This window comes from Megalobrama amblycephala, linkage group LG15, assembly GCF_018812025.1.
Source record: "Megalobrama amblycephala isolate DHTTF-2021 linkage group LG15, ASM1881202v1, whole genome shotgun sequence".
Lineage (NCBI taxonomy): Eukaryota > Metazoa > Chordata > Actinopteri > Cypriniformes > Xenocyprididae > Megalobrama > Megalobrama amblycephala.
The window spans coordinates 33,129,347-33,200,557 of record NC_063058.1 but is presented as its reverse complement, the minus strand read 5'-3'; the positions used below and the strand labels follow the sequence as shown (position 1 = coordinate 33,200,557).

At 39.6% G+C, this 71,211-nt stretch overlaps 7 protein-coding genes across 9 annotated transcripts; all 7 read left to right on the top strand.

The window, feature by feature from the left end:
- The first annotated feature begins 28,518 nt into the window (after positions 1-28,518).
- Positions 28,519-31,422, top strand: LOC125246859. The gene is made up of 3 exons (XM_048157936.1): positions 28,519-29,481; positions 29,599-29,685; positions 29,810-31,422. The coding sequence occupies exons 2-3, from the start codon at positions 29,607-29,609 to the stop codon at positions 31,243-31,245; spliced, it is 1,515 nt and encodes a 504-aa protein (XP_048013893.1). The 5' UTR covers positions 28,519-29,481; positions 29,599-29,606; the 3' UTR covers positions 31,246-31,422.
- A 384-nt stretch (positions 31,423-31,806) lies between these two features.
- On the top strand, positions 31,807-34,737 carry LOC125246856. Of its 3 annotated transcripts, XM_048157931.1 has the most exons (3): positions 31,807-32,769; positions 32,858-32,944; positions 33,168-34,737. In XM_048157931.1, the coding sequence occupies exons 2-3, from the start codon at positions 32,866-32,868 to the stop codon at positions 34,637-34,639; spliced, it is 1,551 nt and encodes a 516-aa protein (XP_048013888.1). In that variant the 5' UTR covers positions 31,807-32,769; positions 32,858-32,865; the 3' UTR covers positions 34,640-34,737. The 3 variants fall into 3 exon arrangements, with proteins under 3 accessions (XP_048013888.1, XP_048013887.1, XP_048013889.1); XM_048157930.1 differs by having other exon boundaries at positions 31,807-32,944; XM_048157932.1 differs by having other exon boundaries at positions 31,807-32,944; positions 33,081-34,737.
- Positions 34,738-35,067: 330 nt separating this feature from the next.
- Positions 35,068-38,225, top strand: LOC125246862 (GTPase IMAP family member 9-like). The gene is made up of 3 exons (XM_048157939.1): positions 35,068-36,112; positions 36,195-36,281; positions 36,681-38,225. The coding sequence occupies exons 2-3, from the start codon at positions 36,203-36,205 to the stop codon at positions 37,139-37,141; spliced, it is 540 nt and encodes a 179-aa protein (XP_048013896.1). The 5' UTR covers positions 35,068-36,112; positions 36,195-36,202; the 3' UTR covers positions 37,142-38,225.
- Positions 38,226-38,535: 310 nt separating this feature from the next.
- Positions 38,536-45,939, top strand: LOC125246860. The gene is made up of 2 exons (XM_048157937.1): positions 38,536-39,532; positions 43,501-45,939. Exons 1-2 carry the CDS (start codon positions 39,454-39,456, stop codon positions 44,820-44,822), a joined length of 1,401 nt encoding a protein of 466 aa, XP_048013894.1. The 5' UTR covers positions 38,536-39,453; the 3' UTR covers positions 44,823-45,939.
- LOC125246858 lies at positions 41,555-60,618 on the top strand. Its single transcript, XM_048157935.1, has 7 exons — positions 41,555-43,109; positions 43,188-43,274; positions 47,599-50,063; positions 51,782-54,310; positions 54,437-56,040; positions 57,909-57,998; positions 58,349-60,618. The coding sequence occupies exons 3-4, from the start codon at positions 49,991-49,993 to the stop codon at positions 53,224-53,226; spliced, it is 1,518 nt and encodes a 505-aa protein (XP_048013892.1). The 5' UTR covers positions 41,555-43,109; positions 43,188-43,274; positions 47,599-49,990; the 3' UTR covers positions 53,227-54,310; positions 54,437-56,040; positions 57,909-57,998; positions 58,349-60,618.
- A 16-nt stretch (positions 60,619-60,634) lies between these two features.
- Positions 60,635-63,281, top strand: LOC125246857. The gene is made up of 3 exons (XM_048157933.1): positions 60,635-60,929; positions 61,013-61,099; positions 61,433-63,281. Exons 2-3 carry the CDS (start codon positions 61,021-61,023, stop codon positions 62,917-62,919), a joined length of 1,566 nt encoding a protein of 521 aa, XP_048013890.1. The 5' UTR covers positions 60,635-60,929; positions 61,013-61,020; the 3' UTR covers positions 62,920-63,281.
- A 1,281-nt stretch (positions 63,282-64,562) lies between these two features.
- On the top strand, positions 64,563-66,886 carry LOC125247926. The gene is made up of 3 exons (XM_048159477.1): positions 64,563-64,791; positions 64,874-64,960; positions 65,323-66,886. The coding sequence occupies exons 2-3, from the start codon at positions 64,882-64,884 to the stop codon at positions 66,711-66,713; spliced, it is 1,470 nt and encodes a 489-aa protein (XP_048015434.1). The 5' UTR covers positions 64,563-64,791; positions 64,874-64,881; the 3' UTR covers positions 66,714-66,886.
- The last annotated feature ends 4,325 nt before the right edge of the window (positions 66,887-71,211 follow it).

Below are 71,211 nucleotides of genomic sequence, written 5' to 3'. Positions count from 1 at the left end.
TCAGCCACCGTGTCTGTTTCTAGTGATTTCAAGAGCTGGCAGTTGAAAACTTGTTTTTCTACTGTCAAGATCCAGACAGTCTAATAAAATATTAATCACAAAAATCCAGATCCAGATGGTCTAATGTTTACCTCCAAATAAACGGGACTCAATTATCACGTTACGGTGAAAATGTACACTATTTTAATGAAAGTCAGGTGCTGAAAAATCAGTCTAGAGCAACATCGACACTCCATTCTGCAATGTTATGTCAGAATTAACGACATATTTTTATGAAGCAATTTAGTGATGTATTTTTCATACTATTCTAAAAATGTCTAAATTCTAAAGTATTCTAAATAAAATTTTAAACAATTAAAATTCTATATGGATCAAGGAAAAATGGAAATAAAAATAGTCAAGTAATGCTAATCTCAGACATTAAAACTTTTTTGATGTAAAAACTTTTTTAAGATCTAAAAAAAAAATTATAACAAGAAAATAGTTTTTCAGTACTTAAAATTTTTGCTATTAATTCTGGTTGTTAATTGCCATTTCTTTGCAATCATTCATGAAATTTACTAGCAATTTCTGAGTGAAAATTGTTTCTACTTATTAACTACTTCCATGAATCACTGCAAATAGCATAATAAACTAAGTGATTGATTATAAGTATAACATGCTTGAAATTCAATTTCTCTCTATGGTGTTGGAAAACTAATGGGATCTTTGCATCTGTTGCCCTCTATGGACACTCGTTTGATAACCTGCAAGTGTGTTTCAAATTAAAATCAGAAATCAAATCTGGACTTTTATGAGACTCACACAGACTGACCCATAAAATGCTATTGTGTCAGAAATAGGTCAGTTATATAAGTTATATATATATATTTATTCCTTTTGTGATATATGCACAGCTTTGCAAACAAAGATACAGATTTTATTGACTTCTGACGGATATGGACCTTATATAACACGTACGTCTATGCATGCATATGAACAGTTATGTAACCCAGTGACTGACACCTGATATTTGAAAGCCACATGTGGAAATGATCCAGACATGCATAAAAGATTATGGGAAATAATTTCAAAGCATTTTTAGTGATGGATAAATTCGCCCAAACTTGATGACAGTTTGGATGGTATAGCGATTACTGAAGGTTCAGGCCTTACTATCATGTACATATAGATACTATACATCTAAGCGAGAATGTTTGTGCATGACATTTAAATAGCTTTAATTTCTTGAATTAAACCATATCTGAATCTAGTGAGACATTTATTCTTAAAATATGACCATGGTCGTATATGGCATATTAAACAGAGGCTTGCTTGAAATTTCCAACAACATTAACTTAGCAATAATTATATTAAATGTGACTTGAAATACAAACATTAGATTTTCATCAGCACTACTAAAGGGTTGCGTTAGTGCACGTTCAAAACATCTACAGTGGCCTCAGAAAGTGTTTGGACGCACAAATCACATTTAAATCTGGCATTGCATTCGATATAAAGCAGGTGGTTTTTGCAATGGCTTTCATTTAACTGATGTCAGGGTGATTTTAGTGTCATAAAATCACAAAGTTGGAATTTCCAATGTCCTACTTGGAAAAATGCAGTAGAATTGCACATTGACATTGGACGTCCAACATGGAAACTTGCGTGAAAATCTAAGGCTCTCATTTCAGCGGGATGATGTCATGTGAACATGACAAAACCCAGAGAGATGAACACTGTATATATATATATGCAGTAGTATTTACATTTATGTAAATGTTTTGGATTACATAAACCAAAAGCCCACATATTTTTCCAGTTAGACCTTCCCAAACCTTCGAAATCAACAATGATGCTTCTGTGATACTGATACTTTTTTTTTTTTTACATCATCAAATGTACTGTATCCCGAGACATTGTTTTCCCACTGAAGTTCAGACCAAAGGAAATTCTAATGGACTTCTGTGATTTTATGACTGATCACAAGGGATCACAACAATCCGGTGAGACTATAAGCCAAGAGCTCAATTCATATTCAGATTTCAAAGATTAGTTAAAACCAAGAAGCTTTTTTTCTGTTTTTTTTTTTTCCACTTAGTATTACATTCAAGTCTTGACAACCACATAAATCATTATAGGGTTTTGAGAGCAATCTTCCACAAAGTACATAATGGGAGGCTTTTCCGTCAACAAGTTCCAAGTAAAACAGTCTTTAAACCCCCCACTATCTCTTGGATGGCGGTTCGAGGGAAGATGATTCACCCCGATGTAGAACTGACTCCTGCATGTAAAGTGTCATGTGAAAGTCATCTCTGATTGGGACTCAGGGGGATCATGGGATACTGTAGGGTCTCTCCCTGGCATTCTGCTTCAAACTGACCTTTTGTACTGATCACGGACCCAACATTCACGAGACCTCCACCAGTGTTGGGGAAGCTACTTTAAGAGTAGCTGGCCAATCTACAAGCTACTTGTCATTTAACAGTTAAAATTCAGTGAAATTTAAGTAAAAAGTAGCGACACTATAAGAAAAAGGTGAATAAATCTAATTTCTGGGATAAAAACAATGAGGATATCCGTTACGTTGACAGCAGTATATTGAACACATTTACACATTTAAACATAAAAAATATATAAAAATGCAAATGTGTTTAGCTCAGTTTTACCGACCTTTAATTTATTTTGAACATTATTTTATTTTTACAATATACAAATTTTTTTAATGCTTTTATGTCTGGAAATATGTCCAGAAACAAAATTATAAATGCATCAAATCAATTAATCGTTGATTAATCGCATCTGACAAAAAGTTTGTAAATATGTATTTACACACTTTTGTTGCATGCAATTAATCGTGATTAACTGATTTGATAGCACTAATTATATATACAGTACAGTCCAAAAGTTTGGAACCACTAAGATTTTTAATGTTTTTTTAAAGAAGTTTCGTCTGCTCACCAAGGCTACATTTATTTAATTAAAAATACAGTAAAAAACAGTAATATTGTGAAATATTATTACAATTTAAAATAACTGTTTTCTATTTGAATATATTTCACAAAGTAATTTATTCCTGTGATGCAAAGCTGAATTTTCAGCATCATTACTCCAGTCTTCAGTGTCACATGATCCTTCAGAAATCATTCTAATATGCTGATCTGCTGCTCAAGAAACATTTAATGTGTACAATTGTACAAAAAATTTGTGTACAATATTTTTTTCAGGATTATTTGATGAATAGAAAGTTCAAAAGAACAGTGTTTATCTGAAATCTAATCTTTTGTAACATTATAAATGTCTTCACTGCCACTTTTGATTGATTTAATGCATCCTTGCTGAATAAAAGTATTCATTTCTTTAATTTCTTTTCAAAAAAATAAAAATAAAAATTCTTACTGACCCCAAACTTTTGAACGGTAGTGTATAATGCTACAGAAGCTTTGTATTTCAGATAAATGCTGTTCTTTTGAACTTTCTGTTCATCAAGGAATCCTGAAAAAAAAAGTACACAACTGTTTTCAACATTGAAAATAATCATAAATGTTTATTGAGCAACAGAATCAGCATATTAGAATGATTTCTGAAGGATCATGTGACACTGAAGACTGGAGTAACGATGCTGAAAATTCAGCTTTGCATCACAGGAATAAATTACTTTGTCAAATATATTTAAATAGTACACAGTTATTTTAAATTGTAATAATATTTCACAATATTACTGTTTTTTACTGTATTTTTAATTAAATAAATGTAGCCTTGGTGAGCAGACGAAACTTCTTTTAAAAACATTAAAAATCTTAATGGTTCCAAACTTTTGGACTGTACTGTATATATATATATATATATATATATATATATATATATATATATATATATATATATATAAACAATAATGACCACCTGAACTTGTTCAACCAACGAACAAACAACCAAATTTATGGAACATTGGTTTGTTGTTACTGGAAAGGCTAATTTTAGTTAGTAACTCCCCATCACAGACTTCAGGTCACTGTGAAATGATGATTGTTACCAGTGTCCATTTGGAAGAACTGAAGGGAAGTGGCAATAACTTGTTTTTCAACCCCAGGCCACCCTGATCTTTGGGTTTCCCTCTGAACTCTTGCAGTGAACTAGGACGGATGTCTGCTATTTTAGCACTGAACTCGCCCATAATAAAAACCAGTTCTGTTTACATTTCAGCCCACATTAGAACATGCAGAAACATGCATGCTCACACACACACACACACACAGCAGCCATGCAGTACAAACATCTGGTCACGACCCTGCAGACAAATTAGCGGATGGGAGCCTATGTTTAGAATCAGAGCGTGACGAATCACATGGTTACCTCCGGCATAGGCCTTGTGAGACCGCCTGCTGTTCCTCCATTCAGAAGCTGTTATTTGATGTAGAATTAGAGTTTTAAGACATTTACACACTAATGTTCAGCTCTGCAGGGCTGCCTTTAATTGCTCATACTTAAAGTTTGGGGGCTCTTTAAAGTATTCAACTTGCAAAACCTGGGAAGCACCAAGAGCACCCTAACAACCACTCAGAACAACTTAAACTTGGGCCAGTAATCAAACACTCAGTATGTCCCAGCACCTGAAGAGCAACCACCCAGAACACCACAGGATCTACCTAGCAACAGTATAGTAACCACTAAGAACACTCAATGAACTACCTAGCAATGGCATAACAAACACCCAGAATGCACTAGAAACTATCTAGAAACAATATAACAACCACCCAAACACCCTAGCAACTACCTAGAAACAGGATAGCAACCACCCAGAACACACTAACTACCCAGCAACAATATAACAACCACACAAACACATATCAATTAGAAACAGGATAGTAACCACCCAGAACACCCTAACAACTACCTAGCAACAGTATAGTAACCACTAAGAACACTCAATGAACTACCTAGCAATGGCATAACAAACACCCAGAATGCACTAGCAACTACCTAGCAACAATATAACAACCACCCAAACACCCTAGCACCTACCTAGAAACAGGATAGCAATCACCCAGAACACACTAACTACACTCTTAGCCCGGATTTTATATTTACTTAAAAAATATAATTACAATATACTTAAAATATTTAAGTTTGGTTGCATTACTTATAAAATATAAGTATATTCTACTAATTTGTGGGTGTATTTGAATGTGTTAATAAATGTAAGTTAAATGAAGTTTTTCTCCTGGCCACGCCTCCTTCACACTGGTTTGCGGCAGGTAATGACGCCATTTTGTCGTGGTGTGTATGAATTCAAGGAGCTGTTGATGAGCAGTTGGAACATTTGTTTTGGCTGTTCTACAGACATTTTTTCCTAACATTTACCTTAAAGTTTTTCACCAAAGGAGAAAATCTAAATTTTTAAGTTACCATCATCGAGGGTCAGTGTTTGTTTTAGTTGAGCTCTTGACCCTTGACTTTTTAATATTAGATTTTGTTTGGGCAGTTTTAACTGTATTAAAACCAACCAGACAAGCAAAGTTAAAAGATGATCAGGTGATGTTGGTTATGTTTTCACATAATCATTATTTCATCTGAATCACTAAACTCATTTAGAGCCCAATCTCTGAGTTAGATTTACATTATTGATTACAGCAGCACTGTGATTCTACAGCGGAGGATCAACTTCTACAATACAATTTTTTTTTTTTAAAGTTGTCCTTATCACAAAAAAAAATATATATATATATTTTAGGCACACACAGACATCAAGAATCAGCCTGTGAATCTCAACGACGGTGACAAGCAGCATGTTCTGATAAACAGATCAACTCTGAACATTAGAAAACAAGCTACTAAAAAGTCACAGAAAAACAGCAAAATTTTAATAGTGAGAATAAAGAAAATTACTAAGACAATTCAGCTCATAATTTATTCATGCAGCAATGCATGATGGGAGGCATGGATGAATTTTGATTGGTGGCAAGTTAACTTGCTTAGTACATTGAACTTAAATATACTAGTTGTAATAACTACAAAGTAATTAATATTACAAAACATTTTAAGTTAAATGAACTCGAATTATTAAGTTAACATTACTTAATCATTACTTAATTTTTTTAGGGCAACCAGTTTCCTCAAATTTTTGAAGTAAATTCAACTTATCCGGGCTAACAGTGTACCCAGCAACAATATAACAACCACACAAACACATATCAATTAGAAACAGGATAGTAACCACCCAGAACACCCTAACAACTACCTAGAAACAGGATAGCAACCACCCAGAACACACTAGTAACTACCCAGCAACAATATAACAACCACACAAACACATATCAATTAGAAACAGGATAGTAACCACCCAGAAAACCCTAACAACTACCTAGAAACAGTATAGCAACCACCCAGAACACTCTAACAACTACCTAGAAACAGTATAGCAACCACCCAGAACACTCTAACAACTACCTAGAAACAGTATAGCAACCACCCAGAACACACTAACAACTACCTAGAAACAGTATAGCAACCACCCAGAACACTCTAACAACTACACAGAAACAGGATAGCAACCACCCAGAACACCCTAACAACAACCTAGAAACAGGAACCACCCAGAACACCCTAACAACTGCCTAGAAACAGTATAGCAACCACCCAGAACACCCTAACAACAACCTAGCAATGACATAACCACCCAGAACACCCTAACAACTACCTAGCAACAAAATAACAACCAGAAACCCTAACAACTACCTAGCAAAGCAACCACCCAGAACACTAACAACTACCTAGAAACAGCATAGTAACCACCCAGAACACCTTAGGAACTGCCTAGAAACAGTACATAGCAACCACTCAAAACACACTAGCAATTAACTGGCAACACTATAGCAACCACCCTAACAACTACCTAGAAACAGTATAGCAACCACCCAGAACACACTAACAACTACCTAGAAACAGGAACCACCAAGAACACCATAACAACTACCTAGAAACAGTATAGCAACCACCCAGAACACCCTAACAACTACCTAGAAACAGGAACCACCAAGAACACCATAACAACTACCTAGAAACAGTATAGCAACCACCCAGAACACCCTAACAACTACCTAGCAACAAAATAACAACCACCCTAGCAAATAGAAACAGCATAGTAACCACCCAGAACACCCTAGGAACTGCCTAGAAACAGTACATAGCAACCACTCAAAACACACTAGCAATTAACTGGCAACATTATAGCAACCACCCAGAACACCCTAACAACTACATAGAAACAGGATAGCAACCACCCAGAACTCCCAAGCAACAGGATAGCAACCACTCAGAACACCCTAGCAACCAACCAAAACACCCTAGCAAATAACTAGCAACAGTATAGCAATCCACCCAGAACACCCTAGCAACTGCCTAGAAACAGGATAGCAACCACCCAGAACACCCTAGCAACTGCCTAGAAACAGGATAGCAACCACCCAGAACACCCTAGCAACTGAACAGCAACCACCCTGGACATCCAAGTAACTGTATAGCATCACCATAGCACCCCTCAGAACACCTTAAAAACTGCATAGCAACACCCTGGAAACCCTGGAAACCACCCAACAATAGTTCCTCTATCAGACATGTATGGAAATGTGTAAATAAACACCCCTCACTGACTGTCAGCAGATATCAGAGGGAGAAAGAGTGGCCTGATATCATGAGGACCGGCAGGCATCTTATCGCCGTTCATTATGGGATGAGAAGTGTCTGTGATAGCGGCAGACCTGATATAGACCCTCGTCGAGGGCAAGAGAGACTGCAAACGATTACAAACCTCTTCAGCCAATTAAAATACACTGGAAGTGAGTGGCACATTTATTTAGTGCATTCGACCCACTGTCTTAGCCTTTATAAGCTTTCTGTTCATCCACTTCCACAGAGGTCTTCATCTCTCTCGTTCTGGCCAGACTTTGACTATCCAATCAAGCATTTTGAGTTTTATTATTAAATGACAAAAACAGAGTGGAGCTCTGGAATGATTTGAGCTAAATCGCTGCATGTCTAACTGCACAACTCCTGCTGTTTATTCTTTTCTAGCTGCTGAAATGGATTTGATCTCTGTGACCAGACCAGAGGATTTGACCCCTTTGTTCCATCACAGGTCACAAAGAATTTCAACCAGGACTGTGGAATTCAGGCCTGCGGTCAATGAGGGTGAACCAGACCCCACTTAAGGGTTCGATCGGGGACTTCACAGTGACGTGATAGTTGAAAACCAGACTTAATGATCTTGTTTCTGGAGAAAACCAAATGCAAGGGGCAACTGGAGGTTGTGGTTCTGAGGAACAAACTAGACCAAGTGAATGTCAAGCTTTTCAGAAGAACACTTAGATGGATTTAGGTCAGGAAACAGGCTCTCATGTGGCATGTCATCCATGCACAATTTATCTGCGCTGTCTCAGAGCGTCAATCTGGTGGCGTTACGTTCAGACCTTCTGTCCGGATTTCTTTTATGGCTGTGGCTTTCCAACATTTTGTTTTACTGTTCATTAGAAATTCTAAGTAATAAATTATCGCGTTTTTATATCACTCTTGTGGACCGATGAAACCACTGTTCAAGTGCATGTTGCTTAACACGTTGTTGTTTTGCATGTCGTACAGCACGTAAACCATACTGCACTAGTAATGCACAGACAAATACTCCTCAGGGCAGGACGAGGACCTGCAGGGGACAAAGTCACATTTATTTATGAAGCATTTTAAACAATACAGATTGTTTCAAAGCAGCTTAGTGTTTAATGTTAAATCAATTATGAAATGAAGCTGTTAAGCAGCTCTACAGAAGATAATACAGTCATTATTCTGCTCAATTTAGTTCAATGGCAAATAAATTTAGAGACTTTCACACACAGAAAGAATAATGTGTGTAATCTTACAAAACACATTATTGCAAACCGTTTAGAAACTCTTTTCAATATTACTGTTACAGGAAGAATTCACCCAGAAAATGAAAATGATCTCATGGTTTACTCATCCTCAAGCCATCCTAGGTGTATAAGATTATCTTCTTTCAGTCAAACACAATTGGAGATATATTAAAAAATATCCAAGCTTTATGATGGGAGTGAATGGTAACTGAGATTTTGAAGCCCAAAAAAGTGCATCCATCCATCATAAAAATAATCCATACGACTCCAGGGGGTTAATAAGGACCTTCGATGGGTTTTTGTAAAAAAAAAAAAAAATCCATATTTAGAACTTTATAAACTATAATTACTTTTATGATGGATGGATGTGCTTTTTGGAGCTTCAAAAACTATTCACTCCCATTATAAAGCTGGGAAGAGCCAGGAAAATATAACTCAGATTGTGTTTGGCTGAAAGAAGAAAGTCATATAAACTTAGGATGGCTTGAGGGCGAGTAAATTATGAGATAATATTAATTTTTGGGTGAACTATTCCTTTAATAATAAAAGAAAAGTGGGTGCTGATGCCATTGCTGCAAAACACTGTGTGTCGTGACCGTAAAGTTATACGAGTTAAAATGCACAGGTCAAATGCACTACTGTTATGGTGCTTTTTGTATGTAAATCACTAACCACCATCTCAGCATCAAAAACTGCATCTTATGTTTGTCATTTCGAGAAGACAGAATTGTTATCTTGGAGTAAATTGAATGCAAATTCTTCACCTACACTCGAGCGTTTGATTTGTCCCATTAATTTTTCCACGAGTGGCCCGTGTCCTCCTTTTACACTCCGGTTGAGTTCACTCCTCATGCCCTACGGCCCCTTTCTGCAGTTCACAAAGCAGTTTAGAGTCAACACATGGGAAATCTCTGGGTGTCAGGATGTTTAAGCATCTCTGATCATCAGTGTGTGAGTAAATGCCGTTTTAGCTCTCCTGGAACCTATCCCGGGTTTTCCTTCTGTGCGGATTCCTGCACTGTTAATCAGCTTGCTGGTTTTGCCAAAACAGTGTCCTTTTCACCTATAACACATGTGCAACCGCTACAGGCCGGATTCAAGCTGATTTATTGATGTTCCTTGTACTTCTCATCTGTTTTGTGTCAATGCTGACAAACTTAGAGGCTTAGGCTTGAATCCTTTTGAAACAGATGGTGACGTATAATTGAGCAAACTTACCGTCGTCCACGTGTCTTCGTTCTGATTGGGTGCAGATGGCAGAAAAGGTTCAGGATTGGCCGTGTCTTGAAAAGAATGCAGATTTACTTTAGCTCAGGGTGAATATCATACAGCAAAACGAAAGCTATGGCAGAGTATTGAAGTAAAAACACTAAAATAATCACTGAAAAGCAAATGGAATAAAATATTCAACAAAAAACAATGTTTGGAAGATGAGCCAAAATATACTGTAAGTTATCAGACCTTAAGAAAAAAAAAGTGTAATTATGGCATCAATCATCAGGGACTAATCTAACCATCTAACAAGCCAAATTGTTAACACATATCTATTGTGCAATGATTTGGTCTATCTCAGTAAAATTGTATCCATTTCATAATTAAGTCTTAGTTTCTTCTTAATAAACTCTTTATTCTTGCGTTTGAGTATTTCAATTTTCAGTATTTCAAATGAACACCTTAAACATTGCTGCTCTTATCAGATCTGGAAAAATCAATCTATCAATCTATGATTACTAACAATGCATGCCATGCAAAACAGTTAAAAAACAATGCAGGAATATGCCCATAAAATAAAAACTATCGTTCAAAATCATTGCTGACACTAAAACTAAACTGGACTTTAAAATACATATATGCATTTTTAATTCAAAATGATAAATGAATCATATACCAAGTTCTGTCACGAAACTCTAGATGTTACCGACTGATGGATCCTCAACGCAACCTGCTGACAATTACATCGTTAACTACACGTCACAATGCATCTGCAGCCAATGAGCTTGCTGTGTGCTTTCAAACCCTCCACCTTCCCCAGCTCCACCTGTATAGATCCGCTACAAGTAATTTCAAATATGCTATCTGTGCAGCAGCAGTATTAAAATAATTTGATAATGGAAAACCACTAATAACCTTGTTGTAGCTCTGTGTTATTTCTAATGGCTTTTTTATAGTGACAGATCAGTATCAGTATAAGCAGCTACTTCCCATGTCCATTATATTGTCATCAGCAAACTTCTTGTTATCTGATAATTCCCCTTCTTCGGGTTTGGCCCAGATCCCAGATAAAGTTCAATTTCCCAGCTCGCCTTGGAATTCACAATGTGAAATCTCTGTAAGAACAAACGTACAAGGTTAATGAAGAAAATATGCTATAGGACAGCAACAAGTTATTTTTACTGTAAGTCTGATCATTTTAGGCATGAAACATTCTCTGCATAAGCATGCGAGCGCAAGACTGATTGCATTTAATTCTCAAATGGCATTCTTAACACAAGGGTTGATCTAGGGTTAATGGACATGATCTCATGATCTTATGTTGTGCAATACTAAAACAACACTTTAAATGTACATTCTTTGTGGTATTGTGTACCTGTATGATGGATCTGAGTGAAAGAGTCCAAGTCAAGACACATAATAATGAGTTTTTCAGAGTTCTTCCATGACTGGAATCAAAACGACAAAATATTATTTCAGACAAACAAACACACCAATGCACTATGGTTCGAATTAGAGCTCATGAAGTTCACAAAATTCCCATGACTTGAATGTTATATACTGCTTTCAAGAACATTGTCTTCATATTTTGTGTTTAATCCTGACCACTTTTGCATAGCTTTGCACTTGCCATGTTTCTGACTCCAAACCAGATTCCTGAGCACAGGCAAAATTGTAATCATGACTATTCAGCGCAGTTGATAGAAAGGGGAGTGATCACTGGCTTCTGGAAAACTGGCTTTTAATTCATCCAGACACATCTTTGGACTGGTTCCGTTGCATGATGCATATTCATCATGAAAGTCGAATGTTATGTAAATGATCGTCTGGTCAAAAGGTCATGAGAGAGTTTGTGGGATGTGGTTTGTTGCACAGGTGTTTACAGCGTATCTTCCAGTGAAATGCACCAATATTTTGTGCTTGGAAGTGGCGGAGGTATGTGGCTGTTGGGAGAGAAAGAAAATCTATTAGTGCAATGAAAAATGTCCCACATTCCCTTAAGATTATCAAATATGTTTTGAGACATTTGTGAGCTGCGGCCGCAATCTTTCTACCTCATTAATGCAGGTCTACATGCCAGACTGCTTCGGGAGTCCTCTTGTTAGGGTACTTTGAAATGTCACCTAATCAGTGTTGTCATGGTGATGCACTTGACAGCCTCTTTACGGTCAACCAATAACACTTCTGACGATTCTGACGCAAACAATATATTTGCATGCTGTATGCAAAGTACAAATGTAAATATTTTAAAACCAAATGTTTTAATTTCATTACAATAAAAGTCCTTTGTAAACATAATTCTGAGTTTTCTGCATATAAATCATATTTAGTAACACTTTACAATAAGGTTGCATTTGTTAATTTGAAGGGCTTTGCACTAGAAACGCATGCTACATAGAGCAACCGTTTAGTGAACTCACCGCTTGATGTTAAAAAAAAAACATAAGTCAATATCTCAATGTCCCAAAGCAATAAATATGGGCAATGTAATTTATTAAACCCTCATCCCAGTGACACATTCATGCTACAGAGATTAATTATGGAACAGATAATGGAAAAGGTTAATTAAGGTGATTTTATATAGTTGCTGGTATCACTGAGATGTTTAAGTATGAGTCACTGACTGTTATTAAGCACTGATTTCCATCATAAAGAAAAATTGGCTCCTCATATTTAAACAGGGTTTCAGGGGTGTGATAATTAAATTTAATTTAATTAAACACAGCAACAGATGACGACAATTGTCTTATTAGTCACCATATGTGCACTGAACTAATTTGATTATCAATATATCAATAGTCAAAAATGGCAAAAAAGGTCATTTCAATGCATTTCAACAAAGTCTGCTTTAAGGTTCACAAGACACAAAAAGGCTACAGCAGCAGTCCAGTTTTACAATCGCATTATGCAATTCAATTAACCCCTGAACATTAATCTAGTGACAAACAAATTCACATTAAACAGTGAACAGAAGCAACTTGAATTAGGTGTTGATGCAATTCTGTCATGACAGCTGCTGCTGTTATTGCTGCTGTTGGTTATTGCTGCTGCGGTTATTGCTGCCGTTGGTTATTGCTGCTGTTGTTGTTATTGCTGCTGCTGTTATTTCTGCTGTTGGTTATTGATGCTGATGTTGTTGCTGCTGTTGGTTATTGTTGCGGTTGGTTATTGCTGTTGCTGTTGGTTATTGCTGCTGTTGGTTATTGCTGCTGTTGGTTATTGCTGCTGCGGTTATTACTGCTGTGGTTATTACTGCTGCGGTTATTGCTGCTGTTGGTTATTGCTGCTGTTGTTATTGCTGCTGCTGTTATTGCTGCTGTTGGTTATTGATGCTGTTGTTATTGCTGCTGTTGGTTATTGTTGCGGTTGGTTATTGCTGCTGTTGGTTATTGTTGCGGTTGGTTATTGCGTTGCGGTTGGTTATTGCTGCTGTTGGTTATTGCTGCTGCTATTATTGCTGCTGTTGGTTATTGCTGCTATTGGTTATTACTGCTGCGGTTAGTGCTGCTGCGGTTATTGCTGCTGTTGGTTATTGCTGCTGTTGTTATTGCTGCTGCTGTTATTGCTGCTGTTGGTTATTGATGCTGTTGTTATTGCTGCTGTTGGTTATTGTTGCGGTTGGTTATTGCTGTTGCGGTTGGTTATTGCTGCTGTTGGTTATTGCTGCTGTTGTTATTGCTGCTGTTGGTTATTGTTGCGGTTGGTTATTACTGCTGCGGTTGGTTATTGCTGCTGCGGTTGGTTATTGCTGCTGTTGGTTATTGCTGCTGTTGGTTATTACTGCTGCGGTTATTGCTGCTGCGGTTGGTTATTGCTGCTGTTGTTGGTTATTGCTGTGGTTGGTTATTGCTGCTGCTGGTTATTGCTGCTGCGGTTGGTTATTACAGTTTTATATATTATATATATATATTACAGTTTTACAATCGCATTATGCAATTCAATTAACCCCTGAACATTAATCTAGTGACAAACAAATTCACATTAAACAGTGAACAGAAGCAACTTGAATTAGGTGTTGATGCAATTCTGTCATGACAACTTTTTTTTATTGCTGCTGTGGTTATTGCTGCTGTTGTTGGTTATTGCTGTGGTTGGTTATTGCTGCTGCTGGTTATTGCTGCTGCTGGTTATTGCTGCTGTTGTTGGTTATTGCTGTGGTTGGTTATTGCTGCTGCTGGTTATTGCTGCAGCGGTTGGTTATTGCTGCTGCTGGTTATTGCTGCTGTTGTTGGTTATTGCTGTGGTTGGTTATTGCTGCTAATGTTGGTTATTGCCACTGCTGCTGTTATTGCTGCTGCTGCTGGTTATTGCCACTGCTGCTGTTATTACTGCTGCTGCTGTTATTGCTGCTACTGTTGGTTATTGCCACTGCTGCTGTTATTGCTGCTGCTGCTGGTTATTGCTGCTGCTGCTGTTATTGCTGCTGCTGTTGGTTATTGCTGCTGCTGTTATTGCTGCTGTTGGTTATTACTGCTGCGGTTGGTTATTGCTGCTGCTGTTATTGCTGCTGCTGGTTATTGCTGCTGCGGTTGGTTATTGCTGCTGCTGTTATTGCTGCTGTTGGTTTTTGCTGCTGTTGGTTATTACTGCTGCGGTTATTGCTGCTGTTGGTTATTGCTGCTGTTGTTATTGCTGCTGCTGTTATTGCTGCTGTTGGTTATTGATGCTGTTGGTTATTGATGCTGTTGGTTATTGCTGCTGTTGGTTATTGCTGCTGTTGTTATTGCTGCTGTTGGTTATTGTTGCGGTTGGTTATTACTGCTGTGGTTATTACTGCTGCGGTTGGTTATTGCTGCTGCTGCTATTATTGCTGCTGCTGTTATTGCTGCTGTTGGTTATTGCTGCTGCGGTTATTGCTGCCGTTGGTTATTGCTGCTGTTGTTGTTATTGCTGCTGCTGTTATTTCTGCTGTTGGTTATTGATGCTGATGTTGTTGCTGCTGTTGGTTATTGTTGCGGTTGGTTATTGCTGTTGCTGTTGGTTATTGCTGCTGTTGGTTATTGCTGCTGTTGGTTATTGCTGCTGCGGTTATTACTGCTGTGGTTATTACTGCTGCGGTTATTGCTGCTGTTGGTTATTGCTGCTGTTGTTATTGCTGCTGCTGTTATTGCTGCTGTTGGTTATTGATGCTGTTGTTATTGCTGCTGTTGGTTATTGTTGCGGTTGGTTATTGCTGCTGTTGGTTATTGTTGCGGTTGGTTATTGCTGTTGCGGTTGGTTATTGCTGCTGTTGGTTATTGCTGCTGCTATTATTGCTGCTGTTGGTTATTGCTGCTATTGGTTATTACTGCTGCGGTTAGTGCTGCTGCGGTTATTGCTGCTGTTGGTTATTGCTGCTGTTGTTATTGCTGCTGCTGTTATTGCTGCTGTTGGTTATTGATGCTGTTGTTATTGCTGCTGTTGGTTATTGTTGCGGTTGGTTATTGCTGTTGCGGTTGGTTATTGCTGCTGTTGGTTATTGCTGCTGTTGTTATTGCTGCTGTTGGTTATTGTTGCGGTTGGTTATTACTGCTGCGGTTGGTTATTGCTGCTGCGGTTGGTTATTGCTGCTGTTGGTTATTGCTGCTGTTGGTTATTACTGCTGCGGTTATTGCTGCTGCGGTTGGTTATTGCTGCTGTTGTTGGTTATTGCTGTGGTTGGTTATTGCTGCTGCTGGTTATTTCTGCTGCGGTTGGTTATTGCTGCTGCTGGTTATTGCTGCTGTTGTTGGTTATTGCTGCTGTTGTTGGTTATTGCTGTGGTTGGTTATTGCTGCTGCTGGTTATTGCTGCTGCGGTTGGTTATTGCTGCTGTTGTTGGTTATTGCTGTGGTTGGTTATTGCTGCTACTGTTGGTTATTGCCACTGCTGCTGTTATTGCTGCTGCTGCTGGTTATTGCCACTGCTGCTGTTATTGCTGCTGCTGCTGTTATTGCTGCTACTGTTGGTTATTGCCACTGCTGCTGTTATTGCTGCTGCTGCTGGTTATTGCTGCTGCTGCTGTTATTGCTGCTGCTGTTGGTTATTGCTGCTGCTGTTCCCATTCAGTCGGTCACGTTCGACGTACGTCGGACAGACCGACGAATAGGAATCTCGCCAGAGAGGCCAATCTACTTCGAGTGTAACTAAACGAGCCAATGCACATTGGCATGCAATCATCTGCATCAGCTGCTCGCCTCGCAGCGCGGGTATATAATGAGCAGCAGGTGCGTTGCATCTTCAGCTTTTCGCTTCGGAGCCGAACTACTGAGCAAACACGGTGGTTTCTACGAGCGAGTGTTTGAAGACGGACTTCAACGAGCCAGCTCTCTCTCTGACTGCTCTTCTCGTCCGGTGCAGGAGGAACAGCACAGCAGCGGGGCCGATTTTTTCTTCTTTGCTTTCGTTTTTGCCTTTTTTATTTGAGCAAAAAAAGCTGTGTATCAGCGTGAAGGCCGTTTTCACGGCTGGTGACGGTGCGCTTTAAGAGCGCTAAAAGGCTGTTCTTACAGCTGGTAAGAGCAGCGTCTGCAAAGAGAGTGCACACGACAGGCTGCACATTCCCTGTCTGTGCTGCAGCGGCTTTCCCCTGCGTGCTTCGGCACTGAGAGAGTTAGTCCCTGAAAGAGCTTACACGAGTAGTTCGCGTCTTTTTAAAGATGTCGTTCTACTTGTGTGCTGCTGGATGCGGTCGTTGCCTGGCGCCTCGGGATGGTCACCAACGCTGTATCGCGTGCTTGGGCTTAAGGCACGCTGAGGCGGCGTTTGTGGACGAGTCATGTACCCATTGTGGGAAGATGACCGTCTCGGAGTTGCGGTCTAGACTCCAGTTCCTGCAAAGGGGCGGAGTCCCAGTGCCGCTGCCTCGTTCCAATCCTCCTCAGAGGGTTGCTGCGGGCGGCGGCACTGGTGACCTGAGGATCACGGTGAGCGCGTTTCCTTCGGGGAACCAACCCCCTAGGAACCCTCATCCCTCCTGCACTCCGCAGCCAGTAGAGCTGCCGGGGGAGCGCGGTGGACCACCCCAGAGGTGTGTACCATCCGTATCCTTCGGAGCTCCCCAAGACGACCGGATGTCGATCGCTGCATCGGAGGGTGAGCCTGACGCTTCTGGGGATGACGATTCGGCGCAGCTGCCTCCCTCGGGAGTGACAACTGTGCCCGATCCAGACCCGGAAATGATGGCTATGCTTTCCCGGGCCGCCAACAGGGTCGGGCTCGTGTGGAATCCTCCACCGTGTCCCGAACCCTCGAGGTTGGACGATTGGTATCTCGGGGTGGCAAGGGCTGGTTCTCAGCCCCCCACCCCAGTGCCTTTCTTCCCGGAGGTGCATGAAGAGCTCACTGGCACGTGGACGGCACCTTTTACTGCCCGAAACCGTGTCGGTGGGTCCTCCTCCCTCACCACCCTTGACGGCGGGGCAGCGAAGGGTTATACGCGCATACCCCCTGTGGAACGGGCCGTTGCTATGCAACTGTGCCCTAACTCCACCTGGCGGGGGGAGCCGTCTCTCCCTTCCCGGGCCTGTAAGCACTCGTCGGATCTTACCGGCAAGGCTTACCAGGCCTGTGGGGAAGCTGCCTCTGCCCTACACGCTATGGCGTTGTTGCAGGTCCATCAGGCCAAGGCACTGAGGGATCTGCACGAGGGTGGTCATGACCCACAAGTTCTTCAGGAACTTCGTGCCGCGACGGACCTCGCGCTTCGTGCGACGAAGGTTACGGCGCGGCCCTCAGTGGGTCGTGCGATGTCCACACTTGTGGTCCAGGAGCGCCATCTCTGGCTGTGTCTCGCGGACATGAGGGATACGACAAGGTCAGGTTTCTTAATTCCCCATCGTGTCCCAGACCGGCCTGTTCGGCGACGCGGTCGAGAACTTTGCCCAACAGTTCTCGACTGTACAAAAGCAGTCTGAGGCCATCAGTCACATCCTGCCGAGGCGGTCAGCTGCTGCTCCACCACCGCCCGCAGCACCTCAGACTGCCCGTCGCCGAAGGGTGTCGCCCCCCTGCGGCCGCCCCCGCTCCCGCGCCCCAGCAGCAGCAGCCTCCAGCTAAGCGGCGCCGTGGAGCCGGTCGCGGTCGGAGCGCCCAGCCCGTCCCGCCACCCCCAAGAAGAAGGGTGGCAAGGCCAAGTCCAAGCGGCCCTAGGACGGGCGACCCGGAGATGGAGGGGACTGCTCTACAGGAGGTGGTGACCGCACCGCTCCTTCCCCCGGAGGAGGGCCGGGTGGTAGAATCCTTTTGTTGGGTTCTGTTTTTGTTCCGCCGCTGACCCAAGCAGGCCAGCGGTACCCAAATTCTCAATAAAAGAGCAGTTTCCTCTATCTTCCAGGGTCCGAAGAGGGCTTTGGAGAGCAGTGGGAGGAGCAAGAACCTCACCACTCTCATCCCCCTCTTCTGTCGCCAGCGGACAGCAGCGAGCAGCAGGGCAGTCCAAAGCCTCGACTGCTCCCTCTGTCCATCCCGTGGAAGCCAGGTAAGTGTTGCACTAGCACACTGTGACGCCGCTTCGGGCCGCCTCGCAGAAGAGAGCCTCCCGAGGCCGCGTCCCTGCGTTCCACCTCGCTGCCCCGCTGCGGGTGCGCCTGGTGGTTCCTCTTTGGTCCCGCTTGGTACGGTCTCTGCGAGCACTGGTTAGCGCTCCCCAGTCCGTCTCCGCTGGCTCATTCGGACCATCAGGCTCGGCTATGCGATTCAGTTCGCCCGGCGTCCCCCCAAGGTTCAGGGGCGTCCACTTCACTGTAGTGAAAGATGTCGATTGCCCCTGTCTTGCGTGCGGAGATCGCAGTCCTACTGGCGGAAGGATGCGATAGGAGCCGGTCCCCTCCAGCCGATATGAGGTCAGGGTTCTACAGTCCCTACTTCATTGTACCCAAGAAAGAGCAGGCGGGTTATGACCGATCCTTGGATCCTGCGAGTCTTTGAATCGGAGCCTGTCACAAGCTACCGTTCAAGAATGCTGACGCAGAAACGCATTTTCGAATGCATCCGTCCCCGAGATTGGTTTGCAGCGATCGACCTGAAGGACGCGTACTTTCCATGTCTCGATTTCTTCCGCAACACAGGCCTTTCCTGCGGTTCGCGTTCGAAGGTCAGAGCATATCAGTACAGAGTCCTACCCTTCGGGCTGGCCCTGTCTCCCCGCGTCTTCACCAAAGTCGTGGAGGGAGCCCTTGTTCCCATGAGAGAACAGGGTGTTCGCATCCTCAACTATCTCGACGACTGGCTCATTCTAGCACAGTCCCGGGATCAGTTGTGCGAACACAGGGATTTGGTGCTCAGACACCTCAGCCAGTTGGGGCTTCAGGTCAACTGGGAAAAGAGCAAACTCGCCCCGGTGCAGAGGATCTCTTTTCTCGGTATGGAGTTGGATTCGGTCGAGCAGATAGCACGCCTCACAGAGGAACGTGCTCGGTCGGTGTTGAACTGCCTGAATACATTCAATGGCAGGACAGCGGTCCCACTGAAGTTCTTTCAGAGGCTCCTGGGGCATATGGTGGCTGCTGGCGGCTGTAACACCGCTCGGTCTGCTTCATATGAGACCGCTTCAGCACTGGCTTCACGGCCGAGTCCCGAGATGGGCGTGGCAACGCGGCACGTTCCGGGTGCCAATCACTCAGGAGTGCCGCCGAAGCCTTCAGTCCGTGGTCGGACCCCTTTGTTTCTCCGGGCAGGAGTGCCCCTAGAACAGGTGTCCCGGCATGCTGTGGTGTTCACAGATGCTTCTGCCACCGGCTGGGGTGCCACGTACAACGGGCATGCAGTGTCAGGGGTTTGGACGGGACCCCATCTGCATTGGCACATCAACTTGCCTCGAGTTGCTGGCAGTACGTCTTGCTCTGGGCCGCCTCAAAGGGCCTGCTACGGGGCAAGCATGTACTGGTCCGTACGGACAACACTGCGACCGTTGCGTACATCAACCATCAAGGTGGTCTACGCTCCCGTCGCATGTCGCAACTCGCCCGCCATCTCCTCCTGTGGAGTCGGAAGCATCTGAGGTCGCTTCGCGCCATTCATGTTCCCGGTGTGCTCAACCGTGTGGCCGACGAGCTATCACGAGCTGCGCTGCCAGGAGAGTGGCGACTCCACCCCCAGGTGGTTCAGCTGATCTGGAGAGAGTTCGGAGAGGCTCAGGTAGACCTGTTTGCCTCACCAGAAACCTCCCACTGCCAGTTGTTTTACTCTCTGACCGGGGGAACACTCGGGACAGATGCACTGGCACACAGCTGGCCCCGGGGCCTGCGCAAATATGCGTTTCCCCCAGTGAGCCTACTTGCACAGACCCTGTGCAAAGTCAGGGAGGACGAGGAGCAGGTCTTGTTAGTTGCGCCCTACTGGCCCAACCGGACCTGGTTCCCAGAACTCTCACTCCTCGCGACAGCCCCTCCCTGGCCCATTCCTCTGAGGAAGGACCTTCTTTCTCAGAGACGGGGCACTCTTTGGCACCCGCGTCCAGACCTCTGGAAACTCCATGTCTGGTCCCTGGACGGGACGCGGAGGTTCTAGGTGACTTACCCCCCGAGGTACTTAACACCATCACTTCGGCTCGTGCATTGTCTACGAGACGTGCCTATGCCTCGAAGTGGAACCTGTTCGTCGAGTGGTGCTCTTCTCGCCGAGAAGACCCCGAAGATGCTCGATCGGTGTCGTGCTTTCCTTCTTGCAGCAAGGGTTGGAGCGTAGGCTGTCCCCCTCCACCCTCAAAGTCCATTCTGCTGCTATCTCCGCTTACCACGACCACATAGATGGCAAATCTGTTGGTCAGCACGACCTGGTCGTCAGGTTCCTTAGGGGGGCGAGACGGTTAAATCCTCCTCGTCCCCCCTCCATACCCTCTTGGGACCTCGCTCTGGTGCTAAGAGCACTCCAGATTGCTCCCTTTGAGCCTTTGCAGTCGGCAGATTTAAAGATTCTGTCTATGAAGACTTTGCTGCTGGTTGCATTGGCCTTTATCAAGAGGGTAGGGGACCTGCAGTCATTTTCGGTCGACGAATCGTGCCTAGAGTTCGGGCCGGGTGACAGCCACGTGGTACTGAGACCCCGGCCTGGCTATGTGCCCAAGGTTCCTACCACTCCCTTCAGGGACCAGGTGGTGAGCCTGCAAGCGCTGCCCTCGGAGGAGGCAGACCCAGCCCTGGCTTTGCTCTGTCCAGTCCGCGCCTTGCGACTGTACATAGACAGAACTCGAAGCTTCAGGACCTCAGACCAGCTCTTTGTCTGTTACGGAGGCCAGCAGAAGGGAAAGGCTGTCTCCAAGCAGAGGATGGCCCACTGGATAGTGGATGCCATCGCCCTGGCTTACCAAGCTCAGGGCGTGCCCTGCCCGCTCAGGTTGCATGCTCACTCCACGAGAGGTGTAGCATCTTCCTGGGCGCTGGCTCGTGGCGCCTCGCTAACAGACATTTGTAGAGCTGCGGGCTGGGCGACACCTAACACGTTCGCTAGATACTATAGCCTTCGTGTCGAGCCGGTCTCCTCCCGTGTTCTCGCCTCAGGTCAGAGGCACGGAGAGGCCCCGGCTTAGTGTCGGCTTGCTGCGCTGCGTGCGCTTCTTTTGCTCCAGAGAGTCCCTACGGGCAGACCCTGTTGAGTCCTCCGGTTACCCTTCGGCAGCCGACGTGGCGGAGCGTCCGGCGCCAGGCCTATACTCCGTTGAATCCTTGAGAACCGGATTTAGGCTGGGTTCCATATGTGTGACCCTACGGGGATCCCATATGGCTTCTCCACGGTTGCTCCTAAACGAAGCCCGTGTCTTTCCCTCTGGGAGAACCCATCTCTACATCGAGTTGGAGTCACCCCAGTTCTTCCATATGTAGCACAGCCCTACAGGGTTAGTCCATATGTACTTCTCCACATAACTCCTTCGGGGAAGGATGTGGCTTCCGCAGCGTTCCTTTCAACGAAAGGTTACGCTTTCCCAGCGTTATCCAATAAGTCTCACTGAATGGGTTTGGGAACAACAGTGATCGACCCTCTCTGTGTGTTAGCCCTGTCCCACCATCCGCAGGCAAGGGGGTTCAGGTGGCTTACAACAGAGCGCTGGAGGAGGGCAGCTCCTGTGGCGCTTTGGTAGGGATTCCTATTCGTCGGTCTGTCCGACGTACGTCGAACGTGACCGACTGAATGGGAACGTCTCGGTTACAAAGGTAACCCTCGTTCCCTGAAGGAGGGAACGGAGACGTACGTCCCGTCGCCACAGTTGTTGTCCTGCTGATGCTGCCGCCTGCTTGGTTCGGCTCCTCAGCGAAAACCTGAAGATGCAACGCACCTGCTGCTCATTATATACCCGCGCTGCGAGGCGAGCAGCTGATGCAGATGATTGCATGCCAATGTGCATTGGCTCGTTTAGTTACACTCGAAGTAGATTGGCCTCTCTGGCGAGATTCCTATTCGTCGGTCTGTCCGACGTACGTCTCCGTTCCCTCCTTCAGGGAACGAGGGTTACCTTTGTAACCGAGACGTTATTGCTGCTGTGGTTATTGCTGTTTGTTGGTTATTACTGCTGCGGTTGGTTATTGCTGCTGCTGTTGGTTATTGCCACTGCTGCTGTTATTGCTGCTGCTGCTGTTATTGCTGCTACTGTTGGTTATTGCCACTGCTGCTGTTATTGCTGCTGCTGCTGTTATTGCTGCTGCTGTTGGTTATTGCTGCTGCTGTTGTTGCTGCTGTTGGTTATTGTTGCGGTTGGTTATTGCTGCTGCTGTTATTGCTGTTGGTTATTGCTGCTGCGGTTGGTTATTGCTGCTGCGGTTATTACTGCTGTGGTTATTACTGCTGCGGTTATTGCTGCTGTTGGTTATTGCTGCTGTTGGTTATTGCTGCTGTTGTTATTGCTGCTGCTGTTATTGCTGCTGTTGGTTATTGATGCTGTTGTTATTGCTGCTGTTGGTTATTGTTGCGGTTGGTTATTGCTGCTGTTAGTTATTGCTGCTGTTGTTATTGCTGCTGTTGGTTATTGTTGCGGTTGGTTATTACTGCTGCGGTTGGTTATTGCTGCTGCGGTTGGTTATTGCTGCTGCTGTTATTGCTGCTGTTGGTTATTGCTGCTGTTGGTTATTACTGCTGCGGTTATTGCTGCTGTGGTTGGTTATTGCTGCTGTTGTTGGTTATTGCTGTGGTTGGTTATTGCTGCTGCTGGTTATTGCTGCTGCGGTTGGTTATTGCTGCTGCGGTTGGTTATTGCTGCTGCTGGTTATTGCTGCTGCGGTTGGTTATTGCTGCTGTTGTTGGTTATTGCTGTGGTTGGTTATTGCTGCTGCTGGTTATTGCTGCTGTTGTTGGTTATTGCAGTTGGTTATTGCTGCTGTTGTTGGTTGTTGCTGTGGTTGGTTATTGCTGCTGTTAGTTATTACTGCTGTGGTTATTACTGCTGTGGTTATTGCTGTGGTTGGTTACTGCTGTGGTTATTGCTGCTGTTGGTTATTGCTGCTGCTGTTATTGCTGCTGTTGGTTATTGATGCTGTTGGTTATTGCTGCTGCTGTTATTGCTGCTGTTATTACTGCTGTGGTTATTGCTGCTGCTGTTATTGCTGCTGTTATTACTGCTGTGGTTATTGCTGCTGTTGGTTATTGCTGCTGCTGTTATTGCTGCTGTTGGTTATTGATGCTGTTGTTGGTTATTGCTGCTGTTGGTTATTGCTGCTGCTGTTATTGCTGCTGTTATTACTGCTGTGGTTATTGCTGCTGTTGGTTATTGCTGCTGCTGTTATTGCTGCTGTTGGTTATTGATGCTGTTGGTTATTGCTGCTGTTGGTTATTGCTGCTGCTGTTATTGCTGCTGCTGTTGGTTATTGCTGCTGTTGGTTATTGCTGCTGCTGTTATTGCTGCTGTTATTACTGCTGTGGTTATTGCTGCTGTTGGTTATTGCTGCTGCTGTTATTGCTGCTGTTGGTTATTGATGCTGTTGTTATTGCTGCTGTTGGTTATTGCTGCTGCTGTTATTGCTGCTGTTGGTTATTGATGCTGTTGTTATTGCTGCTGTTGGTTATTGCTGTTGCTGTTGGTTATTGCTGCTGCGGTTAATACTGCTGTGGTTATTACTGCTGCTGTTGTTATTGCTGCTGCTGTTATTGCTGCTGTTGGTTATTGATGCTGTTGTTATTGCTGCTGTTGGTTATTGTTGCGGTTGGTTATTGCTGTTGCTGTTGGTTATTGCTGCTGCGGTTAATACTGCTGTGGTTATTACTGCTGCGGTTGGTTATTGCTGCTGCTATTATTGCTGCTGTTGGTTATTGCTGCTGTTGTTATTGCTGCTGTTGGTTATTACTGCTGCAGTTATTGCTGCTGTTGGTTATTACTGCTGCTGTTATTGCTGCTGTTGGTTATTGCTGCTGCTGCTGTTATTGCTGCTGCGGTTATTACTGCTGCGGTTATTACTGCTGTTGGTTATTGATGCTGTTGGTTATTGCTACTGCGGTTATTACTGCTGCTGCTGCTATTATTGTTGCTGCGGTTATTGCTGCTGTGGTTGTTTTTTGCTGCTGCTGCTGTTGGTTATTGCTGCTGTTGGTTATTGCTACTGCGGTTATTACTGCTGCTGCTGTTATTGCTGCTGCGGTTATTACTGCTGCGGTTATTGCTGCTGTGGTTGTTTTTTGCTGCTGCTGCTGTTGGTTATTGCTGCTGTTGGTTATTGCTACTGCGGTTATTACTGCTGCTGCTGTTATTGCTGCTGCGGTTATTACTGCTGCGGTTATTGCTGCTGTGGTTGTTTTTTGCTGCTGCTGCTGTTGGTTATTGCTGCTGTTGGTTATTGCTACTGCGGTTATTACTGCTGCTGCTGTTATTGCTGCTGCGGTTATTGCTGCTGTGGTTGTTTTTTGCTGCTGCTGCTGTTGGTTATTGCTGCTGTTAGTTATTGCTGCTGCTGTTATTACTGCTGCCATTGTTATTGCTGCTGCAGAGCAAGTACTGGAATTGCTACTCCTAATACACACAACACTCTGCTGTGATTATGTAGACATGCTCCTGCTGTACAATATTGCGTACATGAATTACCTGTAGCTGATCTATACAGGTGGAGCTGGGGAAGGTGAAGGGTTTCTGAAAGCGCACTACACTGCTACATCAAATGCTGATCACGTATTTGAAGGTTGAGCAGCGAGCTCATTGGCTACTGATACAGCAGGAACTAATCAGCTGTGCCCTATAGAGAATTATGTGATTGCAAGCAGACTGAGTTAAGGACCAATAAGCCTGTGCCATCTAGAGTTAATGACATAACTTTGTACTGATCTCACACTCTTCTGGACACGAACAGCTCAAAAAAAAAAACAAAAAAAAATCCCAGTAAAACAAATACTACCTTGTACTTCACAACTGTTTACATTATAGTAATGAAAATGTCTGCTCCAATTCATTACAGTACAGCTACTGAGAATTGGGTTTAAATGTGAAATGTAGAAATTGTCATAAAAAATAATGTCACAATGACAGCTAAATAAATAAACAAATGTTCCTAAAAGGAGGCTGAATTTTCTTTATACAAAACAAAAATAGAATTTAAATTTTTTTTATTATTTTTATTATGTATTCAATAATTTAGATTTTTTTGGGGTGAACTGTGACCTGGACATTTATGGACTGTTGTTGTGAGGTTCAGTGTGCAGATATTTTGTTTTAAAATATTTGAAATAATATGAAAAGTCATACTTACTTTGTGAAAAAGAGACTGCAAAGGTATTTTATCAACATCGTGATTTGTCTCTGCACAGAACATCCAAACCAAACACACGGACAACATCTGATCCGCTGGAGCGGAGTCATATGACACAACGCAGCGCTGATTCACATTGACACGGCTGATGCTCATAATTGGCCCAAATTGGCAGCAAAGTCGTTTCCACACATCATTCTAATGAACAATATCAGGTTCAAAGAATGTTAACATTAGAGCAGTTGACCTGCTGTCTGTTTTATTTAAGAGCGAACGCAATAACACTTTCCAAAGTCTGCAAGAACACAGATTTTTAACCGCAGGAGACTTTAGTGCTTTATTTAATCACTCAAAAGATCAAGTCAAAGTTCTGGATGTACTTTCTTGAGGAGGAAAGATAAGGTTGAAATAAATGATTTATGATTCACGCATCCCAGATATGTGACCTGACCGTGTGAAAATCACGAAAAAATTCTTCCTCTGACTTCCTCTGGGGTGCTTGAAATATAATTTGCTCGAAATGTAGAGGTGTAGCAACCACATAGCAACACACTAAAAACCCCAGCAATGACATAGCAACATTTTGATGTTAAATTAACATTTGAGAACTCTCGGTCTTGTTTAAACAAACTCTTGAATAGCAAATTTACACCTTATTTTTCATTTCCTGCATCTTTATATGCAAAGCTGTAAAAATGGTATATATTGATCAGTCAGCAGTTCTTTTATGGAGATGAAACTGCAGCTGTTGGAAAAGTCAATATTACCTCCTGCCCCGTATCTTCAGACAGAGAGGTGTTGCTCCAGCTGAAATTGCATTTCAATTGCTTCTCTGTCCTGGAGATCTCACTAGTGATTGTCAATTGTCAGATAAACAACTGTTAAAGGCTCTAGGCAACAGAGAAACTAACTCACCTTCACAGGTTAATTTGTCTTCTAAAGAACATTGTGATGCATTTACTGTTATGACACTTTTATGGTGCTTTTTGGAGCCTGACAGACCGTTTCTTCAAAATTTCTCCTGTTTCATGTTTAAAAAACGACGTGAGGGTGAGTAAATGATGACAGAACAGGTGAAAAGGTCAGGGGATGATATTGAGATGTTGAAAGGAAGGAGTTTGTTTTTCCACCTGACTGATAACTCCTGAATTATCATCTGATTTTTCCCTCGACTGGGCAAAAAGTATCTGTAAATTCCCACATGATCAGCCATCAGCGTCTGAGCGAAATTGCAAAATCTGCTGCCTGCTGAACTGTGAGACTTCCAATAAGCAGAGTCATATATGACCACCTCTCTAAATAAGATGCCAAATGGAGTGCCAAACCACTTTTGGAGCAAAAGTGGAAAGTTTGCACCAAGTTCTGCAATAATGTGAAGGTTAGCGGTAGGAAGAAAAACACTCTTTTAAACAAGTTTCAATAAGGAAAACTTCAGAGCAGAGTTTCCCAAACTGGATTTTGTGAGCTAATGGAAAGCTAATAATTAAGTCATTAAAATGTAAAATTAAAATAATAAAAAAAAAAAAATGAAAATATAAATAAATAGGGAGGTGAAGCGACGTAAATGATGCTGGTCACATGATAATGACAACATGGCGGACGTAGTACGTTTGGATTACATTCTACCCCATTCATACTATACAGAACACTTTTTTAAGTTATTCAAATTCGAATGTAGTACCTACTTAGTATGCGATTTCGGATGCACCTTCTAACTAGACAATGTGATTAGATTCATTTAGCAGCTATCATTCAAAAATCACAGCCAATCAGAAGAGCGTGTGGGCGGAGTCTTTCTGCAAGCGCACTGCACTCGCAACAAATGTATAGGTATATAATGAAATTCATAAATATTACCCCATTTTAACATTATTAAACATACATACTGAGAGACTGAAACAATCTTTGTCATAGAATAAGCTTATTTGTTCAACATGAGTTGACAGTTTGAACGTTCTTGTTTACTTGCATTTCTTTTCAAGATCTGAGGTGAATTATCCTACACAGCAAAATCTCCAGAATTAAACCAACTCTGCTCAGATTACATATGGTCCCGCTCTATATAGTGTTAAAGTAACACTGAAGCAGAGTTAAAGTTAATGAGATAATTAAGTGATTAATTGAGTTATGATTAGTGATGAACACCTGCTGTTAACAAGCAGAATCATTGAAGAGAAACATAATAACAACAAAAGACTTCCAGCCACAGCCTTAGATGTAATCAACTGAAGATAAAAGACATTAAATTAAACAACTCCACAAACAGCATATTATCTCATTAACTTTAACTCTGCTTCAGTGTTATTTTAACTCTATATAGAGAGGGACCATATGTACTCTGAGCAGAGCTGATTTAACTCTGGGGATTTTGCAGTGTATGTTGCTTTCAGTATGGCTATAAAAGTAATGCAAAATGATATTCAAACTCAGGTTAGATGCTTTTAACATGAAATAAAGCTTTATTTTTTATTATCTTTGTCATACTTTGTATGTTATTGTTCCAGCTGCGATTTTTTTTTTTCACCCGTCGCGTATCGGCGTCGTAGCTGGTTAGGACAAGGTGCCAAAGGGGTTCAGCTGATTAATTTGAAAATACTTGCTCTGAAGTGATAAAAAGGCTTTCTTCAATGCTCAACTTCTTTTTAAAGAGTCACAGAGTTTTTATCTCAAGAAACATCAATCAGTTACGGTTTCTGGATGACCCAGTTTTCCATTAAAAGAATAAAAGTCTTGGAAATGGGTAATCGGAAAGTGAGACCCCTGCTGTGTCTTCACTTCGTCGTCGTCTGAGCCAGAAGACGCAACTGCGGTAAGTAAATTATTCCCATTCATTTCTGAGGGGAAAATGGCAAGGTCTAGTGCAAGACATATAGGTTTTTCTACAGAAGCACTGAAAGATAATATCTTGGCTTAGAGCTTGAGATTTACAGATGCTTGACACTGAGATTTTAAATCACTCCAGTTCATTTAAACAAATAAAAGCGAATTTTAAAGTTAAACACTACAGGGTTTGCTTTGGATTGCAGTGTAAGCTAACACACCAACCCAAACACTAAAAATTTATGAACAATGATGTTGTAATAACAGCAAAGAAGACATCTGACCTTGACTGTCTGGATTATGTAAAGATAAGGTGTTGAAGAAAAAGTTTTGCATTGACTGAGCCATCCTGAACAAACATGGCAGGACAATCTGGTCTCAAGATGATGGCCAAAACAACCAGAGATGAGGACGGTGTCACTTTCATGCATAAAAATGGGTCTATCTGAAGAATATATTGCTCAAAGAACTTAAGACATTACGTATGAGAAACTGGAGTCATTATTCTTTAAAGATGATTTGCAGCAGCTTTCATAGACTGTTAATATGACGTAAATGTTTGCAAGGCCTCACCATGGAGAAAGCAGATGTTATTGCCTCATGCTAAATGTATAATGTACTGTTGAGATTATGTGCAGAGGGATTTGAAATAACTGGTAAACAACATACTTAAATGTGACGAACATTGATGGACAAATATAGTGGGTAGACCAATGAAAAATGTTGGCAGAAGCGTTCTGTTAAGTAAAGCCCTAGAGATCTTCACACAAAAACGCTAAACTTGTAGCCAGTTGAACAGTGTAGACTAACTTAAAAATGTTTTTCCCATTCCAAAAAACCTGTCATACTGGTTTAGTATCTCATCGAACCCTTCCTTGTTGAGCATAGTTGTTTTAGCAAAGCAAAAGACCGGACCTAACTACACTTGGTGTTTCTAAATGTACTGACCGCAAGTAAGTAAAAAATTTTTTTTCTTGGCATTCCTAGCTTTGTTGATCTGGGTGATTTGAGTCATGGACATTTAAAGTTACATTTGGAAAAAGTGTGTTACTGTGGCCTTTACTCTTTAGGTTGCATAATGAAATTAACCAAGACAAAACCAAACTGGCTCCTTACACTGATTCTGACATTTCACATCATATCTGCACAAATAGAAGGTAGTGTATGTATTTTCTACCAAAGGAATAGATCATCCAAAACTGACAGTTGTCATCAGTTTCTCACCCTTTTTTTTCTGAATCAGTATTTTGGTCTTGCATTGTTTCACTTTCTCCTCTTCAGCTTCTCATGGTGATGATGACGTGAGAATCCTGATTGTGGGAATCCGAGGTGACTCCAGATTCAGCGCTGCAGATATTCTGTCAGGAAGGACAGACGGTGGACAGGAGGACAGAGAGATTGTAAAGACTCCAGTAATTACAGACGAGGGTCGTAGAATGATGCTGGTCACTGGACCAAACCTCTGTGAGGAGGACACAGCGAGACAGAGCTTCACAACAGCGCTGTTCCTCTCGTCTCCTGGACCTCACGTCGTTTTAATGGTCCTGAATCTGGAAGATGAAGAATCAGAACAGTGTGATGTTGTGAAACGAGCCCAGGAGCTGCTGGGAGCAGAAGTTCTGCAGTACTGCATTGTTCTTCTGCACCAGGAACGTTTCACAGGAGCGTCCAGAGGGATCGCTGGAGAAATGATCGACGCATGTGGAGGCAGATTTCACATGATAAGAGACTCTGAACCTGATCAAACAGCAGCTCTCGTAGCGGAAATAGACAAGCTAGTTTGGCTCAATGGAGACGGATTTTACTCAGTATTGAGACAAGAGTTAAAAACAGAAGAGATGAGTGAAGATGTGCATGAAGAGATTCAACTCTTGTCTGTAATATATGATGCTTTAGGAGGAGCAGCTGGAATTATAGCATGGATTTTCCTCGTTTCACTTACCGTACTTGGTGTTTACATTGAAGGAGGGAACAAAATCTTGATTTTCAGGGCAGCATTTACTTTACCTACATTGTTTATGATCTATCTAAGACATTTTCTGAGTCCAGATGTTGCTGTACCGCTAAATTTGGCCCTGATGACATCACTAGCAGCTGTATTTACAATAGAGCCCATACTAATCAATAAATTTAACACAAGTCGAGACACATCAAACTCATCAAAATATATTGGTGCAGCAGCAATACTAAGTTTCCCATTTCTTCAGGGTTCAGCTCTAGTTTTGGGAACACTTATCAGCATCAGGTCGTGGTCAGATGTGCTCATAGCGTGTCACACGGCTCCTGGAGTCACAGTCGGGGCTTATGCATTCATATTTCAACATGAAAAGATTAGTGATGAATCTCTAGTCTTTGTGCTTGGGTCATTTCTGTTTTGCGCCGTTGGGGCGACACTCTCAATGGGGTTTGTGACTGTGTTTGCTTTGCTTGGTATGAATATGACAATAATGCTGCTAATATCAGGACTTACAATGGCATATTGGCATTTAAAGAGTGAAACTCTACATAATGTGATCGGTTTATCTGTTCTTACACTGTTTTTTTCATGTGGTTGTGTTCTCATTGGTTCAGTCTTTCTTATTTTAGGGCTGATGATGAGTTTTCTTAAAGTACTTATAGAAAGCTTGGTCAGTTCTTATTTGTTTTATGTTGCATTACTGTTAATAGTAATGTGGAGAAGGCAGACTGCATCAGTTCAAGTCACAAACAGACACTAAATCAATCATAATCAGAACTTTCTAAAATCCTACTGTAGCACTAGCAGTAATATGAGACAGAGATGGTAATACTGTGGTTTACCTGGGTACTGATTGACCCTTCTCAAAGACCCGTCCCCCTTAGTTATTGTTGCTTTGTCCGACAAGTCATGGCGCTGTCATGCCACACAGAGTGAAAAACACATTGCGGACCAAAGAGGACACTGACAAGACAGAGCAGGTTACTTATGATATTAAACAAAGTCCCAGCTTTCAAGTTGTGTAATTTTTTAAGAAATCCGAACGATAAAAACCATTTTGTGGCTCTTTAAAGTGTCGTGACAGATTGCTGTAGCTCCTCAGATCAAGAGGCTTGTGATCTCTTCTTACTAGTTAATTTATAGCATCAAATAAACATGAATGAACATCAAAAGGAATGATGTTTCAAACGCGGAAAGACGTAAATACACTCCATTTTTCAAGTTCAAGTAAACCAAGGTTAATCTTCTAACTCCTGACTGCTTTGTCGGACAAAATGGCAGATTTGGCATTATGATTGGTTAGATTGCTTGTCAATCAATCTCCCGGCGAAGGGTCAATTGATCACCTGATTACAGTATAAATTCTTTAAAGATTATTTGCAGCAGCTTTCATAGACTGTTAATATGATGTACATGTTTGCAAGGCCTCACCATGGAGAGAGCAGATGTTATTGCCTCATGCTAAATGTATATTGTACGGTTGAGAGGGATTTGAAACAACTGAGAAACAACATACTTGAATGTGAAGAACATTGATGGACAAAAATAGTGGCTAGACCAATAAAAAATTGTTTCCGTTAGAATTTGTTCATGCTTGTAGTTCAGTTCTTTTAGTTCTTTTGGTCGGCACCAATAAAAGAAAATGATACATTTAGTCCTGGTTCGCTTGCGTTCACACTGTCATTTTAAAAGCTTCTACAATGTATATTTTGCATTGAAACTTACCGACAGTGTTACGTGTAACGCATTACAACTAATGCGATTACTTGTAATCAGATTACTTTTTCCCAAGTAACTCGTAAAGTAACACGTTACTTTTAAATTTAACACAAAATATCTGAGTTTCTTTTTCAAATAAGTAATGCACGTTACTTTGTTTTCCTATTTATTCACTGACATTTCTCTTGTGCCCATGTTGTCCCCTATTCTTCTGTAATCCAGAATAGCAGCACAGCTGAAAGGTTTGTTTGAGCTGCGCCCTCTACTGTACAGGCATGAATTTGCATTTCAAGGCACCAGGGTTTGAATACCAGCGTTCAGACCTATTCGTTCAGAACAATCGCATCAGAGTTGGTTTTAAACACCTGGCACGTGTTAGCACACCCTTAGTCACAATCTAGAGCCAGCCCATTCAAAAAAGAAAAAAACCTGTCATTCTGGTTTAGTATCTAATCAAACATCTTAACCCACGCTTGTTGAGCATAGTTGTCTTAGCAAAGCAAGAGACGGGACAGAACTACATTTACAGTGTTTCTAAATAAGTATTGGGATGTTTCTTAAGACTGTAAGTAAAACTTTTTACTACTTTTGTTGATCTGGGTAATCTGAGTCAAAGATATTTAAAGTTACATTTGGCTTCATGTACTCTTTAGGTTGTACGATGAAGTCAACCAAGACAAAACACAAGTTGTTTTTTACACTGATTCTGGCACTTCACCTCATGTCTGTACAAGCTGAAGGTAATGTACCTGCTCTTTACTGTTAAACTAAACATTTGTAAAAAAGAAATAGTGTACCTATAATTCATAACTGTCCTCATCTAATGTCATTTCAAACATCCTTTTTCTGAATCAGTATGTTTGTCTTGTTTTTCAGCATTAATCCTTACATGAGAATCAAAATTGCATAAGGCTTGTTTTCAAAGAACATATCCCCATTTTTTTCTTTGCATGATGGTTTCAGCTTCTCATGATGATGACGTGAGAATCCTGATTGTGGGAATCCGAGGTGACTCCAGATTCAGCGCTGCAGATATTCTGTCAGGAAGGACAGACGGTGGACAGGAGGACAGAGAGATTGTAAAGACTCCAGTAATTACAGACGAGGGTCGTAGAATGATGCTGGTCACTGGACCAAACCTCTGTGAGGAGGACACAGCGAGACAGAGCTTCACAACAGCGCTGTTCCTCTCGTCTCCTGGACCTCACGCCGTTTTAATGGTCCTGAATCTGGAAGATGAAGAATCAGAACAGTGTGATGTTGTGAAACGAGCCCAGGAGCTGCTGGGAGCAGAAGTTCTGCAGTACTGCATTGTTCTTCTGCACCAGGAACGTTTCACAGGAGCGTCCAGAGGGATCGCTGGAGAAATGATCGACGCATGTGGAGGCAGATTTCACATGATAAGAGACTCTAAACCTGATCAAACAGCAGCTCTCGTAGCGGAAATAGACAAGCTAGTTTGGCTCAATGGAGACGGATTTTATTCAGTATTGAGACAAGAGTTAAAAACAGAAGAGATGAGTGAAGATGTGCATGAAGAGATTCAGCTCTTGTCTGTAATATATGATGCTTCAGGAGGAGCAGCTGGAATCGTAGGATGGATTTTATTCATTTCTCTTACAGCTGTTGTTGTTTACACTGAAGGAAGGGACAAAATCTTGATTTTGGGGGCAAAATTTGCAGCACTTGTATTGTTTATGGTCTTTCTAAGACATGTTCTCAGTCCAGATGTTGCTGTACCGATAAATTTGGCCCTGATGACATCACTAGCATCTATATTTATAAAGGACGGTAGAGTAATCGAAGATTTTAAGTTTAGCAGAAGTAGCAGCAGTTCAAACAGAAATATCATAGGAGATTTCATCTGTATTATTTTAATTTATATAATACTTATTTACGTAGCATTTATGTCTTTACCATTTCTTCTGGGTTCATCTCTGGTCTTGGGAACACTTATCAGCATCAGGTCGTGGTCAGATGTGCTCATAGCGTGTCACGCGGCTCCTGGAGTCACAGTCGGGGCTTATGCATTCATATTTCAACATGAAAAGATTAGTCGTGATTCTCCAGTCTTTGTGCTCGGGTCATTTCTGTGTTGCATCATTGGGGCGACACTCTCAATGGGGTTTGTGACTGTGTTTGCTCTGCTTGATGTGAAGATGACAATAATGCTGCTAATATCAGGACTTACAATGGCATATTGGCATTTAAAGAGTGAAACTTTAGAGAATGTGATTGGTTTATCTGTTCTTACACTGTTTTTTTCATGTGGTTGTGTTCTCATTGGTTCAGTCTTTCTTATTTTAGGGCTGATGATGAGTTTTCTCAAAGTAATTACACAAAGCTTAGTCAGTTCTTTCTTATTTTATGTAGCACTATTTTTAGGATCATTAATAGTAATTCGGAGAAGAAACAGCAACAACAACACCAGATGACAGTATATAGTCTGTATGTTTGTGTTTTTTATATACACTGCCCTCCAAAAGTTTGGAAACACCTATGGCAAAGTGTGGTTTTGGACGATATCAGCATAAATCATTATCATTTTTTTGGTGCAAATACATTAAAGTAACTTGACATTATCATTGAAGACCAGCAATAATAATTTTCATTTTGATTACATAATAATGTCAATATATACATGTCAAAGTCAGACATGCTGTGATGCTGGTTACTGGTTTAAACTTGGTCCAGGTTGGTAAAAGAGTTTTGGGTCAGCACACCTTAATAGCTTCAACAATTGATTGCCAATTAAGTTTAGAATACAATGAACCAATCAGAACCCAATTTAGGTCAGATAGCTGCTAATGGTGGATATTTTGAGGGATCGAACATTTACGTTTTTTCTATGTATAAACTGTTTATGTAATAAAATATGTTTTCATAGTTTGTGTTGTCCCTTATCAGTGCAAAATTATCACAAATTAAAACGATTCATGCCAATATTGTCCAAAACCCCACTTTTCTAGGGCGTTTATATTATTGAATACATTGGTATGCTCATGTCTAAAACATGGTAATGTCATGGTATATTAAATGCTTGTTTCGTGTACTGAAACCGTTTTGTTTGAAAATGTCTTTACCTTCAGGATTCATTCATAGAGCCATGCAGAGGATGAGCTTAAAGACCTTCTTCACTGACATTGATTGTAATGGATTCTGAGTAAATATTCCACTTCATCCAGGGATACTTGTGTCCTACAGTAACTTGTTAATGTACCGAGTGTGAACCTTTTACAAACGATTCAGTTCGTGAGTGAGCTGCTATCCGAATGATTCAGACTGAATCGCCAACCGAATCAGACCATTTTGCTATTCAAAAAGAACCGACTCAATTTAGTGTTTCGTTCGCTAGTTTTGATATACGTATGTCAGAAAATACGCGATACACGACACCACTGGTGAAATATTGTAAGTGACAGTGTTTCTCATTCAGTATACGCTAATATTTATCGTCAAACAAGGATATTTCCGTAAAATTTTACCGGGGTACAGTCGGATTTTCCTGAGGCGCTCAACAGTCCAAAGTTCAGTTGGACGGCCGACAGTGACTGACAGCTACACTTTCAAGCCCCGCCCATTTAGCTGAAACAGAAAATATGATTGGTTAGGAAATATGCCGCGCGGCTGAAATGAAAGTTCTGATTGGTTTTTGAGTATTTAAAACTTGTCTATTCTGCCCGTTCGGTTCTGATATGTGTATACTAAACTCACTGAACATTGAAAATTCTGTTTCAAAACTGAGATCTTCCAAATTACATTAGTTACATTACTCATTAAGTGGACACACGACGAAATATGTCTGTAGCTGAGAAATCACGCGAGCAATATCAAAAGTGAAACTTTCACTTTACAAAGTGAAAGCAACAAGATTCAACTTCACTGTCGTTAAATGAAACGATTGTACTGTAAGTATATATGCTTCACAGTTTTGGTTATCTTTGGTTATACATTTTAAATTCACATTTTAACCGTGGCTTTACTCTCCAGTTTGAATAATGAAACTAAACTGGACAGAACCAAAATGGCTCTTCACACTGATTCTTGCATTTCACATCACATCTATACAGGTTGAAGGTAATGTATAATGTCATGCAAATGTGTATCTGCTCTCTATACTGTTCTGATGCATGCAATACTCTCTTTTTACTTAAAACAACAATATAATTAGTCTTGTGCATTTAAAAAAAAAAAAAGATTATACTTGTTATTATACTTTTGGTAAATAAATCTGACCACTGTAATGGCCACCACGCATTTAGGGTTGTAGTGTGATGTAAGTCAATAGATATTTGTAGGCAAGCAAATATTTCCTTTTAAAAAATAAACGTTGTCATAAATTACCATGCATCAGAAGGTTAAACCAAAAATGTTTTACTTGAGCAATTATATCAAACACTGTATAGTTAACAGATTGTTTACTTTTAATTCAAATAATGTTTTTTATATTTTTTAATCTTTTAATTTCCTCTTTAGCTTCTCATGATGATGATGATGTGAGAATCCTGATTGTGGGAATCCGAGGTGACTCCAGATTCAGCGCTGCAGATATTCTGTCAGGAAGGACAGACGGTGGACAGGAGGACAGAGAGATTGTAAAGACTCCAGTAATTACAGACGAGGGTCGTAGAATGATGCTGGTCACTGGACCAAACCTCTGTGAGGAGGACACAGCGAGACAGAGCTTCACAACAGCACTGTTCCTCTCGTCTCCTGGACCTCACGCCGTTTTAATGGTCCTGAATCTGGAAGATGAAGAATCAGAACAGTGTGATGTTGTGAAACGAGCCCAGGAGCTGCTGGGAGCAGAAGTTCTGCAGTACTGCATTGTTCTTCTGCACCAGGAACGTTTCACAGGAGCGTCCAGAGGGATCGCTGGAGAAATGATCGACGCATGTGGAGGCAGATTTCACATGATAAGAGACTCTGAAACCTGATCAAACAGCAGCTCTCGTAGCGGAAATAGACAAGCTAGTTCATCTCAATGGAGATGGATTTTACTCAGTATTGAGACAAGAGTTAAAAACAGAAGAGACGAGTCAAGATGTGCATCAAGAGAATCAGCTCTTGTCTGTAATATATGATGCAGCTGGAATTGTAGGATGGATTTTCCTCATTTCACTAAACGCTCTTGTTGTTTACCCTGAAGGAAGGGACAAAATCTTGATTTTGGGGGCAAAATTTGCAGCACTTGTATTGTTTATGACCTTTCTAAGACATGTTCTCAGTCCAGATGTTGCTGTACCGACAGATTTGGCTTTGATAACATCACTAGCAACTGTACTTACAATAGACGGTAGAGTAATCGAAGATTTTAAGTTTAGCAGAAGTAGCAGCAGTTCAAACAGAAATATCTTAGGAGATGTCATAGTAAATATTTTCATCTATCTAGTACTTGTTTACGTAGAATTTATGTCTTTATCATTTCTTCTGGGTTCATCTCTGGTCTTGGGAACACTTATCAGCATCAGGTCGTGGTCAGATGTGCTCATAGCGTGTCACGCGGCCCCTGGAGTCACAGTCGGGGCTTATGCTTTCATATTTCAACATGAAAAGATTAGTCGTGATTCTCCAGTCTTTGTGCTCGGGTCATTTCTGTGTTGCATCATTGGGGCGACACTCTCAATGGGGTTTGTGACTGTGTTTGCTCTGCTTGATGTGAAGATGACAATAATATCAGGACTTACAATGGCATATTGGCATTTAAAGAGTGAAACTTTAGGGAATGTGATCGGTTTAACTGTTCTTACACTGTTTTTTTCATGTGGTTGTGTTCTCATTGGTTCAGTCTTTCTTATTTTAGGGCTGATGATGAGTTTTCTCAACGTAATTACACAAAGCTTAGTCAGTTCTTTCTTATTTTATGTAGCACTATCTTTAGGATCATTAATAGTAATTCAGAGAAGAAACAGCAACAACAACACCAGATGACAGTATATAGTCTGTATGTTTGTGTTTATATAATATACACTGCCCTCCAAAAGTTTGGAAACACCCCTGGCAAAATGTGGTTTTGGACGATGTCAGCATAAATCCTTTTTGGTGCAAATAAATTAAAGTAACTTGACATTATCATTGAAGACCAGCAATAATAATTTTCATTTTGATTACATAATAATGTCAATATATACATGTCAAAGTCAGACATGCTGTGATGCTGGTTACTGGTTTAAACTTGGCCCAGGTTTGTAAAAGAGTTTTGGGTCAGCACACCTTAATAGCTTCAACAATTGATTGCCAATTAAGTTTAGAATACAATGAACCAATCAGAACCCAGTTTAGGTCAGATACAGTTGCAAGAAAAAGTATGTGAACCACTTGCAGAATCTGTGAAATGTGAATAATTTTAATAAAATAAGAGAGATCATACAAAATGCATGTTATTTTTTATTTCCAAACTTTTGGAGGGCAGTGTACACACAAATACATGTATATTTTACATTTGTATAAATAGAACAGGAAAAATAAATTGACCACAAAATGGCTAAAACTAATAGTGATGATGTGACTACTGTCTACGGACTACTGTGGCAGAAATATGGTACAGAGGTGGCAATACTGTGGTTTATCGGTATAATTGATCGACAGATTCCGGTAGCATGGTATGTATGTGTCCAAAACATGGTAATATCATGGTATTTTAAATGCTTGTTAAATGTACTGAAACCGTTTGGTTTGAAAATGTCTTTACCTGCAGGATTCATTCATAGAGTCATGCAGATGTTGAGCTTAATAAAGACCTTCTTCACTGGCATTGATTGTAATGGATTCTGAGTAAATATTCCACTTCATCCAGGGATATCTGTGTCCTAGAGTAACCAGTTAAAGTACCGAGTGTGAACCTGTTACAAACGATTCAATTCGCGAGTGAGCTGCTATCCGAATGTATGTTAGTACAAGTTGCTTTCAGTTAAAACAGCTGCATTTTAGTCTAGGGCTAGCTTAAGCCTTGTCTGTGAAACCGGCGGTAAGGCACTTTAAGGGTGGGTTGCACTAAGGATTCTTTAGCCTGGTGTCTGTTTTGCCCTCTAGGGCTCTGCGACAGTCACGTGACTAAAAACTATGAATAAGTGGACATATGACTCCCTGCTAAATATGGCAGCTGGGAAATCACACAAGCAGTATCAAAAGTGAAGCAAAGAAACATAATTCAACTTCACTGTCAGTGCCGTTAAATGAAACGATCGGTTATATCGTAAGATTACATTTTAAATTCACAGCTTTGTGGCTTTACTCTCCAGTTTGAAAAATGAAACTAAACAGGACAGAATCAAAATGGCTCTTCACACTGATTCTTGCATTTCACATCACATCTGTACAGGTTGAAGGTAATGTATAATGTCATGCAAATGTGGGGTTTGCGACTGTTTTTACTCTGTTTTTAGTGAAGATGACAATAATGCTGCTAATGTTAGGATTTACAATAGCGTATTCCCATTTAAAGAGAGATTTCGTAATGTTTGTTATTTTTTTCCTGATTTTTCCATGCTGTTGTGTATTTATTGGTTCTTTCATTTCATTTTTATGCAGTGTATTATTTCAATACATTTTTACAGTAATTTGAAGCCGATAAAAGAGACTAAATCACACGGACAGACTTTGGATCAAAACAAGTTATGCTGATATTAATTTTATAACATATAACATCAGACAGGAAATTTATTTCTGTACCGTCCTACACATTTATATCACAAAGTCATTTACACCACGTCAAATTACAAACCTGATTCCAAAAAATTTGGGACACTGTACAAATTGTGAATAAAAAAGGAATGCAATAATTTACAAATCTCATAAACTTATATTTTATTCACAATAGAATATAGATAACATATCAAATGTTGAAAGTGAGACATTTTGAAATGTCATGCCAAATATTGGCTCATTTTGGATTTCATGAGAGCTACACATTCCAAAAAAGTTGGGACAGGTAGCAATAAGAGGCCGGAAAAGTTAAATGTACATATAAGGAACAGCTGGAGGACCAATTTGCAACTTATTAGGTCAATTGGCAACATGATTGGGTATAAAAAGAGCCTCTCAGAGTGGCAGTGTCTCTCAGAAGTCAAGATGGGCAGAGGATCACCAATTCCCCCAATGCTGCGGTGAAAAATAGTGGAGCAATATCAGAAAGGAGTTTCTCAGAGAAAAATTGCAAAGAGTTTGAAGTTATCATCATCTACAGTGCATAATATCATCCAAAGATTCAGAGAATCTGGAACAATCTCTGTGCGCAAGGGTCAAGGCCGGAAAACCATACTGGATGCCCGTGATCTTCGGGCCTTTAGACGGCACTGCATCACATACAGGAATGCTACTGTAATGGAAATCACAACATGGGCTCAGGAATACTTCCAGAAAGCATTGTCGGTGAACACAATCCACCGTGCCATTCGCCGTTGCCGGCTAAAACTCTATAGGTCAAAAAAGAAGCCATATCTAAACATGATCCAGAAGCGCAGGCGTTTTCTCTGGGCCAAGGCTCATTTAAAATGGACTGTGGCAAAGTGGAAAACTGTTCTGTGGTCAGACGAATCAAAATTTGAAGTTCTTTTTGGAAAACTGGGACGCCATGTCATCCGGACTAAAGAGGACAAGGACAACCCAAGTTGTTATCAGCGCTCAGTTCAGAAGCCTGCATCTCTGATGGTATGGGGTTGCATGAGTGTGTGTGGCATGGGCAGCTTACACATCTGGAAAGGCACCGTCAATGCTGAAAGGTACATCCAAGTTCTAGAACAACATATGCTCCCATCCAGACGTCGTCTCTTTCAGGGAAGACTTTGCATTTTCCAACATGACAATGCCAGACCACATACTGCATCAATTACAACATCATGGCTGCGTAGAAGAAGGATCCGGGTACTGAAATGGCCAGCCTGCAGTCCAGATCTTTCACCCATAGAAAACATTTGGCGCTTCATAAAGAGGAAGATGCGACAAAGAAGACCTAAGACAGTTGAGCAACTAGAAGCCTGTATTAGACAAGAATGGGACAACATTCCTATTCCTAAACTTGAGCAACTTGTCTCCTCAGTCCCCAGACGTTTGCAGACTGTTATAAAAAGAAGAGGGGATGCCACACAGTGGTAAACATGGCCTTGTCCCAACTTTTTTGAGATGTGTTGATGCCATGAAATTTAAAATCAACTTATTTTTCCCTTAAAATGATACATTTTCTCAGTTTAAACATTTGATATGTCATCTATGTTGTATTCTGAATAAAATATTGAAATTTGAAACTTCCACATCATTGCATTCTGTTTTTATTCACAGTTTGTACAGTGTCCCAACTTTTTTGGAATCGGGTTTGTATGTATTCTGTGGTGGATTTTTTTTATTTTTTTATTTTTTTTTTTTTTATGTAAATAACACTAAATTCTCTACAGAATTCTCCTGTTATGCATGTATATGCATTTGTGAAAAATTAAATATTCGTAATATTCACTCTTTGTTTAGATCTCATTTACTTGTCTCCGAAAGTCACTATAATGAGAAATGACTGTTAATCATTAATCATTTGTGTTGAAATTCTTCAAGTGTTTCTTTGGAACAGCTGCTAACTACTAAATCATCAGTTAGACAGATGAACAAAGGCTCTCGCTCTGGATAATGTTAAATCTGTTAAATGACCACTTACTACTTCTTCAGATCTGCTGAAAAACAAAGTTTTCCTGGAAATAATTCAGATGATGCTGTTGTGATTTCCCACTGATTTGTTATCTGATTTAACTGTAAATAAAAATAAAACTGAGGTTATGAACCTTGCAAATATTAATTAACATATAAATTTGTTCATCAGTGTCACATCAGAACCCACAACAATATGCGCCTCCATCATCAAGATCCTTAAGATCTGATCTAATACTGCAGTATCCATCAAATGATTGTTTTTATGCATGTGGAGGCAGACTTCACATGATCAAACAGCAGCTCTCGTAGAGGAAATAGACAAGCTAGTTTGGCTCAATGGAGACGGATTTTACTCAGTATTGAGACAAGAGTTAAAAACAGAAGAGATGAGTGAAGATGTGCATGAAGAGAATCAGATCTTGTCTGTAATATATGACACTTCAGGAGGAGCAGCTGGAATCGTAGGATGGATTTTCTTTGTTTCAATTGTTGTTTACAATGAAGGAAGGGACAAAATCTTGAGTTTTGTGATAACATTTGCAGTACCTGTATATTTTATGGTCCATCTAAGTTATTTTCTGAGTCCAGATGTTGTTATACCGCTAAATTTGGCCCTGATGACATCACTAGCAATCGTATTTACAATAGGCTCCAAACCAATCAATGAACTTACATATACATATGATGGTATTTTTACCAGCTGAGAAATCACAAACAGCTTATAAAATGTGTAAAGGAGTCAAAAGGAATTTCTCTGTTGCACACAAATGAAGATCTGGTGCAAGGAGACGGCGTTTCAGACACCTGTACTGAACTGTAATGTACTGTCAACACGCTGAAGCTCCTATGATGAGAAGAACCAGGTACGCATTCTGTCCTTTTAGGGTCACATCTGGTGACATCATGTCCTGTTTTTGGTTCATTTAGATGTTTTCGATCCGTGCTGTGTTTCAGTTGAACCGCACCAGATTTCGTTTGGAAGTAGACCAAGATCCCCTGAAAATGTGGGTCTTGTTCCACTTGTTTTGTTGGCACCAGTGTTCACACTTACTCAGATGAACCGCACTAACAGAGCAATCGCACTAGAGTTTGTTTTAAACACCTGGCATGTGTGAACACAACCTTAGTCACAATCTGGAACAATAAAAAAACAAAAAACCTGTCATTCTGGTTTAGTAACTGATGAAACATCTTGACCCAGCTTGTCGAGCATAGTTGTCTTAGCAAAGCAGGAGACGGGACCGAACTACATTTATAGTGTTTCTAAAGACTGTAAGTAAAACTTTTTCCTACTTTTGTTGATCTGGGTAATCCGAGTCACAGTTATTTAAAGCTTCATCTACTCTTTAGGTTGTATGATGAAATTAACCAAGACAAAACCCAAGTTGCTTTTTACACTGATTCTGGCATTTCACCTCATGACTGTACAAGCTGAAGGTAATGTACCTGCTCTTTACTGTTAAACTAACATTTTTATTGAATAATGTACCTATAATAACTCACAACTGTCCTCATCTAATGTCATTCCAAACTTCCTTCTTTTGAATCAATATGTTTGTCTCATTTTCCAGTATTAATCCTTACATGAGAATCAAAATTGCATAAGGCTTGTTTTCAAAGAACGAATCTTTATCCCATTTTTTTCTTTGCATGATGGTTTCAGCTTCTCATGATGATGATGACGTGAGAATCCTGATTGTGGGAATCCGAGGTGACTCCAGATTCAGCGCTGCAGATATTCTGTCAGGAAGGACAGACGGTGGACAGGAGGACAGAGAGATTGTAAAGACTCCAGTAATTACAGACGAGGGTCGTAGAATGATGCTGGTCACTGGACCAAACCTCTGTGAGGAGGACACAGCGAGACAGAGCTTCACAACAGCACTGTTCCTCTCGTCTCCTGGACCTCACGCCGTTTTAATGGTCCTGAATCTGGAAGATGAAGAATCAGAACAGTGTGATGTTGTGAAACGAGCCCAGGAGCTGCTGGGAGCAGAAGTTCTGCAGTACTGCATTGTTCTTCTGCACCAGGAACGTTTCACAGGAGCGTCCAGAGGGATCGCTGGAGAAATGAGCGACGCATGTGGAGGCAGATTTCACATGATAAGAGACTCTGAACCTGATCAAACAGCAGCTCTCGTAGCGGAAATAGACAAGCTAGTTTGGCTCAATGGAGACGGATTTTACTCAGTATTGAGACAAGAGTTAAAAACAGAAGAGACGAGTGAAGATGTGCATGAAGAGATTCAGCTCTTCTTATTAAAATATGACAATTCAGTCAAAATTGTAGGATGGATTTTACTCATTTTACTGAATGCTGCACTTTTGTTCTCTGAAGGACGGCATGAACATTTTTATTTTGGAGAAATACTGGTTGCACTTGTTAGTTTTACGGTCACTTTAAGAAATATTCTGAATCCAAATGTTGCTGTTCCTCTAAATTTGATTGTGTCCTCAACTTTTGCAATTGCAGTGACATACTACGACTTATCAAATTCACGACGTGGACATCAAATCATAATGTTTTTCATCATGATCTTTGCATTTCCCAGTATAGTGTTCATATCAGGTCTGGGACTGACCCTAGGAACAGTTATGAGCGTCAGGTCGTGGTCAGATGTGCTCATAGCGTGTCACGCGGCGACTGGAGTCACATTCGGGGCTCATTTATGCACAGTTTATTCCATTACACCAGATCAAATGCAGATTCGGACAACTCTAATGTTTGCACTCAAGTTATTTCTGTTTTGTTTAGTTGGAGTGACGCTCTCAGTGGGGTTTGCGTCTGTTTTTACTCTGTTTTTAGTGAAGATGACAATAATATTAGGATTTACAATAGCGTATTCCCATTTAAAGAGAGATTTCGTAAGGTTTGTTATTTTTTTCCTGATCTTTCCATGCTGTTGTGTATTTATTGGTTCTTTCATTTCATTTTTATGCAGTGTATTATTTCAATACATTTTTACAGTAATTTGGAGCCGATAATAGTGACTAAATCACACTGACAGACTTTGGATCAAAACAAGTTATGCTGATATTGATTTTGGTCTTATGTTCACATTTCTTTCTGACCACACACTTTCACACTAGTTTATTTAATTTGTCTACTAACAATCGTATAAAATCAGTCAGGAAATTTATTTATGTACCGTCCTGTAAAAAATATTTATATCACAATGTAATTTACGCAACATCTCAAATGATGTATTCTGCGTGTGTAAATACACACGATTAAAATATACGTAATATTCACTCTTTGTTTAGATCTCATTGTCTCCGAACATCTCAAAGTCACTATAACGATTAATGACTGTTAATCATTAACCATTTGTGTTGAAATTCATCAAGTGTTTCTTTGGAACAGCTGCTAATCATCAGTTAGACAGATGAACAAAGGCTCTCGCTCTGGATAATGTTGAATCTGTTAAATGACCACTTACTTCTTCTTCTTCAGATCTGCTGAAAAACAAAGTTTTCCTGGAAATGATTCAGATGATGCTGTTCTGATTTCCCACTGATGTTTTCATCTTTAACTGTAAATAAAAATAAAACTGACGGTATGTTGCAAATGTTACTTAACAAATATTATTTGTTTATCGATGTCACATCAAATACTGCAATGTCCATAAAATGAATGTTTTTAAAGCGTATGAAGATCTAATGAAGCCAAGAATAAATCTGGATGAATTTTACTGCTGTCAGCTTTAATGGATAAACACATTGTAAAGTTTTAGCGTGCAAACTGTGTTTTCTCATTGTTATTTCAGTCAAGTTTAATGGTTTCTGATGTGCTTCACATAAGTTATGGATTAAATGCTTTTTGTTGTCTTTGTAAATGATTTGCTCAAACATATTCTCATGTTTTCACTGGATTTTCTGCAGTCTCTTGCTGTGATTGGGCATGTAGGTACTTATTTCTTACATGAAGATTTTTAAATTGAAGTCTTAAAGGAGAAGCTCCAACTAAAACTGAATTGTTCATTCAGATGGTCAAAAACAGGGTGGAAAATGGTCATATATTGTTGAATTATGGCTGTTTTGGTGCACAAAAACAAAACAAAATATTACTAACATTAGAAGGCCCTCAGGGAAAATAACACAAATAAATAAAGTATGACATCAGCCCTTAAACTAACCAAAGAATCTAGGTTGGATTTTTTGTTTTATTGAGTTGAATCCAGCTCAGTGACTCGTTTCATGAGACACACAGGACAAAAAGATGAAATTAGCCAAAAGAAAATTAAACTGGCTCCTCATATTGATTCATGCTTTCACATCTCATCTTCTGAAGGTTATTATCTGATCTATTCTACTATTTGACCATGAATGACATGTTTTTATTAATTTGACTATAATTTAAACTTCAGTTCCTGCACAAACATCCATCACAAAGCATTGACATTTATGCATTTTGTTAGATACTTTTATCTAATATGACTTATTTTTATCAGTTTCTCTTGGATTTGAACCCACAATAAAGCCATGAGTGTTCATCTGATCAAAAATACAGCCGTTAAATAATTTAGAGCAAATATGTAAACAGAGATATTGCAAATAAAAAAAAGATATGATATTGAGATATGTAATTTATCTTCATATTGCCCAGACCAAATTCACACAGAGTTTAATTTCTCCTTTCAGCTTTTTATCAAATTTGCCTAATCAGATTGTTGTTGTTTACATTCACTTCACCATATTATCATGATAATCTTATTTATCTGATTTGATTTAAAAAACAAACAAAAAACTGCAGTGACACTAATTTTTTTCATTTGTTTTCAGGATTTCAACATCAATCGATATAGATTTTTCATATACAAAAAAAAGGGACATAAATGAACAGCTCTTGTGCATTTCAAAGACAACAAGGTCAATTTACTTGTTTCCAGAGAACATATCTATTATTTTTTCTCACCCCACTGCCAAATATTTGTTAGCTAATCAGCTGATTTGGACAGAATTACATCAAAAGCACCATAGTAGATATCATAATATAACACGGTATACAAAGAATACAGCGTCTTTTTAAAGCTACATGATGAGATCAAGCCAGCCAAAGGCAGGGAACATTTGGAGTATCAATTTATAATGAGTAACACAGGTAAATAATGTCAATAATTACTTTATAAATAATGATGTTCTTTGTCTTTAGTCATAATAAGCATAAACTCTGCCCTATTACTGGAGTGAATCATCAACATTGTTCGATCATCTACTGCAGAATGACTTCAAGATCATGTATTTATTTTTAGACCCTTTAAAAACTCCCATGATTCCACGCTCATTCACAGCATCATCAAACTACGCCTTTGTTATTGTTCTGAATAAGTGAGCAAAACTTACATACTTTCCCTTTAAATTGACCACTACCTTTTGCACATACAAAAAACAGTCATACTGGTTTACTATCTAGTCAAACATTTAAATCTTTGTTAAGCACAGGTGTCTGAGCAAAGCAAAAGACAGGACAGAACTACACTTACAGTAAGTCACTTTTTACACTTTTGTTGATCTGGGTAATCTGAGTCACAGATATTTAAAGTTACATTTGGCTTCATGTACTCTTTAGGTTAGACGATGAAATCAACCAAGACAAAACCCAAGTTTCTTTTTACACTGATTCTGGCGTTTCACGTCATGATTGTACAAACTGAAGGTAATGCATAAATGTCTAAAAAAGAGAAGCAAAATTCAATAAGATAAGGCTTGTTTTCAAAGAATATACCTTTGTTACACCATTTTCTTTGCATGATGGTTTCAGCTTCTCATGATGATGACGTGAGAATCCTGATTGTGGGAATCCGAGGTGACTCCAGATTCAGCGCTGCAGATATTCTGTCAGGAAGGACAGACGGTGGACAGGAGGACAGAGAGATTGTAAAGACTCCAGTAATTACAGACGAGGGTCGTAGAATGATGCTGGTCACTGGACCAAACCTCTGTGAGGAGGACACAGCGAGACAGAGCTTCACAACAGCGCTGTTCCTCTCGTCTCCTGGACCTCACGCCGTTTTAATGGTCCTGAATCTGGAAGATGAAGAATCAGAACAGTGTGATGTTGTGAAACGAGCCCAGGAGCTGCTGGGAGCAGAAGTTCTGCAGTACTGCATTGTTCTTCTGCACCAGGAACGTTTCACAGGAGCGTCCAGAGGGATCGCTGGAGAAATGATCGACGCATGTGGAGGCAGATTTCACATGATAAGAGACTCTAAACCTGATCAAACAGCAGCTCTCGTAGCGGAAATAGACAAGTTGGTTCGTCTCAATGGAAACAGAAGTTAAAAGTTAAAAACAGAAGAGATGAGTGAAGATGTGCATGAAGAGATTCAAGCTGGAATCATACAATGGATTTTCCTTGTTTCACTTATCACTCTTGTTTACACTAAAGTAAGGGACGAAATCACAATTTATGAGGTATTTGCTTTGCTTTTGATATTGGTTTGTCAACATGTTCTGAGTCCAGATGTTGCTATACCACTAAAATTGACTATAATAACATCACTAGCAACCGTACGTACAACAGACCCCACAGTATTCGATCAATTCAAGTTTAAGAGAATGAGTCAAGACAACAGATTTATCTTAGTGGATATTGTGATATATTTAGTCAGGTTTATAATACTTCCGCATGCTATAATCATGTGTTTCATGTTTATGGTGGGTTTAGCTCTGATCTTGGGAACAATTATCAGCGTCAGGTCGTGGTCAGATGTGCTTATAGCTTGTCACGTGGCTCCTGGAGTCACAATCGGGGCTTCTGCATTCATATTCATATTCAATAAAATGATTAGATGTACATTTTTAATACACACACTTGTGTCATTTCTATGTTGTACCGTTGGGGCGACACTTTCAATGGCGTTTGTGAATGTGTTCGGTGGGATGATGACAATAATTCTGCTAATATTAGGATTTACAATGGCATATTGCTATTTGAAGAATGAAATAATCAAAAATATACTTTTGTTAAATGTTTTTATACTGTTTTTTTCATGGGCTTGTGTGCTCACTGGTTCAGTCACTCAGTCGATTTTCATGTTAGCATTGAGTTTTCTCAAGGTAATTATAGAAAACCTGATTAGTTCTTACTTGTTTAATGTAGCATTACTGTTCAGTTCGTTAATAGTAATTTGGAGAAGGCAGAATGCATCAGATTAAGTCACCAATAGCAACTAAATCCCAAATAACAGATTGTTATGTATATATTTTAGCTAATAATTGTTGCTATGACTTCTGGATGAAAACATCTGATAATTGACCATTCTTCTGCAGACAAACCAATGCAGTTTTCCTGGAAATAATTCAGATCATGTTGCTGTTGTGATTTCAACCAGTGGTGCAGATCAGAAGTTCTCATCTGGAGATTTAACTGTAAATAAATATAAAACAGACCGTGTGAAACTTGCAAATATCAGTTAACAAATTTTATTTCTGGTGTCACATCAAAACCCAGCAATCATCTGATCAGATACTGTAGACTCAGTTAAAATATTGCTGTGCATTAAGTGTTCACTCGGTAGTAACCGAGATTAATTATGTTTTAGATGTTTTACAGTTCAGAAATGTAAGATTGTTTACAAACTGAGAGTTTATGACCTTGTTTTAAATAAAATGGCATCTGTAGGCAAAGACTGATTTCATCATTCGTTTTCATTGTACATAAAGTCTAGAAAGACTAAGAAAGAAAGTCATACATGTTTGGAATGATATGAAGGTGAATAAATTATGACAAATTTCCATTGTGAACTATTGCTTTAAAAACAACCACTCATGGCGCTTTCACTTTCCAAATCACTTCATCCAATCATTATTAGTGTTAATATTAAACGTCAGTGTCAGTCTCCTAACAACCACCGCAAGCACAGGAAATAAAGGTGGAAAAGAACAAACATGGAAGGCTTTAGCTAATCGCCTGATTTAGATAGAATTACATCAAAAGCACCGTCGATATCATATAACACGGTAAACAAAGAATCCAGCGTCTTTTTAAAGCTGATATGCACAACAAGATCAAGACGGCATCAGAGTTCCTCACAAATGCAGGAACATTTGGAGTATCAATTTATAAGTAGCACAGATAAATAAATTGAATAATTACTTCATAATAATTAATGTTTCTTAGACTTTAGACAAACTTTTCTTCAGATTGTAAAATGAAATTAATGAAGACTAAATCAAACTGGCTCCTCATACTGATTATCGCATTTCACATCACGTCTTCAGAAGGTTAGTATCTTCTTTCCTCTAGTCGCTAGTTTAGCTGGTTTATAGATGATTTTGCTCGTATAAAATGTTTGTAACCAGAGTTTCTGTATGAATGCGAAACACAAACCATTTAAATACAGGTGCTGGTCATATAATTAGAATATCATGAAAAAGTTAATTTTTTTTATTGTAAATTATTTTAAAAAATGAAACTTTCATATATTCTAGATTCCCTACATGTAAAGTAAAACATTTCAAAAGTTTTTTTTTTTAAAATTTGTTGATTAGAGTGTACAGCTCATGAAAGTCCAAAATCCAGTATCTCAAAATATTAGAATATTTACATTTGAGTTTCATTAAATGACCATCTCTACAGTATAAATTCTGGGTATCTCTTGTTCTTTGAAACCACACTAATGGGGAAGACTGCTGACTTGGCAATGGTCCAGGAGACAATCATTGACACCCTCCACAAAGAGAGTAAGTCACAGATGGTCGTTACTGAATGTGGTGGCTGTTTACAGAGTGATGTATCAAAGCATATTAAATGCAAAGTTGACTGGATGGAAGAAATTGGGTAGGCAAAGGTGCACAAGCAACAGGGATGACCACAAGCTTGAGAATACTGTCAAGTAAAGCCGATTCAAACACTTGGGAGAGCTTCACAATGAGTCAAATGAAGCCGGAGTCAGCGCATCAAGAGCCACCACACTCAGACATCTTCAGGAAAAGGACTACCAAGCCACTTCTGAAACAGAAACAACGTCAGAAGCATCTTACCTGGGCTAAGGAGAAAAAGAACTGGACAGTGAACAGTGGTCGAAATTCCTCTTTTCAGATAAAAGTAAATTTTGCATTTCATGTTGAAATCATGGTCCCAGAGTCTGAAGGAAGACTGGAGAGGCACAGAATCCAAGCTGCTTTAAGTCTAGTGGGAAGTTTCTGAAGTCAGTAATGATTTGGGGGGCCGTGACATCTGCTGGTGTTGGTCCATTGTGTTTTATCAAGTGCAAAGTCAATGCAGCCATCTTCCAGGAGATTTTGGAGCACTTTATGCTTCCATCTGCTGACAAGCTTTATGGAGATGCTGATTTCCTTTTCCAGCAGGATTTTAGCACCTGCCCACAGTGCAAAAACCACTTCCAAGTGGTTTGCTGACCATGATATTACTGTTTTATTGGCCAGCCAACACGCCTGACCCCTGAATCTATGGGATATTTTCAAGAGAAAGATGAGAATCAGTCGATCCAACAATATACAGGTGATCTGAAGGCTCAATAGTGCCTCAGCAGTGCCACAGGCTGATCACTTCCATGCCACACTTCACTGATGCTGTAATTTGTGCTAGGAGCAAGTCATTTGCTGAAATATGTGCTGCCGACCAAGTATTGAGTGTACAAATGAACATGCTTTAAAGAACTTGAACTTTTCTGTTTTGAAAATCCATTTTTTGATTGATCTTAGGAAATATTCTAATATTTTGAGATACTGGATTTTGGACTTTCATGAGCTGTACGCTCTAATCATCAAAATTAAAAAAAAAAAAAAAAAAAAAACTTTTGAAATGTTTTACTTTACATGTAGGGAATCTAGAATATATGAAAGTTTCATTTTTAAAAATAATTTACAATAAAAAAATGAACTTTTTCATGATATTCTAATTATATGACCAGCACCTGTATATATTACCTCTATCGCCCAGCTGTAATTCTCACTGATGGTTTCACTTTCTCCTTCAGCTTCTCATGATGATGACGTGAGAATCCTGATTGTGGGAATCCGAGGTGACTCCAGATTCAGCGCTGCAGATATTCTGTCAGGAAGGACAGACGGTGGACAGGAGGACAGAGAGATTGTAAAGACTCCAGTAATTACAGACGAGGGTCGTAGAATGATGCTGGTCACTGGACCAAACCTCTGTGAGGAGGACACAGCGAGACAGAGCTTCACAACAGCGCTGTTCCTCTCGTCTCCTGGACCTCACGCCGTTTTAATGGTCCTGAATCTGGAAGATGAAGAATCAGAACAGTGTGATGTTGTGAAACGAGCCCAGGAGCTGCTGGGAGCAGAAGTTCTGCAGTACTGCATTGTTCTTCTGCACCAGGAACGTTTCACAGGAGCGTCCAGAGGGATCGCTGGAGAAATGATCGACGCATGTGGAGGCAGATTTCACATGATAAGAGACTCTGAACCTGATCAAACGGCAGCTCTCGTAGAAATAGAAATAGACAAGTTAGTTTGGCTCAATGGTGATGGATTTTACTCAGTATTGAATGAAACACAACAGTTAGAAGCTGAAAGGCTGGAGCTTTTGAAAAGACTGAAAGAAATAGAGAAAATATTTAAAGAAAAAGCCAATCAATATGTAAGTGAAGAGAATCCGCTCCCGTCTGTATCATATGACTCTTCAGGAGGAACAGCTGGAATTGTAACTTTGATTTTCCTTGTTTCATTCATCGCTTTTGTTGTTCACCGTGAAGCGAGGCACAAATATTTGAACTTTGGGGCAAAATTTGCAGCACTTGTATTGCTTATGGTCTATCTAAGACATGTTCTGAGTCCATATGTTGCTGTACCGCTAAATTTGGCCTTGATAACATCACTAGCAGCTGTACTCACAGACCCCACATCAGTAACAGAACAAAGAGAGTTTAGCGAGAGTCAAAACATCAGGGATGTTATAGGGAATATCACAGTATATTTTGCTACGTTGCTAAAACATTATTGCACATTAATCATGCATTTATCATTTATTCAGGGTTCAGCTCTGATCTTTGGAACAATTATCAGCGTCAGGTCGTGGTCAGATGTGCTCATAGCGTGTTACGCAGCTCCTGGAGTCACAGCTGGGGCTTATGCATTCATATTTCAACATGAAAACATTGGCCGTAAACCTCCAGTCTTTGCGCTCGTGTCCTTTCTGTATTGTTCAGCCGGTGCAACACTTTCAGTGGTGTTTCTGAAAGGGTTAGGTGTGACGATAACAATTATTCTGCTAATAACAGGATTCAAACACCATGTTTCAATGAGTAAAACTCAATGGAAAGTGATCTGTTTAACTGTTTCTACACTAGTTTTGCTTTGTGGTTTTGCACTCTTGTGTTCAGTCTCTCTTATTTTAGGAACGATGACGAATTTGAATAGTTATTCTAAAAAATTGGTCACCTCTACTTGTTTTATGTAGCATTACTGTTAGTTTCGGTAATAGAAATTTGGAGAAGGAAAACTACCAGTTCAGGAACAGAAACTTGATCACAAATGATATATTATAAAGTATATACTTTAGATATCATTGTTGCTATGATCTGTTAGATCTGGATGAAATCATCTGTTAAATGACCATTTACTTCTTCTGCAGACAAACCAATGCTGAACTTTTTATCTGGAGATTTAACTGTAAATAAATATAAAACAGCCACTTTAAAACTTGCAAATATCAGTTAACAAATATTATTTCTGGTGTCACATCAAAACCCACCAATCATCTGATCAGATACTGTAGATTCAGTTAAAATATTGCTGTGCATTAAGTGTTCACTCACTATAACAGATTAATTCAGTTCAGAAATATAAGATTATTTACAAACTGAGAGTGTATAACCTTGTTTTAAATAAAACGGCATTTCTTAACTATGTGAATGTCAGCAGAGACTCATTTTAACAATTCATTTTCATTGTTTATAAAGGATCAGCATGAAGATCCTGCTAAACATCTTTTGTGTTTGACTAAAGAAAGAAAGTCATACATGTTTGGAACAATATGAGGGTGAATAAACATTTTGAGTGAACTATTGCTTTAAAAACAACCACTCATGGCGCTTTCACTTTCCAAATCACTTCATCCAATCATTATTAGTGTTAATATTAAACGTCAGTGTCAGTCTCCTAACAACCACCGCAAGCACAGGAAATAAAGGTGGAAAAGAACAAACATGGAAGGCTTTAGCTAATCGCCTGATTTGGATAGAATTACATCAAAAGCACCGTCGATATCATATAACACGGTAAACAAAGAATCCAGCGTCTTTTTAAAGCTGATATGCACAACAAGATCAAGACGGCATCAGAGTTCCTCACAAATGCAGGAACATTTGGAGTATCAATTTATAAGTAGCACAGATAAATAAATTGAATAATTACTTCATAATAATTAATGTTTCTTAGACTTTAGACAAACTTTTCTTCAGATTGTAAAATGAAATTAATGAAGACTAAATCAAACTGGCTCCTCATACTGATTATCGCATTTCACATCACGTCTTCAGAAGGTTAGTATCTTCTTTCCTCTAGTCGCTAGTTTAGCTGGTTTATAGATGATGCGAAACACAAACCATTTAAATTTACCTCTATCGCCCAGCTGTAATTCTCACTGATGGTTTCACTTTCTCCTTCAGCTTCTCATGATGATGATGTGAGAATCCTGATTGTGGGAATCCGAGGTGACTCCAGATTCAGCGCTGCAGATACTCCACGAATGTTTGAATTTTGGTGCAAAATTTGCAGCACTTGCATTGTTTATGGTCTTTCTAAGACATGTTCTGAGTCCAGATGTTGCTGTACCGCTAAATTTGGCCTTGATAACATCACTAGCAGCTCTACTTACAATACAGAACATAGCAATCATAGAATGCATTATGTCTGACACGTCAGATTTATCACACATCACACTGAAAATCATCTCAAAATGTTTCATAATGCAAACACTTCCATACACTGTAATCATGTTTTTAACATTTCTGGTGGGTTCAGCTCTGATCTTTGGAACATTTATGAGCATCAGGACGTGGTCAGATGTGCTCATAGCGTGTTACGCAGCTCCTGGAGTCACAGTCGGGGGATTTGCATTCTCATTTTTCACAATTTCATTTAAATACAATGAAAATAATTGCCATGAATCTCCAGTCTTTGCACTTGGGTCATTTCTGTGTTGTTCAGTTGGAGCGACACTTTCAATAGAGTTTGTGAATGTGTTTGGGAAGATGACAATAATACTAATAATGTTATTTACAATGGCATGTTTCCATATGAAAACAAAAACACTAGAGAACATATTCTGGATAACTGTCCTTACACTGTTTTTTTCATGTGGTTGTGTGCTTATTGGTTCAGTCTTTCTTATTTTAGGGTTGGTGATGAGTTCATTGGTCGAATATATAATTTCCAATGGTTTTTCTAGATTAGACTCTTATTCCTCGTCTGGGATCATGTAGAGCTCTTTGAAGCTGCACTGAAACTGACATTTGGATCTTCAACACGTTGAACCCCAGTGAAGTCCACTATATGGAGAAAAATTTCTTTTTCGACTGAAGAAAGAAAGACATGAACATCTTGAATGACATTATGGTGAGGAAATTTTCATTCTGAAGTAAACTAATACTTTAATTCGCTTGTATTTAATATATATAGACTTTCTTTCAGAGGTCCTTTTGAGCTTTCACTGCAGAAGTTTTTCCTCTAACTTTGTAAATGTGTTAATGATGTTATGACATGGATTTTGTTTTATTATTTTAATATGTTCCTTGAGTTACACTTTTAAGGTTAATAAAGTTTTTTTTTCACACAAAAAAACAAATATATATATGCAGAAAAACAATTATTTTCAACCTTCATTCTGACCCTCTGTCTGAAATGATCTATTTTTAAGGCGTGGCTCCTTTAAGGTTTGTCAGTAAACGGCCACTGTTATGATTGGTTAACATCATTAGCATAAGACAAAGTATCAATGCTCACTTGCTATTGCACGCGAGTACATGTTTTGAAAACAATATCCATATAAAACGTCTCGGGTTACTGGTGTAACCCTTGTTCCCTGAGTAAGGGAACAAGACACTACGTCGAATGACGTGATGGGAACCCTCTGTATGATGCACATCTGTATCCAACCAATGATGAGACGAGATGTCAGAGGCGGGTGACATCACAGACCAGGAAACTATAAAGCATACCCAGAACAAAGAACGCCAGCTTCTGGAATATGGCTGAAGCAAGACGCTCACAGGTATGCTGGGGGCAATGTTCCCTCTAATTTTTTTTCTCGCTGAGCAAAACTTTTCTCTGTTGAGTGCACATTTTGGCCACCTGAGCAAAAACATACTTTATATCAGACCTGTACAATGAACGTAAACACACACAAAAATGGTTTTATCATGCAACTGTAACATTTAACTTTAATGTGCCGTTTTTATTTTATTTGACCCTTGATGTAACTTAGTGATTTATTAAATAATATGTTTGAAAACAAGCAGTTCAGTCACTAAATTAAGCACATTTTAGGTTACTTGAGATTTTTTCACATTGCTGTATTAACTGTACCAGACTTTACCAAGAAATTGGGTAACACTTTACTTGAAGGGGTGTGCATAAGACTGACATGACACCTTCATAATCTTGACATGACACGTGTCATGAATATGAAGGAGGTTTTATGAATGTTTATGACAACTGTCATTAAGTGTCATTCGCTCAATTATGTCATTTTTAATGCAAAGATGACATTGTTTGAGATGTCTTTGTCATGACAACTTGACATTAGCAAAACATCATAACCTGTCATAAACATGACATAGCAGATTAATTATCAAACTTAAAAAACTACTTAGCTTTATGGGTTAACATTACATTACATTATTTTGGTAACACTTCAGTATAGGGAACACATATATAAACGATTAACTATGACTTTTCCCTCAATAAACTCTTAATTTACTGCTTATTATAGTTAATTGTTAGGTTTAGGTATTGGGTAGGATTAAGAATGTAGAATAAGGTCATGCAGAATAAGGCATTAATATGTGCTTTATAAGTACTAATAAACAGCCAATATTTTAGCCATATGAATGCTAATAGTAATAAGCAACTAGTTAAAAGACCCTAAAATAAAGTGTTACCATTATTTTATAACAGTGTCATCTTTTTTACGAAATTTGAAATTGTCTATTATCTGACCTTCTGTTGGAGGAAACTTAAAAAAACAAAAAACAAAAACAAAAAAAACATGAAATGAAAAATAGTCATGACGCTGTTATAAAATTATTTGTCAGAGTATTGTCACTTAATGACATTTTAATGACAAGTTAAATTTGTACCACTGTACTTGAGCTCAAGATACATATTCATGACACTATTATAATGGCCTCATGACAGCCAATGTCAAAACCAACCACATGACAGTTTAATGTAATGTTAACCCATAAAGCTAAATGATGTCAAGTTGTCATGACAAAGACACTGACAGGTTATGATGTATTGGTTTATGTCAAGTTGTCATAACTCGGACATCTCAAACAATGTCATCTTTGCATTAAAAATGACATAATTGAGCGAATGACACTTAATGACAGTTGTCATAAACATTCATAAAACCTCCTTCATATTCATGACATGTGTCATGTCAAGATTATGAAGGTGTCATGTCAGTCTTATGCACACCCCTTCAAGTAAAGTGTTACCAGAAAGGGTATTAAAAAATAATTTCTGTCCTCCTGCAGGACAGTTCAATTCTTTATAATAATATAATATGAGCAGTTACAATGATGGTTTGGGACAACCATAATGTGTTTTTGTACAGTCAATTATTAGCAACAGACAGTGTTAAACCATCAAAATTACATGTTTATTGCTTATGAATTTCCCAGATTTTATATACCAGGAGGTTGATGACCCATTTAAATCATAATTAACTCTTGACCTTCAAAAGGGAAGTGAATCTCGCTGACTCGCTTTATTGTTTATGCAACATTTTCATGTGCAAAGAGTTAATCACAAACTCAGGAAAAACAAAGTTTATTGCGAGCATTGCGAGACAAACTCTGGCTGGATTTGTTTGATTTTGTCAACTTGAAACCAACTCTGCAACTTGCTTCGTAGGACAGACCAGGTTACAAGATGAAATTACCAAGACAAAACCAAACTGGAACCTCATACTGATTCTTGCATTTCACATGACATCTTCAGAAGGTCAGTATCTGTTCTCCTCTAAACTGAAGTTCCTGCAAAAATGGCTAAAAACTATTTACATTGCGTCTTAATAGTTACTACTTTCTGAATCGGAATTGAACCCACATTGTTAGCACCAAGATTGTTCCTCTGATTTAAAAATACAACTTTAAGGCCATTTCAGAACACATACATGAGATAATGTATGTAAAAAAGAATAGAAAGATATAATTACCTATTTCACACAGATTCACTTTTTTTTATTGTTTTACAGTAAAACATCTTTAAAACAATATCAATTTACTTCAGAAAGAATGTCATTTTTCTTTGTCTTACTCCATTGGAAATTATGGTTTCACTTTCTCCTTCAGCTCCTCATGATGATGACGTGAGAATCCTGATTGTGGGAATCCGAGGTGACTCCAGATTCAGCGCTGCAGATATTCTGTCAGGAAGGACAGACGGTGGACAGGAGGACAGAGAGATTGTAAAGACTCCAGTAATTACAGACGAGGGTCGTAGAATGATGCTGGTCACTGGACCAAACCTCTGTGAGGAGGACACAGCGAGACAGAGCTTCACAACAGCACTGTTCCTCTCGTCTCCTGGACCTCACGCCGTTTTAATGGTCCTGAATCTGGAAGATGAAGAATCAGAGCAGTGTGATGTTGTGAAACGAGCCCAGGAGCTGCTGGGAGCAGAAGTTCTGCAGTACTGCATTGTTCTTCTGCACCAGGAACGTTTCACAGGAGCGTCCAGAGGGATCGCTGGAGAAATGATCGACGCATGTGGAGGCAGATTTCACATGATAAGAGACTCTGAACCTGCTCAAACAGCAGCTCTCGTAGCGGAAATAGACAAGCTAGTTTGGCTCAATGGAGACGGATTTTACTCAGTATTGACACACGAGTTAAAAACAGAAGAGACGAGTGAAGATGTGCATGAAGAGATTCAGCTCTTGTCTGTAATATATGACACTTTAGGAGGAGCAGCTGGAATTATAGCATGGATTTTCCTCATTTCACTTACCGTACTTGTTATTTACACTAAAGGAAATTACAAAATCTTGATTTTGGGGGCAAAATTTGCTGTAATTGTATTGTTTATGGTCTATCTAAGACATGTTCTGAGTCCAGATGTTGCTGTACCACTAAATTTGGCCTTGGTATCATCACTAGCAACTATATTTACAATAGATCATAGAGTAATCGACGATTTTAAGTTTAGCAGTGGTAACATCAGAGATATCATAGGAGAATCCATAATATATATTTTCATTTATCTAATACGTCTTTGTGCAGCAATTATGTGTCTACCATTTCTTCAGGGTTCAGCTCTGGTCTTTGGGACAATTATCAGCGTTAGGACGTGGTCAGATGTGCTCATAGCGTGTCACGCGGCCCCTGGAGTCACAGTTGGGGCTTTTGTGTTCTCTTCATTTTGCAATAAGAATATTGATCATGAATTTCCAGTCTTTGTGCTCGGGTCATTTCTGTGTTGCATCATTGGGGCGACACTCTCAATGGGGTTTGTGACTGTGTTTGCTCTGCTTGATGTGAAGATGACAATAATTCTGCTAACATTAGGATTTACAATGGCATATTTCTATTTAAAAAACGAAACGCTAGAGACTGTAAAGATCCTAATTGTTATTACACTGGTTTTTCCATGTGGTTGTGTGCTCATTGGTTCAGTCTTTCTTATTTTAGGGTTGGTGATGAGTTTTCTCAAAACAATTATACAAAACTTGGTCAGTTCTTACTTGTTTTATGTTGCATTATTTTTAGGATTGTTAATAGTAATTAGGAGAGGAAACGGCAACACCACCAGATGACAGTATATAGTCTGTGTGTGTGTGTTTATATAATATACACACAAATACATATATATTTTACATTTGTATAAATTTAACAGGAAAAAAGCAATTGACCACGAAATGGCTAATAGTGATGATGTGACTACTGTCTACATATGGGTGGCAATACTGTGTTTTATCTAGGTAATTGATCAACAGAATCCAGTTGCATGGTATGTTCATGTCCAAAACATGGTAATATCATGGTATTTTAAATGCTTGTTAAATGTACTGAAACTGTTTGGTTTGAAAATATCTTTACCTGCAGGATTCATAGAGTCATGCAGATGTTAAACTTAATAAAGACCTTCTTCACTGCCATTGATTGTAATGGATTCTGAGTAAATATTCCACTTCATCCAGGGCTATTTGTGCCCTACAGTAATCTGCTAATGTACCGAGTGTGAACCTGTTACAAACGATTCAGTTCGTGAGTGAGCTGCTATCCAAATGATTCAGACTGAATCGCCAACCGAATCAGACCATTTTGCTATTCAAAAAGAACCGATTCAAAATAGCGATTCGTTCGCTAGTTCTGATTACACACGTACGTCAGAAAATACGCGATACACGACACCACTGGTGAAATATTGTAAGTGACAGTGTTTCTCATTCAGTATACGGTAATATTTATCGTCAAACAAGGATATTACCGTAATATTTTACCGGGATACAGCAGTATTTTCCTAAGGCGCTCAACGGTTCAAAGTTCAGTTGGACGGCCGCCAGTGATTGACAGCTACACTTTCAAGCTCCGCCCATTTGGAGATATGATTGGTTAGGAAATATGCCGCGCGGCCGAAATGAAAGTTCTGATTGGTTTTTGAGTATTTAAAACTTGTCTATTCTGCCCGTTCCTTCAGTTCTGGTATGTGTTGCATATTAAACTGACTGAAAAGTGCTGGATCAAACTTCAGCTCTCTCAAGCTGTTCGACCTTTGGGTTACATTCATTACTCATTATGAGTGGACACACGATCCCTGCTATGGCTGTAGCAGAATCACACGAGCAGAATCAAAAGTGAAACTTTCACTTTACAAAGTGAAAGCAAAGAAAGAGGTTTCACTGTCAGTGCCGTTAAATGAAACGATCGTACTGTAAGTAAATATGCTTTATAGTTTGGGTTATATCGTAAGATTACATTTTAAATTCACAGATTAATGGTGGCTTTACTCTCCAGTTTGAATAATGAAACTAAACAGGACAGAACCAAAATGGCTCTTCACACTGATTCTTGCATTTCACATCACATCTGTACAGATTGAAGGTAATGTATAATGTCATGCAAATGTGTATCTGCTCTCTATACTTTTAAATTATTATTATATTTGTGTTATTATACTTTTGGTGACTAAAAATAAATCTGACCACTGTAGTGGACACCACATATTTAGGGTTGTAGTGTGATGTAAGTCAATGGATATTTGTAGGTAAGCAAATATATCCTTTTAAAAAATAAACTTTGTCATAAATTACCATGCATCAGAAGGTTAAACCAAAAATGTTTTACTTGAGCAATTATATCAAACACTGTATAGTTAACAGATTTAATTAAAAAAAATGTTTCTGATATTTTCATCATTTACTTTCTCCTCTCCAGCTTCTCATGATGATGATGTGAGAATCCTGATTGTGGGAATCCGAGGTGACTCCAGATTCAGCGCTGCAGATATTCTGTCAGGAAGGACAGACGGTGGACAGGAGGACAGAGAGATTGTAAAGACTCCAGTAATTACAGACGAGGGTCGTAGAATGATGCTGGTCACTGGACCAAACCTCTGTGAGGAGGACACAGCGAGACAGAGCTTCACAACAGCGCTGTTCCTCTCGTCTCCTGGACCTCACGCCGTTTTAATGGTCCTGAATCTGGAAGATGAAGAATCAGAACAGTGTGATGTTGTGAAACGAGCCCAGGAGCTGCTGGGAGCAGAAGTTCTGCAGTACTGCATTGTTCTTCTGCACCAGGAACGTTTCACAGGAGCGTCCAGAGGGATCGCTGGAGAAATGATCGACGCATGTGGAGGCAGATTTCACATGATAAGAGACTCTAAACCTAAAACAGCAGCTCTCGTAGCGGAAATAGACAAGCTAGTTTGGCTCAATGGAGCAAAACGTCACTCAACATTGATTGAGAAACAACAGTTACAGTCAGAAAAGCTGGACCTTTTGAAAAAACTACAAGAAATAGAAAAAATCCTTAAAGAAAAAGCCAATCAAAATGTAAATTATGAAAATCTGTTCTTATCTATATATGACACTCTAGGAGGAGCAGTTGGAATTGTAGGATGGATTTTCCTCATTTCACTTGCCGTACTTGTTATTTACACTAAAGGAAATAACAAACCTTTGAACTTTGGGGCGAAATTTGCTGTACTTGTATTGCTTATGGTCTATCTAAGATATGTTCTGAGTCCAGATGTTGCTGTACCGCTAAATTTGGCTTTGATAACATCACTAGCAACAGTACTTACAACAGACCCCAAATCAATCTGTTTCCCATTTCTGGTGGGTTCAGCTCTGGTCTTTGGGACTATTATCAGTGTCAGGTCGTGGTCAGATGTGCTCATAGCATGTCACGCTGCTCCTGGAGTCACATATGGGGCTGTTAAACTCTCATTTTCCAAAAAAACTATTAGACATGAATCTCCTGTCTTTGCACTCTGGTCATTTATGTGTTGTACCATTGGGGCGACACTCTCAATGGGGTTTGTGACTGTGTTTGCTCTGCTTGATGTGAAGATGACAATAATGCTGCTAATGTTTGGATTTACAATGGTATGTTGGCATTTAAAGAGTGAAACTCTACAGGATGTGATCGGTTCAACTGTTCTTACACTGTTTTTTTCATGTGGTTGTGTGCTCATTGGTTCAGTCTTTCTTTTTTTTGGGCTGATGATGAGTTTTCTCAAAGTACTAATACAAAGCTTGGTCAGTTCTTACTTATTTTATGTAGGATTACTGTTAATAGTAGTAATGCACCAAATTTTCAGAAACCAAACAATTTTGGCCGTAACAGCAATTTTCGGTTTGGGCCGAAATGGTTTTGGAGGGCCAAAATCATTGCCCAAAACAGTGACGTTTAAGTAGAGCTTCTCCAATTTGAATCAATATTGATGTTTTTTTAAATCACGAAATTTTATGCTGCCTTCACGTGTTATCGGAAATTTGATAATTCCCATTTCTGAAGTCGTGATTACGAGCTAATCGTTTAAAAATGGGAAGGCGTTCAATGTGCAGTTTTTACATAGGAAACTTGTATTTACGATAATTCAGAGAGCACATGAAGGTAGCATTAGTCTATGCTGTTTTCTGTTGATGCATACACATTAAAGGTGATAAAGAGGATCTTTTCGTCGACTGAGAAACCAAAGACTATTTTTGAAATGAGCGCATGCGTAAGAACAGCCCCCCTCCTTCACAGCTCATTTAGAGGGAACGCCTCACAAAACTCGTGCACGAGTATCGGAACACGAGTGTTTACCACCGGCATTCGCTGTGTCGTGTTAGTGGATTAATTTTGTCGGACTCACCGCAGGTAATTCATAATCTGCAGTTGTTACTCCCGTCTCCTGACAAAAACATTGCATGCAGCGCCTGTGGAGTGTGGAAAGTTACTGGAGCGCGCAGCCGCGCTCGTCTCTCACAAGGAACGTCATGGCAGTGATTGACAAGCCAGAGGGCCAATCCGCACACGTCTCTCACAAGGAACGTCACGGCAGTGATTGACAAGCCGGAGGGCCAATCGTTTACGCGATGATCTCCGGATCAAAACAGGCAAAAAAGGAGCCGAAAAAAGTGATAAAAGCATTGCGTATGCATGTTGTAGTCTTAGTAAAAAATGCCGTATTTCTCAGCTAAGTGTTGAAAATGTTGCTTTTTTATGAATCTTACCGAAGTGTTTACAAAAAAAGAATGCATGAATCTACAATAAAATGGATTTTTAATTTAAAAGCAGAGGCCCTGTTCTTTCTTTTGATATATTGATGCATGTTCAGATATTCATTCAACAAAATATTCTGGGAGCCATTAAATTTTTGCGAAAATGGTCAAAAACGCTAGCAGTGGCTGGCAACGTTTTTTTTTTTTTTTTTTTAAATGTGGGCAGGGAAAGAGTTAAACATTAGCAATTTGTAGCTCACCTATCTACCATAATCGCAATCTTTGTGCTTTGTTACTTTTAATATAAAACAAGTCACTGCTTACAAATTCTTTCATGAAATACAAACAATAAATGTGTTTTTTTTTACTCTCTTTAAGGTGGCGATGTCCAGAATGTGAAACTTACAAACGATTCGGTTCGTGACTGAGTGAGCTATCCGAGCGATTAAGACTGAATCACCGAATCAGACTGTTACTCTATTCAACAAGAACCGATTCAGAGTGATTCATTCATGAATCTTTATCGCTAGTTCTGACGATAAACATGCGTCAAAAATATGAGACACACGACAAGACTGCTAAAAATGTTGTCAGTGACAGTGTTTCTCAGTCAGTATACTATAATATTTATAGGCAAACAAGGATATTTCCGAAATATTTTACCAGGGTACAGCAGTATTTTGCTGAGGCGCTCAAACGTCAAGAGTTCAGTTGAACCAGTTATTGACAACGACACTCAAGTCCCGCCCCTTGAGCTGAAACAGAAGATGTGAATGGTTAGGAAATATGCCGCGCGGCTGAAATTAAAGTTCTGATTGGTTTAAAACTTGTCTATTCAATTTCTGCCCGTGCCTTCAGTTCTGGTATGTGTTGCATATTAAACTGACTGAAAATTGCTGGCTCAAACTTCAGCTCTCTCAAGCTGTTCGACCTTTGGGTTACATTCATTACTCATTATGAGTGGACACACAACTCCCTGCTAAATATGGCTGTAGCTGAATCATACGAGCAGAATCAAAAGTGAAACTTTCACTTTACAAAGTGAAAGCAAAGAAAGAGAATTCACTGTAACGATCTACTGTAAGTAAATATGTTTATAGTTTTGGTTATATCGTAAGATTACATTTTAAATTCACAGATTAATGGTGGCTTTACTCTCCAGTTTGAATAATGAAACTAAACTGGACAGAACCAAAATGGCTCTTCACACTGATTCTTGCATTTCACATCACATCTGTACAGGTTGAAGGTAATGTATAATGTCATGCAAATGTGTATCTGCTCTCTATACTGTTCTGATGCATGCAATACTCTCTTTTTACTTAAAACAACAATATAATTAGTCTTGTGCATGTTTTTAAAATAATATTTGTTGTTATTGTACTTTCTAAAAATAAATCTGACCACTGTAGTGGACACCATGCATTTATGGTTGTAATGTGATGAAAATGTGTAGGTAAGCAAATATTTCCTTATAAAAAATAAACATATTGTAATTACCATTCATCAGAGGGCTAAACCAAAAATGTTTTACATGAGCAATTATATTAGAGTCCAAACAGTTCACTTTTAATGTTTTCTGGTATTTTCATCATTTACTTTCTCCTCCAGCTTCTCATGGTGATGATGATGTGAGAATCCTGATTGTGGGAATCCGAGGTGACTCTAGATTCAGCGCTGCAGATATTCTGTCAGGAAGGACAGACGGTGGACAGGAGGACAGAGAGATTGTAAAGACTCCAGTAATTACAGACGAGGGTCGTAGAATGATGCTGGTCACTGGACCAAACCTCTGTGAGGAGGACACAGCGAGACAGAGCTTCACAACAGCGCTGTTCCTCTCGTCTCCTGGACCTCACGCCGTTTTAATGGTCCTGAATCTGGAAGATGAAGAATCAGAGCAGTGTGATGTTGTGAAACGAGCCCAGGAGCTGCTGGGAGCAGAAGTTCTGCAGTACTGCATTGTTCTTCTGCACCAGGAACGTTTCACTGGAGCGTCCAGAGGGATCGCTGGAGAAATGATCAACGCATGTGGAGGCAGATTTCACATGATAAGAGACTCTAAACCTGATCAAACAGCAGCTCTCGTAGAGGAAATAGACAAGCTAATTTGGCTCAATGGAGCAAAATTTCACTCATTGAATGAGAAACAACAGTTAGAAGCTGAAAGGCTGGAGCTTTTGAAAAGACTAAAAGAAATAGGTGGAAAATTTGAAGAAAATCAGGTTTCATCTAACACTTTGGGTGTGGTCGGATGGAGTTTGATCATTTCACTGATTGCAGTTGTTCTGGCTACTGAAAGGAAGGTCAAAATGTTAATTTTTCAGGCAACTTTAGCTGCACTTGTGACGTTTATGGCATCCATCAGAAATGCTTTGGGTCCACATGTTGCTTTTGCGCTAAATTTTGCTCTGTGCTCCACAGTCGCAGCTGTCTTTATTAAGGATCTACCAATGCGCAAGTTAAAAAACATGAGAAAAATCCGAACAGAGTTTTTATTTACAGTGGGTTTAGGAGTGAGCCTTGGATCAATCGCTAGCATAAGAACTTTCTCTGATGTTTTCGTTGCATGCTTTGCTGCTTTAGGAGTCACAATCGGTGCTTTTGCATATTTAAAGTTATCATTTGAGCTGCAAAAAATGAACATCAGAGAGTTATTCCTGTTATTCATGTTCTGTGCAGTTGGTGCAGAACTCACCATGTTGTGTGTGATTGTGATCGCCGCTCTGTTTGGAGTGACGCTCACTATAATTCTGATAATCATGATTGAAATTGCATTTTACAGTTTAGATACCACAATTCAGAATAATGTCATTGAGTTACTTCCACCTTTAGTGTTTTTCCCATGTGGTTGTGTGTTTATTGGTTCAGCTGTTGTGATGTTAGAGATGTTGTTGAGTTTTCTTATAGTATGTATAGAATACCTGCTGGGTTCATACTTGTTTTATCCAGCATTACTGTTGGGCACTTTAATGCTGATGGGAAATCCCAACGTGATCTGATGAGAATATGCGTGTATTTTTACGTTAAGTGTGGTTCTACCACAAGTACATTTACTTACGTTTTAACAGCAAACAAAAACAAAAAAACAAAAATGCAAATCATCTTACGTAAAGTGTGAATGTATATGAATTCCCATGTATTAATATTAAAATCGTGGCTTTAATGATTTAAATCTGTTGTATTCAATTGTCGTATCAATATATTTAGTTTTAGTTAAATTTAAAAAGCAGTTTACTCATCTACTTAATATGAAATAACAATTCTGTTCGTGCTGCAAACTCGTTTCGGGGGATTACATAATGTTAAACGAGACTACACTTTGAAACCTTAAAGGTGCTGTAAAACATCTTTTCAAAAGATGTAATATAAGTCTAAGGTGTCCCCTGAATGTGTCTGTTAAGTTTCAGCTCAAAATACCCCATAGATTTTTTTTTATACATTTTTTTAACTGCCTATTTTGGGGCATCATTAACTATGCACTGATTTTTTCAGCGCGCCGCCCCTTTAATTCGCGTGCTCCCTGCCACACGAGCTCTCGACTATAATACAGTGCATTTACAAAGTTCACACAGCTAATATAACCCTCAAATGGATCTTTACAAGATGTTCGTCATGCATACTGTATGCATGTGTCGGATCATGTGAGATCATGTGGCTAAAGCTAACATTACACACTGTTGGAGAGATTTATAAAGAATGAATTTGTGTTTATGAATTATACAGACTGCAAGTGTTTAATAATGAAAATAGCGACGGCTCTTGTCTCTGCGAATACAGTAAGAAACGATGGTAACTTTAACCACATTTAACAGTACATTAGCAACATGCTAACGAAACATTTAGAAAGACAATTTACAAATATCACTAAAAATATCACGTTATCATGTCAGTTATTATTGCTCCATCTGTCATTTTTCGCTATTGTCCTTGCTTGCTTACCTAGTCTGATGATTCAGCTGTGCACAGATCCAGACGTTAATACTGGCTGCCCTTGTGTAATGCCTTGAACATGAGCTGGAATATGCAAGTATTGGGGGCGTACATATTAAAGGTCCCGTTTTTCGTGGTTTTTTGAAGCTTTGATTGTGTTTATAGTGTGCAATATAACATGTGTTCATGTTTCGCGTGTAAAAAAACACAGTATTTTTCACATAATTTACTTATCTGTATACCGCTGTTTCCACTGTCATAAAAACGGGCTGATGACTTCCTTGTTCTATGAAGTCCCTCCTTCAGAAATACGTAACGAGTTCTGATTGTGCCAGCGGTTCCTGTGTTGTGATTCGACAGCAGCTTAGCGAACCCAGAGTCATAGAGAGCGCACCTTGCCCGGAAATGTCACGCCTCTTACCATGACGTGTGCTGCACATAGTTTTACATGTGGATTATTGTGGTGTTGTGCCGAATGAACACAAAAGACAATAATTCCAGAGAGACTGAACTCTCTCTCCACAAAAATCTCCACAAGCAGCGACAGAAAATGTACGTTAGCATTCACTCAGAAGAGTACCTCATACGGAAAACAGCCATATACATAAACATAGTCCCCTCTTGTGGCCATTATGTGCACTGCAGTCCAACATTAACTATTGCAGTAAGGATACCACAATTATAATTTTCGGAACCGAGTTAAACATAAATTGTAACCATTGATCTCTAAGTACAGCGTCCCTGGGAAGGCCAAACAAAGGTGATTGGACTGCGGGATGAAAATAACAGCGTTTCGACTAGTGATCGACCGATATTGATTTTTTATAACCGATACCGATTATTTGCATGTTTATGCAGCTGATAACCGATATGCAGAACCGATATTTATTCAAAATAAATGTTAAAAGTCTAATGTTTTAAAATGGAGAAAATAAATGACAGGGGAGTTATATCACCTTTGCAGAAATGTAATTTATTTTAAACAGTTTTAGAAGGTTTATGTGCCATTTAATAGGTTTAAGAGTGAGGAATAATTCACTGGGTAATTTTAATTTAATTCACTGAATAATATTAGCTGGAATATATAACATTGTCAGGAAAGTAACAAACAAAACAGCATACATCATTGCATTTTCCAACTAGTGTTATTAATTATTATGTTTTGTCGGTCTAGATCATGAAATGCTTTCTGACAAAGTGCTGTAACTTATCTATGCATTTACACAACACTATAAATTGGGCTACTCAACCGCGATCGCGTGTGGAGATACTAAATAATTTCCACAGAGCTGCATTTATTTAGATTTGTATTAACTAAATAATGGTTATGTAGTAAATCAAATGATTATATAATCTAGGGTGTTTAAACGAGATAATCTTGTCAAAAATTTCATGCAGTGGCCGTGCTTGAGGCTTCCTGATCATCAGCCCATTCAGGAATCAGGTGCTGAGCAATATGAACGAACTTTTTTTTTCCGAGACAAAGTTAAACAGCACTTGTCAGTTGGCATTTTATGATCTAAATTTAATCTAACGTTAAATCATGAAATGCCAACTGACAAAGTGCTGTTTGAATCAACCGCGATCGCGCATGGAGATAATAAATAATTAATTTCCACAAAGCGGTAGGCTATATTTATATGTGTATTAGCGAAATAATTATTATGTAGTAAATCATTTACTGTAAATGATAATATAATCTAGGGTGTTTAAACAAGATAATCTTGTCAAAAGTTTCATTCAGTGGCCGTGGTTAAGCCTCCTGATCATCCGTCAGTTGCTAAGCAATATGAACGAACTTTTTCTTCTAGACTAATGGTGAGCAAATACAACAGATAGAGAATTAAATTCAGCGCTTTTATTTTCAACATGCACTCATTCATGTCTGTTTTATTTAATTCATGTAAAGTTACGTCTTTATTGGGGCAGGACATGACGAATTACACTACGTGACTCAATGAGTTCGTCTCAATTGTTTAGAAACAAGCTGCATAAATTAACTATATCAGGAATTTATGTCTCAGATCTCATTTGTGCATGTCTGTTATGTTAAATAAAGTTGATTAATTAAAGCAAACCAAGTAGAACATATACTTTACCTCTGCACTGAGTTGTTGTTGACTGATCTCCTCAGACGCCCGGGCTGCAATGGCGGAAATCTCAAAACGGCCACAAGATGGCGCCGTAAATCGGCGAATCCGATATTACAAAACCGATACCCGATTATGGAAAAATGCTTAAATATCGGGAAAAATATCGGTAAACAGATACATCGGTCGATCACTAGTTTCGACGACATGGCGACAAACACTCTCTACAAACGCAACTCTTGCTCTTCTCCGTGGGAGCGCAACAAGACCACGCCCCCTTTTTTGTGTATTCCTGTGGGCGGAGGTTAGTCAAAAAACTGTTTTAGTGACGTCATTAAAGAAGGAAGTAGAGGGATGTAGTCCAAACTGGCCGTTCGATGTAGGCGACTTCTGTTAAATAAAATATCTCGCTTGGCATTGAACTTTGAGCTTTAAAATTTTACAGATTTTATTTATACTCTAACAACAACATTACACACTAACTAAAGTTTGAAACATGGGATCACGAAGAACGGGACCTTTAATGATCCCGACTGTTGCGTAAAAGTCGGTGTTATGTTGAGATTCGCCTGTTCTTCGGAGGTCTTTTAAACAAATGAGATTTATATAAGAAGGAGGAAACAATGGAGTTTGAGACTCACTGTATGTCATTTCCAGGTACTGAACTCTTGTTATTTAACCATGCCGAGGTAAATTCAATTTTTTATTCTAAGACACCTTTAAAATGAATAAAATTTCTGTAATTGTTTAACCATTTTGTAATATTTGTTTGCAGTGTGATTTTCTCCTATGCAGTGACTGACAATACAACCATAAGATACACCAAAGCACAACATAAATTCACAAATGAAATCACATCCATTTGTTTGTTGTACTCCATATCTTTAGAATCCATACGTTTGTAAGGAACAGATCCAAATTCAGCCCTTTATCTATCGATCTTCATCTTCATTCTCAGCAGCGACCGTCACAATCAAAGCTCGCGCTCGTTATGATTCAAATTTGAAAGTAGCGCCAGTGCGCCACACTCGAGAAGCCTTACGACATGGTTTACGGCACTGATATCGAGCGCTCATTGGTTCTCACCTGCTTCGTCACAGATTGCTACATGCCGTGTTTCAGTGGATTGATATTTGAAATGAGTGCGCGCCTTCACAGAGAAAAGCCGGATTCATAATTTCACGGATTAATAAATTCAATTCTGCTCTACATGTACCCTATAAAAACTATCACCGCCAGAGAGGACTGCGACTGCAACTACAACTCATCATCATTTGAACTACTTTTGGTACCACTTTTGACATTTTCGCAAAAAATGAATGATTGTGATTAACGTTATGTTTGTTTGTCTGTTATTAATTTATTTATAACAGTACGGAGTTTTAAGAAATGGTTATGGGTAGGTTTAGGGGTAGGTGTAGGATTAGTGGCTCAAAATATCGTTTTAATGTTATATTTTTACTAAAATTGTCATTTT

Excerpts from the sequence above, each read along its gene's own strand:
- LOC125246859 (XM_048157936.1), top strand. The coding sequence starts at position 29,607 with ATGAAATTAACCAAGACAAAACCAAACTGGCTCCTTACACTGATTCTG. Across the intron at positions 29,686-29,809 it reads CATATCTGCACAAATAGAAG|CTTCTCATGGTGATGATGAC; the intron begins GTAGTGTATGTA and ends TCTCCTCTTCAG.
- LOC125246856 (XM_048157930.1), top strand. The coding sequence starts at position 32,845 with ATGTACTCTTTAGGTTGTACGATGAAGTCAACCAAGACAAAACACAAG. Across the intron at positions 32,945-33,167 it reads CATGTCTGTACAAGCTGAAG|CTTCTCATGATGATGACGTG; the intron begins GTAATGTACCTG and ends TGATGGTTTCAG.
- LOC125246862 (XM_048157939.1), top strand. The coding sequence starts at position 36,203 with ATGAAACTAAACTGGACAGAACCAAAATGGCTCTTCACACTGATTCTT. Across the intron at positions 36,282-36,680 it reads CACATCTATACAGGTTGAAG|CTTCTCATGATGATGATGAT; the intron begins GTAATGTATAAT and ends TTTCCTCTTTAG.
- LOC125246860 (XM_048157937.1), top strand. The coding sequence starts at position 39,454 with ATGAAACTAAACAGGACAGAATCAAAATGGCTCTTCACACTGATTCTT. Across the intron at positions 39,533-43,500 it reads CACATCTGTACAGGTTGAAG|CTTCTCATGATGATGATGAC; the intron begins GTAATGTATAAT and ends TGATGGTTTCAG.
- LOC125246858 (XM_048157935.1), top strand. The coding sequence starts at position 49,991 with ATGAAATTAATGAAGACTAAATCAAACTGGCTCCTCATACTGATTATC. Across the intron at positions 50,064-51,781 it reads TCACATCACGTCTTCAGAAG|CTTCTCATGATGATGACGTG; the intron begins GTTAGTATCTTC and ends TTTCTCCTTCAG.
- LOC125246857 (XM_048157933.1), top strand. The coding sequence starts at position 61,021 with ATGAAACTAAACAGGACAGAACCAAAATGGCTCTTCACACTGATTCTT. Across the intron at positions 61,100-61,432 it reads CACATCTGTACAGATTGAAG|CTTCTCATGATGATGATGTG; the intron begins GTAATGTATAAT and ends TCTCCTCTCCAG.
- LOC125247926 (XM_048159477.1), top strand. The coding sequence starts at position 64,882 with ATGAAACTAAACTGGACAGAACCAAAATGGCTCTTCACACTGATTCTT. Across the intron at positions 64,961-65,322 it reads CACATCTGTACAGGTTGAAG|CTTCTCATGGTGATGATGAT; the intron begins GTAATGTATAAT and ends TTTCTCCTCCAG.